The sequence below is a fragment of the Hyperoodon ampullatus genome (assembly GCF_949752795.1).
Source record: "Hyperoodon ampullatus genome assembly, chromosome: 7".
In the NCBI taxonomy this organism is placed as follows: Eukaryota; Metazoa; Chordata; class Mammalia; order Artiodactyla; family Ziphiidae; genus Hyperoodon; species Hyperoodon ampullatus.
In genome coordinates, this window is record NC_136920.1 from 32,766,117 (window position 1) to 32,838,205 (window position 72,089).

A 72,089-nucleotide genomic window follows, 5' to 3' on the forward strand; every position below is an offset into this window, starting at 1 on the left:
CCAGTGGGGCAGGGTGGTGGGGAGAGGTCATATGGGGTGGAAGGAATAGGAGGTACAAACTATTGAATGTAAGATAGGCTCAAGGATGTATTGCATAAGACAGGGAATAAATAGCCAGTATTTTATAATAACTGTAAATGGAAAGTAACCTTTAAAATTGTATAAAAATATAAAAGTTTTTTTAAAAAAGAAATGACTTAGATAACTTTCATTCACATTTCATCAGACAAAGCAATTTATAAGTCAAGTCTGCTGTCAGTGGAGTACAGAGGTAGAATTCTCTTATGGAGAGAGATAGCAGTCCTTGGGAATTCTGTTACAGGTTTAGATGAGTGGAAATGAGAAATAATATTCTAAATAGAGGAATATTCTAAACTTGACTCCAATCTCCATAAAAAGTAACCATGTAAGTATTTACAGAGAGTGGAATTTTAAGTCCATATGGAGCATTATTTAAGAGGTACAAAAAAGGACAATGGTTTGGGAGTATCTGTAGGCTGATCTGAAACAGTCAGTTTAAGAGAGAGAATTACTGAATGAGAGGGGAATAAAAAAGACTGCTTAGGCTTGCAGCAGAATAGGAACTTTCTCCTCCCTACTGTGTGCCTAAATGTCTGGCAATCGTAACTACAATTTAGACAGTGACACCAAACACCACCATCTGCTCTGATTTACTCTCATGACTTTGAGTTGGGCTGGGCATCCAAAACCACCTGTCTAAGCTCACAGCCCTCAGATCTGAGTAAATTGGCCACTTACTGTCCACAACATTGAAGTAAGAAAGGCAATTCTTCTATTAGCACCATTCTTTCACTAAAGTAACCTACACAGCTGAAATGATTTTTCCTTGGAAAACAACTGAGTCCCTGAAGGGTTGAGATTGCCTTAAGGTTACTTTCTGAATTTGATCCTGGCATCAAGAATAACACATTGGCTGTTTTCTTTAATTTTACAGTGAGCTGTCCCCTCCAAGGAGACTTCATCTAAGCTATCTATACAACGCCAAAGTAGCCTATGAATATAGCAAAATGCTAGGCAAACTGAAGGTTGGTTTTGATGTCAGATAAATCTGCACTGCCTACTTGGTGACCAATGACCTGGGATGAACTTCAACTTATCTCTGTACCTTCATAACTCCTTGATCAAAGTGGAGACTGTCTCACCTAGAGCTTTGCAAATCTCCTGCAGGAGTTCACTTATATTTTAATTGACACATTAGAAACCAAAAAAGAATAACATATGTCATTAGAAAATCAATTGGCCTCTTGGAGCTTTCATAGCCTCATCTGAAAGCAGCAGACCTGAGACTTGAGGCTACATGACCTGGGTGCCATTTTTACCCTTTTTGGTTACTTGACATAGAAAGCCCTGAAGGGTATGATGCTTTGAGGAAGAATAGCCAAACATCAACCTTCCAGAATCTCTGAGTGAGCAAGCAAAAGTAGAAACCATTTCATATAATACTCTAGGGATAAGAAAGCAATACTAAAGAGAAAACCAAGTGCCTAGGAAACTGGAATTCTCACAAGCATTTCTTTTGTCTGAAGGGAATTATTTTAGACAAATTACGATCCTACAGAACACTGAGGAGAAGTTTTCAAATTCTAAGACTTCCTCAAATTTACCACACAAAGCATTTACCAACAAAATAAAAGAAATGCCCTTTTAATCTAAATGAGGCCCCCTGAGCCTTACCCACAGAGTGTGTTCAATTCATAGAAACTTTAGAAGCACAGTTGAATTAGAAATTCTATAACCTTAACTTGAAACAAACTTTAGAAATATTTCAAAGCATTTTCATGGGTTCTCAGCAAGCTCCAAGCCAATGGGTTTCAAATATTTTTCCCTGTGTCCCTCTGAACCGTGGAGAGAAGGGAAAGCCGGAATTATCAGGATCCATTCTGCCTCTCTGACTCTTCAATCTGAGTGTGCTGCTTTTACGCATATTATACATTGAACTTCCAAGAAAAAGTTCTCCCGAAGAATAGATTCGAGTATTCAAGTGCTTTGGGGAAAAACAAAACAAAACAATTTAAAAACCACTGCTCCAAGCAGGAAAAATTAGAGAAAGCTTAAAATGCAGCAGGTTCTGGTGTTCCCTAGCTCCATCAGGTCTGTCAGGAACAGGGAGGGGTGAGAGAGTAGTAAAATGATCTTAGGAGAAAAGGCAGCAGGAAAGAGGAAAGAAAAACTGGCTGCAACATTCCTCTTACTGCGCGCGAGTTGCCCCTGGCAGCAGCTAGGAAAGATCCCATTCTTTGCTGAACGTTGTAAGTAACCAGCTGGGCTTGTCATGCTCACTTAATAGCAGTACTTTAAGGAAGTGTTGTCATTTCCTTGTCAGATTCATTTCTCTACCCTCTATTATCTTTTCAAAATCACATTACAAAATATTATGAGCTTCCTGTATCAGACACTTTGGTTCTTAGTCACTCAATTATTAAAACTGTATGATTTTTTAAATTACCATTATGTGTGGGCTGTCTTTACCAAAGCGACAAAGCTATTGAGTTAACCCAAATGGTGCTATGATTGCAGGATCAGAACATGGAAAATTATAACACTGGAGGAAAAAAAAAACAGCTATTTTGCATCAGTGCCAATAAAATCCTGGGAAACTCACCATGACACCATTATGCTAGACAGAGCAGAGCAAATGCTCCCCACGTATTTCCACGCAGGGTAATAGGAAAACAACACCGTATAGGGCTGATAGGTCTGTACCAAGTTACTCATCTATAGTAAATGAGGCCCTCTGGGAAAGTGACAAAAGCCCCCTCATTTCACAGCAAGAGCCACCTCTGTCAGCTACCTCACTGCCCCGTGCCCATTACCATGAGGTCTCCGTGCACCTGCCATCAGAGCTGCTGACAACAAGGGCTGGGTCCTCTGCCTCTCTCGGGGGACAGCTGGGGGCAGAACTCCATGGAAACAGCATTTCTGGGATTCTTCCACAGGACGAGCTGTCTGTATGAGGTGAGCTCACTGAGGTTGATGAGCTTCTGACAAGACCAACGTGAAAAGGAGGGGGAATTCGCAGGTGCCTACCCAACTTGATTTTTTTTAAAAGAAGCCAAGCAACCTTCCTATTGCCTGACATTCTACAGATGATCACTTAGGTCTCCCTTAAGTTCTCCACCGGAGACAGCTGGGCCTACTTAACACCAACCTGCAAATTCAGCCTAGCTCCAATCTCTGGAGCCAATTTTCCTGCTTGGCAGAGTGGGTGATTTACAATGGCCCAGGCAAGGAACTCAAGGAGCCAAAGCCGTACATAGGGTATAAAAATGGAGAGGGATGTTACATAACTGATGGCAGGTGTGGTGGAAACTATGGTGAACTTGAGAGGCTATGCTCATCCAAAGGCCTCAGCATTATATAGCTTCAATGGACTCTTTTCAGGACAAATACAAGCCACCTTTGGCAGAGCTTCCAGTTTGTTTGTTAAGACATCAGAAATACACATTTTCATATTGAATTGGATTTTAAGTTGGCGAGGTTTTTGTTTTTTAAAGCAAAACATGTTTGCCCACTGTCTTAGTTTCCAGTTGCTACTGTAAGAAACTACTACAAATACAGTGGTTTAAAACAACACAAATGTTTTATCTTAGAGCTCTATAGGTCAGAAGTCCAAAATATGTCACACAGGGCTAAAATCAGATTGGTGGCAGGACTGCATTCCTTTTGGAAGCTCCAGAGGATACTTTTTGTTTGTTTGTTTGTTTTTTTCAGTTTCTATAGGCTTTCTACATTCCTTGGCTAATGGACCCTTCCTTCATTTTCAGGGCCAGCAACAGAGCATATTCAAGTTTCCTCTGACTCTAACACTCTTGTTTCCCTCTTATAAGGACCCATGTAATTACATTGGGTCCAACTGGATAATCCAGGAAAATCTCCCCACCTCAAGATCCTTAACTTAATCGCATCTTGGAAGTGCCTTTGCCATGTAACATATCCACAGGTTTGGGGGATTAGGGAACAGACATATTGAGGAGCCATTATTCTGCCTATCACACCTCCATTATGCAATGGTCTAGGCAACTTAAAGAGCTCAGAGGCTCAGCCTCACATCAGCCTTGAGCCCTATACCCAGTAACTAGATTCTAGTACCATAGTCATGTCTCCATTTTCTCTGCTCCCAGTCTTGTCAACAACACACTTTCTTGCCCTTACAACATCACCTAGCTTTAAAGGTCACACAATGATATTCTTGATCTAGAGTATGGGACTGAGCTCACTGATGGGAATCTCTTGTTCCCAGACTTTAAATTTTTACCACCATGACTTTTCCACACTGCCTGGATCATCTCCAGGGCTGTCTGCTGCTCTCTCTACTAAACAAAGTCCTGTCCCAAGAATTGTAGCTTCATTCTCTTGGGTTCTGAAGCCAGTTACTCTCATCTTCAAACCTGTGAAATGACAAACCTCTTAGGAAGGATTATACATTTTTACTTTGCAGACATTCATCAACCATCACTTGAACCAAAGATGTATTCCTGGGCCTGAGTGGGTGCCATGAGGATGGAGGAATGAGTTGCTCAGAGCACTGCCCCAGGGCTACATTTTTACAGGGTACTTCCTTCACCACATTGACTAAGGAGGCTCAGATTTTGACTCCAGTTATCAAATTGAAAGTATTCCAACAATATTTAAGTGCAGGGATGGATCTCTCCTAATTAATGCAAGGTCTCCCTGGAACTCCCTGCTTATAGCAAAGGTCCCTTTATCTCCTTCTCTCAAGGGAAATGGGGGATGCAGTAGCCAAGCCAGGACCAGATTCCAGCAGGGGCAGAGAAAAGAGAATGAATATCACTGACATTGGGTTATAGTTTTCCTTCATAGTGGTGATGAGTTTACCAAAAATTGAAGCCCAAGGTGACAGTGTTTTATTGAAAGGAGTTCTAGACTTCCAGGCTGTTCAAGGCCAGAGCAGAATTTAACTTGGCTTAGTGATAGACAGGGGGTCACCCTCCCTGACAGAGCAGGAGAATGGAATCCAACCACAGGCTGCTGCTGCCAGATCTTCTTTCTCACTTTCTCTCACCTCCCCCTGCCACTTCTTCTTCCTTCCTCTTTCCTTATTCTCTTCTCTGAGAACTTCTTCTTTCCCTCTTGTGGAGGAGGAGTAACTATATAAAGGGAGTATTTGTATTTTCTCCATTTGAAAGTGTGTTTTGTTAAATGACCTTCGACCTGTAGCCTCTCACCCAGAACATCGCTGTGCTTTCCCTGAAGAGCCCATGGGACCAAATGAGTAATTTTTATTGCATTCAGCCTATGCTCACAAATAGCAGAGACTGTACACAAAAGTCACAGACTACTGGACCCTCTGCTGCATCTGTCCCAAAGATGTGTCTGACAGAATTGTTTTACTGAACTGTCAACACTTATAAAATCAAGACATTTCACTGTAAAATTCAGCTAACCAGATTCTCTTAAAGAAGATGATCTGGCTTCTCTGTGTCTGCATTCCTGTAAGCAGTACACTCCTAGAACTAAGTAGTAGTTGACCTTTTAAACAGTCACACTCTCCAGTGTGACCCATCTACCTGACTAGCCCAGCTGGCATTTGAGTTTGTAACCCATGCAGTCTAATGTAGCGGTTAAACGTATGCAGTGGGCAGGCCTAGGTCTGATTCCTGACTCTATAGGTGAGAGCTTAGGCCTCTGAGGGCATTGTGGAAGCCATTGGTAAGAGATCAAATCTCATTTCCACACACGAGGAAACTCTCCAAATTATTTTATTACCTCTGAATATTCTTGCACTGAGGATTTCTAAAAACAAGCTGACCATGGATTGGTTCTTTGAGATCGCCTTGTCATTTACAGATTGGTGATTTGAAATGACTTCTCTTTCCAATTATACTTATTACATCTGGCCCACCTCCAATGTTCCGTGATGTAGCACTGTGAGTGGGCTGTTACTTTTTCTGTTTAATACTTGCAAACTCATAGCATGGCCAAGATGATCATTTAGTGGTGAAGGATACAATAACAGGGCCAGGTCACCTCACCTACAGCACTCCTGGTGTCAGCTTCCTGGGCTATGGATTCCATTTCAGACCCCAGCATATGCTCAATATCACTTTCAACACAGCCCTAAGGTTGGGGAGGAAACATTTCATTGCCAGATACATATTTAAAACTAACAAATAAAATGTTCTCAAGAGACCATTCATTGGGCCATTTTATTTTCAGGATGCACAGGAAATGTTTGTCTGACCAACTTGAAATAAATGTAATTGACCTTTTAAACACAGAACCTGCGTGATTTAGGGAAAAGAGAGAGAAACAGTTCAGCTTAATCCTGTTAGAATGAATAACAATGGTGACTCTTCTATAAGACCTTTAGCTAATAAAAGCAGAATGTCCCTTCTAATGGTTATTAAAAGACTGGATATATAGAGATATGAAGATGGAAGAATTAGTAGCAGGAGTCCAGTTACCGTATCCCAGAGTGATATCATGAGAGAAGCATGACATTGCTAGGCAACGCTGTGCAGTTAAACAAGTTTTCAGTGGCTCAGTGTGGTAGAGTAGGTAGGAAACAAGATTCTAGAAAAGCAAAAGGAAGAAGGATTAAATTATTTATTTTAATAGGATGAGGATGGAGGGTATAAAAATATACAAGTTAGAGCCAAATTTTCAGGATATGAAATGTGAATTCTAAAAAAGAATTCTACAAAAATTAAGAATTCTAGAAAAATAAACATTCCTTTCACCGAATTAAAGATGATTTCTAAAAATGAAGATTGGAGGTATTACCCAGGTATTATGTTTTATATACACTAGATCATGGTAAGAGTCACTGTACCTTTTTACAGGTGAGGAATGAGGTTCAGGAAAGTGAGTCACATGCCCAGGATTAGGAGCTAGAAACAGAAGAAGCCAGGATTTTGTTAATAACTTTTTATTTTATATTGCAGTACAATTGATTAACAATGCTGTGATAGTTTCAGGTGTACAGCAAAGAGACTCAGCTACACATATACCTGTATCTATTCTTTTTCAAATTCTTTTCCCATCTAGGCCATTACATATTACTGAGCAGAGTTCCCTGTGCTATACAGTAGGTCCTCATTGGTTATCCATTTTTAATATAGCAGTGTGTACATGTCAATCCCAAACTCCATAACTATCTCTTCCCCCCACCCTTCACCCCTGGTAACCATAAGAAGAAGCCAGGGTTTGAATGCACTCTGCAATTCCAAAGGACATGCTTTTCCCATTATTCCATGCTGGGCTCCTCTATTTAAGAATAACTGTAAAATAGTTACTCTTAAAAATAATGTAATGTAATATAAAAATAACTCTTAAATGTGACTCTAGCTTTCCTGAGCCTTCAAGATTTCCAACACGGCAGTATATTTTGCCCTGGAAAACAAACACATTACTGTGAATAGTCAGTTATCATTCATTGTTTCAACAAATACTACTTTCTCTCTCCCAAGCACTGTTCTAAGTATGGGAGATACAATGGTGAAAAAATGAATTTCCTGTCCTCTTGGCACTTAGTTTTAAGGAGCTTGAGAGATTAGCAATAAACTAGTAAAAAAAAAAAAACCCAAAAAAGGTTATATTATCTTAGGTGGAGATGTATGCTCTAAAGAAAAATAAAGCAGGGCAAATGAGATATGGAAGGGTGGGCTAGATGAAAGGGTGATCAGAGTCAGTTTTTCTGAGATGTTTTTGATCTACCTTCTATTACTAAGAAAGACTGTTTAGTGCTTTTTTTCTGCTACTACTCTGTTTTGATTATTTATAAATTCATTTATTCATTTGGTTGGCTATTTGTTTTTGTACTTCTACTTTGACGCATTGCAAAAATGAATTTCTCTTCTAACTTCTTGCCTTGACCTACAAATGCATTACTCTCCCCAAATGAACATACTGAAACTAGGATTTCAAATTCTTTGAGAGGACCTGCTCCATTTCAGTCATCACCTCCTAATTGGTGCCCTGCTTCTACTCCTACCCACTCACTGTCCCTTCTCCACACAGCAGTCAGTCACGGTCTTTTAAACACACAAATCAAACCATAGCATTCTTCTGCACGAAACCCTCTGATGACGTCCCATGGAACATAGAAGAAAATCCACCCTCCTGAATGTAACGCTATGATCTGTCTTCTGTCTCTTCTCTAACTCCATCTTATACAAACTTTTCTCTGTGTCTTCTACTCTATTATTCGGCATTTTTATGATTAGGGATTTTATTGCAACAATGGGATAGGGTGTTACTGAGCTCAACATTCAAATGGGTCATTTTTTTTATTTTTAAAATTTTTAATTGAAGTATAGCTGATTCACAATGTTGTGTTAATTTCTACTGTACAACAAAGTGATTCAGTTATACATATATACACATTCTTTTTCATATTCTTTTCCATTATGTTTTATCACAGGATATTGAATATAATTCCCTGTGCTACACAGTAGGACCTTGTTGTTTATCCATTCTATATATAATAGTTTGCATCTACTAATCCCAAACTCCCAATCCATCCCTCCCCCAACCCCTCCTCCTTGGCAACCACAAGTCTGTTCTCTGTGTCTGTGAGTCTGTTTCTGTTTCATAGATAAGTTCATTTGTGTCATATTTTAGATCGACTGGGTCATCTGAAACATCATTTCAAACTACTTTTTCCTATTCCTCTGTACTAAAAATGAAACAAACAAACAAAAACATAGAGAATAAAATTCTAGCTCTTTGACTGGAATTCAGAATTCTACCTTCCCAATCTTACTTTTCACCTTCCTCCCATCATATACCTTTCTTGCTATCCAGACTAACATATGACATGTAATCTATTCATACCTCCCAATTCCCCCCTCTATTCTTTTATTTTTACCTCTGAAATAATTATCCACTCTCTGCCTCTCTCATTTCCAAGTACCTACATCTTATCTAAAGTTTTATTACCTGGCTCAGCTATCATCTCCTCCAATAAAATCTTTGATTCTCCCAAAGGAACAGAATTTCTTCATCTCTTACATGGTGCGTCTCACTTTCCAATTTGTACTGCAATTTTCTATATTCATCTTATTTTTTTCTACCAGTGCATAAATTCCTTTTATTAGGAAGAGTAAATGTTAGCTGTTGTGCTAAACAATCTCATGATCTCAGTGGTTTAACAAAATGAATACTGATTTGTGGCTTGTATCACAATCCAGTGTGATTCAGTAAGGATAGGATGGAGGGGGTGGAGAAATAGACTGATTTTCTCAATCACATAATTTTCCAGGCTGCTCCTTCCATCTGGTGGCTGTGCCATCTACTAAGGCCTTGGGATCATCCACTTAAGACTCTGAATCTGTCTGGTAGCAAGGAAACAAAAAGAGCACAGAGAAGCTGTACTCACTCTAGACAGCCTTGGTCTCATTCATGAGGAGTGGTTGCATGGCTTCACCCTAGTACAAGTGAGCTGGGAGGGTAGGTTTGCAGTGTGCACAGAAAGAAGAGGAAATGCCTTTGGTGAGCATCTAGCCAGTCTCTGCCACAGTCCCCAATTACAGATTCAATTGGAATCCCCCAAAGACCTACTGTAATGCCTTGAACATTGAATATTCTCAAAATATACCCCCAAAAGGGGGAAAACTAATATGGTGAGAGGACGTAGGTTATAATTTAGCTGTCCAGCTCCTGAGTAAATAGGCCAAAGAAATTTCCACACCAAGCCACAAGAATACAAGTCCAAATGGGTTAACAAATACAATCCTACCTTACATCTAGAGTAAGAAAACCGACATTTTGGAACAGTGCTAATGACCATGAGAGTTCACCTCTGTGGTCACAAATACTGGATTCATTCTCCTTTCTACAAACAAAGTATCCTCAACCCTCCCTCAAGGGAAAATTTTTATAGTCTCATCTAATCATGACACCAATTTTTATATCAGTCAGAATAGGATAGGTTTTGTCATAGTAAGAGATATTTTCCAAATCTTATTGGCTCATAATAGTGACATTTATTTTTCATCTGTGCTGTTTGTACACTCTATGGCAGGATGGCTCTGATCATAATCACTCTGACTCTAGGACCCAGGCTGACAGAGCAGTAATTATCTGGAACATTATTGGTCACAGCAGAGGCAAAGTACATACTACACATATCTCCACCTGGAAGTGATATGTGTCACTTCTGCTCACATTCCAAACAACCACATCAACCAAAGTAATTCACGTGACTAAGTCCCAAGCTCAACATAGTGGAGAAGAATAGCTCTCCACAAGAAGGTCAGTTAATGTTGATGAACAGTCATAGTCTACCATAGTGCATGTTCATTGCAGCATTGTTCATGGTAGTCAGGAGTTTGAGTTAGTCTATCTGTCTACCAAGAAGGGGAACAAATGAACAATATACATACACATCTGTTGCTTCATGTAGCCCTCAGAACTGATAATACATTTCAATATATAAGCAAAGATAGATTTCTCTAAGTACTAAGTTCAAATTTTAAAAAGAAATAATCAAATTAAATTTATAACATTATATAGTGTGTTTTTTAAAAGCTCATTAATGAAAAAATAGTTACATTTTTCAAAAGAAAAACATATCCACAAAGATATGTGGAAGCTCAATTGGAAGAAAATACAATACATACATTAGATTGGGGTGGGTATATATGAGGGATAGGGGAATCAAGTGGATATTGGGAAAATCAAGTTGATATTGAGTGATTCATATAAAAATAACAAAATAAAAAATAATACTTTACAATGATTGATGCTGGTGTTCCATGTACTGAATATGATCAATTCAATTCTGTTGAATAGACATTCATTTAAATAGAATTCTAGGGGCTTCCCTGGTGGCACAGTGGTTAAGAATCTGCCTGCCAATGCAGGGGACACGGGTTCGAGCCCTGGTCTGGGAAGATCTCACATGCCTCTGAGCAACTAAGTCCATGAGCCACAACTACTGAGCCTGCTCTGTAGAGCCCATGAGCCATGACTACCGAGCCCAAGCACCACAACTTCTGAAGCCCGTGTACCTAGAGCCCATGCTCCGCTACAAGAGAAGCTACCGCAATAAGCCTGCTCACTACAACAAAGAGTAGCCCCAGCTCGCCACAACTAGAGAAAGCCCATGAGCATAAACGAAGACCCAGCACAGCCATAAATAAATAAATAAATAAATAAAAGAATTATAGATCCTTTTGATATATAAATATGTGACTTGAGAGGGATAATTCATTAAATACTATTAATATGTATACATCCTTTACAATAAACTAGCTGATGTGTTTTTGTCTTCATCAGACTCTTAAGGAAATGATACTTGGGTAATGTAGGGTTTTTTTTACAGGGGATAGATCATAAAAATGTCTGGCACAGGGCAGATGTCTAATAAATGGTATCATTTTTATACATAGAGTGCTTTGCTGTGTATATGTTATCTTATTTAATCATTATAACAAGGTAAAGGATTTTAACTGCAATTTCATAAATGAAGAAACTAATAAGAGAGGAGGTAACTTAGTTGTCCTGAGTTTACAATAACAGCAAAAAGCCAGGTTATAATAGAAATTTCTGACTTGTGAATTTTTTTTCAGCTTTATTGAGGCACAACTGACAAATAAAATTGTAAGACATATAAAGTGTACATCGTGATGATTTGATTTATGTATACATTATGAAAAGATTCCTCCCATCTACTTAATTAACACATTCATCATTATATATATATATGTGTATATATAGAGAGAGAGAACACAGGTTGTACTCTCTTAGAAAATTTCAATTATACAATACAGTGTTATCAGCTATAATCACCTATCAAAATTCCAATGGCATTTTTCACAGAAATAGGAAGAACAATCCTAAAATTTGTATGAAACCACAAGAGACCCTGAACAGCCAAAGCAATCCTGAGAAGGAACAACAAAGCTGGAGGCATCACACTTCCTTCAAGCTATATTACAAAGATAAAGAAATCAAAGCAGTATGATATTGTAGCAGAATAGAGAGACAAGAAATAAACCTATGCATGTATTGTCAATTAATTTATGAAAAAAGAGCCAAGAATATACAATGGGGAAAGGATAGTCTCTAATAGATGGTGTTGTGAAAACTGGACATCCACATGCTAAAGAATAAAACCGGATCCCTACCTTACAACATAAACAAAAATCAACTCAAAATGAATTAAAGATTCAAATTTAAGACCTAAAACTCTAAAACACCTAGAAAAAAACATAAGGGTAACGTTGTTCTTGGCAATGATATTTTTAGATTCAACACCAAAAGTAAAGGCAACAAAAGCTAAAATAAACAAGTGGGACTACATTGAACCAAGATGTGAATTCTTGTATAATTTTCATTTGACTCTTAACACTCAGTCTAACACAAGAATAAGAATTCTTTGTGGCTCCAAGGAGAATGTGGTTTGAGTCTGGTATTACAAGTGTCTCTAAGTAGCCCTCAACCCTCTTTCTTATCAGCTTTCGAGTACTTACCTCAAGGACAGTGCAACTGTAGCCTGGATGGACATAGAAGCAACTTCTAGAACTCTTCTTTTCTACACTCTGCTAAACTTCGCCTGAAAATACAGTTTGTTCTAGTGCAGCTTCCCACAGGCACAGTAAAGGCATCACGGTTAAGTAGTTCACAAGCTCAAATACTGACCCACCTTACTAGAGGGAATAAAGTGTATATTACAAACCTTTAAAGGCATGCTGACAAACATTTTTGATAGGCAAGAAAATGTTTTGCTTCAACAGAGGTAAATATCTTTAAGGCAACATCTACAATAAAATGTTAAATTAAGTGGGCCAGGCAAATAATTATAGAATGGCATACAATTTGAAAGGAATAAAAGATTAAAAGATATTGTGTAATGTCAAACTGCAACCCAAGAAAGATTAGGTATTTATTGGAGCATGAGAGAACCTTGAATTATGAATATATAAGAGAGTAAGATCAAGGCAAAAAACAATTATGCTCAGGGACTTCCCTGGTGGCACAGTGGTTAAGAATCTGCCTGCCAATGCAGGGGACATAGGTTCACTCCCTGGTCCTAGAAGATCTCACATGCTGCAGAACAACTAAGCCCGTGTGCCACAACTACTGAGCCTGCGCTCTAAAGCCTGCAAGCCACAACTACTGAGCTCATGTGCCACAACTACTGAAGCCCACATGCCTAGATCCCATGCTCTGCAAAAAGAGAAGCCACTGCAATGAGAAGCCCACGCACCGGAATGAAGGATAGCCCCCACTCGCTGCAACTAGAGAAAGCCTGCATGCGGCAGCAAAGACCCAACACAGACAAAAAATAAATAAATAAATAAATTATTTTTTAAAAAAAACCAATTATGCTCAAATAGCCACAGCACGCTGAGGAACAACCAAAAAACTGCAGATGCAACTTACTCCCTTTAAGTGTGCCATCAAAATCTCTAATATTTAAAAGAAAAACTTTTGAGACAATTCTTCTCAATCAGGAGTAGGAAAACCACAGTCCATGGTCTGTTTTGTAGGGCCTGCAAGCTGAGAAGGATTTTTACATGTTTAGGGATTTGTTGAGAAGAAAAAGATGGAGAAGGATGAGGAAAAGGAAGAAAAGTGACAAGGACAATATACGGCTTACAAACTATAAGACATTTAGTACCTAACCCTTTCCTAAAAGAATTTTGCTGACCTCTGTTCAAGATCAATGAAAGAATGGGCTTGTTTCTGCATTGGCAAGGTATAACACGAAAACCCCAGAAGATTAACACAGTTGTATAGTATCTCTTACCCAAAAAGCAGGGTAACAACCTATAGTAAACTAACTTGTTTACTTGTTTACTATTGTCTATGGCTGCTTTTGAACTACAACAGCAGAGTTGAGCAGTTGTAACAGAGACAGTATCGCCCGCAAGGCTAAAGTATTTTCTATTTGACAACATAAAGTTTGCCAACTCTGTAATAAAGCACAATAGCAAGACTCTTGCCACTTACTTTGTAATGTCCTTTGTATATTGCTAGACTCTGACTCCTCAGAACTGAGGGACACAAAAGCTTTTTCCAAAAGATTTTTAACCATGGGGGCTAAATTTCCTTTTATGGTTTTGCCCTTTTGCTCCTCCTGTTCTGTGTTCCATCATGGTGCTTTATTCTTTGTTACTGGAAATACAAATAATTGTGAAGGCACAATCCTTGTTGACACAGACACCAGGCCTGTTGATCACATGGTTGGTAAAATTCAACCAGACTTATATATATTTCTACCTCAGACAATAGCTAAGATTCTTTAGTTAAAACATTATACGAATAAGACTTGAGTTGAATAATTCCACTGTGGATAAATTGGTGTGAACATATTGAGAAAGATACTGTAAGAAATATATATATATATATATATATATATATATATATATATATATATATATACACACATATAAAATATATTTATTAAAATATATATACTATATATATATAGTATATATATATATATAGTATATATATAATAAAATATATATACTATATATATATATAGTTCAACATGGGTTTTGTTAAGGATATTGTCATTTAAATCATATTATTACATCATAAAATATCTCCTTTAAGGGGTTTGTATGAGGATGCTTGAGAAAATGTCTCAGAATTTGGTAATTGGCCTGATTTTATTGTGTGGACAAAGTGTATATGATAACTGATTCTTCCGTTTATCAATTTGTTGCCTCTCAGCTCTAAATTCACCCTTCATTGCCTGCTATGCAAAAATGGATGTGGGCCCTTTAAACATGTTTCGTTTGCCAACTGGCACATTATTAAGCTTTGTCAATAGAGGGCACTGGAGGGACATTGCAGGGGGAAGGGTCTTGCTTTCATGTTCTCAGGTTCTTTCAGGTTCTCAGCAGGCTCCTGAAGAAGGGCACATGGCTTCCTTAGTGTCCAGCAACTGTAGCAAGACTCTTGCCACTAACTATGTAAATGTCCTTTTTTATATTGGTCAGCTTCTCATCGCCAGACATCTCAGCATGTACAACTTCTCCAGTGTGTGACATCCAGAAGGACCCACTGACCAGCAGCTTCCCTCTGTATCCCTCTCAAGCTGTGGCTGGTGAGATATGTTCCCACGTATATCTTTCCTGGGCACGCTGGAGAACAGATTTTCTGGCAACTTCCAAAGGACATATGGCCAGCAGCACATTGACCATCCACAGAGCCACATCAGCCCTCTCCACAAGGACTGGATCACAGCCCTGGGGTGAAGAAGGAGGTATCTTCCTTAAGTGCTCTATCTCAGCCCAGAAGGTAGTGTCTGCTCCTTATATATGCTATTCCTTTATTCTTTAGTTGCTGTCTATTTTTCTTACTACCCAATGCCTTTTTACTCCAACCTCTAGGTAGAATTAAAAATTCTTTATATTAAACTCTCTCTGGTAAAATTACTCTGTGTTTTCTTTCTCTCCTCATTGGACTCAGACTAATACACTAATTGTTTCTCTTATTTGTTTGGGTACTGTAAAATTCTGAGTTAAATGCCTATGCACATGTGTTTTTATAGACTTACATACATTCACATGCATATTCATATACTATACAATTTAATATATTGAAATATGTTCTTTTATATCTGGTTATATAATCTATACTCTTTAAAGAAATGAATTACTTTGGATATGATTTGCATGCTTAATATGACACATTGTATGATGCAAGTATTAAATTACTAAACAAACAAATATATCTGAGAAGTTGTGCTAAATATAATTAATTATAAACATATTAATATATGCTTAGTTTGACCACCAATCCCTGAAAAGTTGATAATCCAGGAATGACTGTTTAAGGATTTTAGTCCTGCCTCTAGGGCTGCCCTATTGCACAGTTGGCTCTTGTGCCTTGAAATCTGGATTCATTAAAGTCTTCTGACTCACTGCTGTGGCTCTTTCTAACACTGAGTTCACATATGTTCTTACCACCCGCTTTGTGCTAGCAGCACCTGCTATGGCTGCCTTGACTACAGCCTTCTCATCTGTATGAGTAGTTCTGTTTCCTACAGGAAACCCTGTCACTTAGACAGGAAAAGGAATGGATTTCTCCAAGAATGCTGAGAGAAAAACCATCACCAAAGAATAAAGTAAACACGCTTCTTTAATGTTTCTTGCTTCTCCTTATAACATACCCCTGGGTACAAGAAAGGAGCCATCACTCAAAGTTTCACCTTTTTTGCTGTCGACCCTTTAGGAAAGAAAGTACCAAGGAACCTTTTAAGATCACCAAATTCAGCAGTAGCATAGTTGGAAAATCTAAATATTGTGCCTGAGAGGACATCAGGAGATTGGGGTAGTCCTGAATACATCTACCTCTAAGTCATCAATTAAAACTAAGTACTAGCTTACAATCAAAAACAAGGATACGAATCTCAGCATTTCAAATATCTAAAATTGGAAACTATATGTCCTACACTAGACAATTAGTGGAGTAAGTCATGGTTTCTTCCCACAACACACAGGCAAACCATTATTAAAACCGAGGTCACAGAAGACTATTGAATAACATGAAGAAATGATCTTCATGCATTATTATTGTTAAAACAAAAGTTGTTACAAGGCAATGAATATAAATTTTATTTTTAAACATATGTATACCTGCAGACACCCACATATACTCAGACAACCTGTACAGGTGAATCAAAAAAATGTGGATGGTTGTTTACTCTGGGTTAGAACTATGAGTGACTTATACTACCCTGCTGTGCTTTTCTGAAATCTTCAAGCTATCTATAATAAATTTGAATTATTTCCATAATTAGAAAAAATACACATTTTTAAAAAGGCACAGAAATGACTGAATCAGCCAAAATTTGCAAATACAGGGAAAACCTATAATTCCAGATATAGTTATGGAATAGAATTGCTCCACTGTTTGGTTTTCTTGGTATTTATTTTTAAGAAAATACTTCCTGATTAAGATTGGTTGCTGATCTCATCAAAGCAGGGAGCAAAAAGTAATCTCTAGAATCAAGGCTTTTAATCAGTTAGTCTCAGTTAATCAGTTATTCAACAATATAAGTCCCTGAGAGTATAGTTGCATGGAGATGGTTTTAGCCAATAGATATATGGATAGATTAGATAGATAGATGATAGATAGATAGATAGATAGACAGATAGATAGATGATAGACAGATGTAGATGATAGACAGACAGATAATGTCCAGTAATGTATTTGTCATGGATTTAAAGAACAGGAAATTAGTGTTTTTAAAAGATTCACCTCCTCCAAGCAGGCAGTGTTGCATTCGCCTAACCAGAGATTTCTTCATATGTAAAAGGGAGATAAAAATAGCCATGGAAATGAGTAAATGAATGCTAATATATAGAGATGAAATATTAAAGTAGTTAAGTTGCTCCTGTTAGGAAATTGTGTTTGGGGTTTAAATAGATATGCATCATTCTCTGTCTTTTGCTATTTGCTATTTCATCATCTTCTTATGTAGTAACTAATCTTAATTGAGTACCTATAATGAAAAGCCAGATATTCAGCTAAGCATTTTAATAATAATAGTTACTATATTATTATTAGATATAATAATATAGTCTATATTATAATACAATAATATATTATAAAATAATAATATATATTATATAGTAATAATTACTACTAACGATAAGAACAATAACTACTACTGTTACTATTTTTCAAGTGTTTACAATATGCCAGGCATTTTGAAAAGAACTTAATCAATACCATTGTATTTAGTGTTCTCAACTTTCCTATGAAGTAGGCATTGCTATTTTCAGAGGAAGAAACAGAAGATCAGAGAAATTGTGTGACTTGCTGAAAATGACAAGTATCTGTAGCAGTATTTAAATGAAGATATTTTTACAAACAGTTCATATAGCTCAATATCAAAAAAAACAAAAAACCCAACCAAAAAATGGGCAGAAGACCTAAAGGGACATTTCTCCAAAGAAGACATACAGATGGCCAACAGGTACATGAAAAGACACTCAACATCCCTAATTGTTAGAGAAATGCAAATCAAAACTACAATGAGGAATCACCTCACACCAGTCAGAATGGCCATGATAAAAAAGTTTACAAATAATAAATGCTGGAGAGGATGTGGAGAAAAGGGAACCCTCCTGCACTGTTGGTGGGATTTTAAATTGGTACATCCACTATAGAGAACAGCAAGGAGGTTCTTTAAAAAACTAAAAATAGAATTACCATATCATCCAGCAATCCCACTCATGGGCATACATCTGGAGAAAACTCTAATTCAAAAAGATACATGCACCCCAATGTTCATAGTAGCACTATTTACAATAGCCAAGATATGGAAGCAATCTAGGTGTCTATCAACAGATGAATGGTTAAAGAAGATGTGGGGTATATATACAATGAAATATTACTCAGCCATAAAAAGAATAAAATAATGCCATTTGCAGCAATATAGATAAGCCTAGAGATTATCATACTAAGTAAAGTAAATCAGACAGAGGAAGACAATATCATATGATATCACTTATTTGTGGAATTTTTTAAAATATACAAATGAAGTTATTTACAAAACAGAAACAGACTCACAGACATAGAAAACAAACTTATGGTTAACTAAGGGAAAAGGAGGGGGAGGGATAAATTAAGAGCTTGGGATTAACAGATACACACTACTATATATAAAAATAAATAAACAATAAGGTCCTACTGTATAGCACAGGAGACTATATTCAATATCTTGTAATAACCTATAATGGAAAAGATCTGAAAAAGTATATATATAGATATATATAACTGAATCATTTGCTTAACCCCTGAAACTAACACAGCATTGTAAATCAACTATACTTCAATAATAATAATAAACAGAAGATGTTCTTGATTTCCAGGTCTGCTCTCTTTCCACTGTCCTAAGCTACTGATTTTCACATGGCTCAGTGCTTTGGGGTAGCCTTGGAGATACTCAAACTAAACATTTAAGTTTCTTAAGCCCAGAGATGTAAGGATCATTGGCAGAAATGAGTTATCAAGGACTCTATTAACATTGGTTGAAATAACAAAAGAATGAGACAAAGGGAAAGATGGGATGGGAAATATAATCAGACTCTACTCTTATTTTCCGGGTCTATGGAGGCTAGGGAGAGGTAGTGGTTTTTGTAATTATTTTGGACCCTAGCACTGATAGCATAGCATTATCCAGGCTTACATTGCTTTGTGAAGTCAGAAGTGTCTTGAAGAGATAGCTGTAGCTAACCCTTTCTGTTCAAAGTAGTGAATAGCGTAAACATTATTGTTGAATGAAAACTGTGAATTCAGTTAGAATTCACTAATTTCAGTTATAAATTATCTTTTTAATATCCATGTAAAACAGAAAAATCACTGGATTAACAGCTAGAAAACTAGAATTCTAGGTCCAGTTCTATATATTGATGTAACTTCCTTGATTTTCATATTCTTCCTTTGTCAAGGGGTAATATGCAGACTTTACAGGTTTTTTACAAGATGCCAGTGACATAGTGAATTTGGAAACATTTTAGAGAGTATTAAAGACTGTGAGATGTTTCATATGGAACATGTGTCAATATGAAAGACACTTTTATTATAAATAATTTCTTCAGTAGAGGTTAACTTTTCAAATAACTTTTATTTGAGTTTTTCTTTTTTTATTACAAAAATAATATAGCTTCATGGCTCAAAGTGTCAAAGTTACAGGAAAATTAACTAAAAGTCCTCTATGTAGTGATGGGTTGGAGCTGCCTAATACCAGTTTGTGAAAGTCAATTGTTTGTGTCTCTTCCCAATTACATCTTCAGTGATATTGTGTTGGTAGCTTGAAGTCAGCCATGATGAGATTGTTTACACCATGGAAATTGGCAAATGTTACAAAGCCGGTCTTTCTTTTCTGGAGAAACAGTTGTTAAACATTTACTAGTGTACCACTGCCCATAATCCTTGGGCTTTATCAGTTTAGTGAATCTTAAATCAGATTGCTGTCCTTTGTAGTAAGTCAAAAATTGAGGGAGAGTCAAAAGAAGAACCAGAGAGTCTGTCTTCAGCCTTTAACATGTCATCCTCCAACAGAGAAGGTAAAGTGTATCTGAATAAGCAATGAGAAAACATGCTTTATGAGCCCTAAAGACCTGCATTGACTTAGTCCTTTGCATTAGTTTGGCATGGGAATGAGTTACACAACCCATGTGATCTATATTTCATCCTCCTCTCATTCTTTCTTTTTCTCTTTCTCCTTCCTCCCTCCCTTCCTTCCTTCCTTTCTCTCTCCCTTTCCTTCTTTCTTTCCTTCTTTCTTTCTCTCTATTTCTTTCTTTCTTTCTTTCTTTCTTTCTTTCTTTCTTTCTTTCTTTCAAGAATTCTAACCACTAAATGCCAACACTTATAGATCTTTAGAGGCTTTGCTTGTACCCAGGTTGTTTCATTAGTGTCTCATTCTTAATGAGAGCATTTTAGATCTTTGCATTGATGGCCAAGAAGTAGGGTTATTAGCCTTCCCTTAGACATTTGAGTTCCCTGTTAAGGATCCAAATTATGTACAGTTCCAAGACACTATTTTGGTAGCAAATATGATCTGGAGCACCACTCCCACTTGTCTTTTACCCCTTTATTTTATTGAACTATTTTCCTAGCTGTCACCACACCAGAACATGAGGAACTAATTTTCTAGGGATTTCAGAAGTTCAACGAAGACATTTGAAATATTGGACTTATTATCTCCATACTTACGGTGTTCAGTCCATATACACAAAAACTTTAAAATGACATTTTGTCCACCAGAGGGCACTCATATTGTTCCAAGTATAGAACTAAGAATTATGGCAATTTGAAGAGAAATCTGAGTCAGAGAAATGAAAGAACTCCCCCGGATTACTCAAGTCTTAACTAAATACCAAACAGAAGAATAAAAGCAAATTTTCTTTATTCCATTTTGTTTTCTTTCTCCCTACCCTGTTACCTCCCACCACACACAAAAATTCTTCTCAAGGGTATTCATTAATTCACCAAAGAGAAAAAAAGGGAAGGGACCAGGGTGAAGTTCTGTGTTCCACACTTTCAAAGTGTCAGCTTCACAGGAAGGTATATTTTTCTTTAAAATGTGGGAGTGTTGGAAGTGTGGAAGAATGTCAAGAAATTGGTTTTCATAAAGTTACATCCTTGGTGCTTTAAGATGATACCTCTGAAGTTGTTTTCTACCATGAAGCTGATGAACTGCATGCTTCAGATGACAGGGCTTCTTCCCTTGTCTTGGAGCTTTACACTTCTCAGGCACTAGAAAAAGCAGAGGCCACCACATGATTGCAGTCTAGTGTGTTGACAACCTCAAACACAAGTTATCCCAACTTCTCACAAAAGCAAAATAAACTTGTGATTTCTGAGACATGTTGTGTAGCTCATTAGTGGTTTCAAGTAAGTGCTGTTTATTGATCTTAAAATCTCTCTCTCTTCAACGAAGGTAGACTTTCACCTATGTCTCCATCTTTTCCAAACACTCCAGCATTATGAACCCAGCAGTTAGACCCTAGTAATTGCTAAATTTAAGCCACTAGATCTGAGGTAAGGATTCTGTCTCAATCCAGCTATGCTAACATGTCAAACATTTGCTTTATCCATTCCATTCTGATTCTCTTCAGGGGCATTTTTATTCATACCTTTCAAAATTAGGCAGATCAAAAGACCCATCAAATCATCTCTGCCTTGGAATTGCTCACCAATGAAAAGCCTGAATTTCTTCTCTATTTTAAAAAGTGCTAGGTTAAGCCAGTTTAGAATGACCTGAAATCTAGCTATTTAGTATCTATGTAGTGCAAATACACATACCATAAGTACTTTACAAAAGGAAGAAATAATGAGACAATTTAAGTTTTGTGTCCGTTTGGAAAATTGATGTCAAAGTAATGATCAGAGAATTGTTAATGAACATTTATGAGCTTGAACTTTATAGCCTGGCCCAAAGTTGCCAGGTACTGTAAATCTTTGAAAAAAATTGCCCTTTAGCACTGCCAAGACCAAGAGCCCCCCTTCCCCAATTCACATCTGGGTTCAATTTGTTCTCAGTTAAAAGAGCTTAACCTATAGTGCTGACTTGGGAAAGCAGCAATGTTATATGAAAGGAGCAGAAATAGGTGAATATATTTTTAAGTCCTCCCTTGAGGAGAAAATCGTGTTTTATTATGTTTGGATAGTCGTTATATAATTGCCTGGCATTAGGGAATTGGCTGGTTTGCTGTTGGACAGTGCCTATTCGGTTTAGATGGTTCTTTTTTGAAGTATGCAGTTTACTGGTCAGAAGCCTTCAAAAATAAAGTACTTTATTACAAGAGCTTTAAACTGAGTAGGATTAAGATGAAGAAAATTAACTCTCTTTCCAATGCATTAGATAAGATACAGAAAGGATTCCATTAATTCAGGTTTAACATGAGAAATACAGCAGATATAAAAGTTATTTTTTAATATAGGTAGAGAATGGGAAATAGCAATGAGATTAAGGAAAATGTAAAAGGGCCATGATTCATATTCAGAGGTTTTTTACTAGTTCTTCTCATGAATGTGACAGTTGGCAATTACTTTAAAAGTCTGAATTTTTTAGGGTAAATCAACTTCATGTTTGGAAAGATTTATTCTGGATGGGGAATTATCATAAGATGCATTATAACTTTACTGACTAGATGAAAAAAGCTGAGTAGGTCTCTATTAAATAACAGTAATGATAGTAAAAAAAAAATAGTACCACATCTTATATCCATTGCCTTTTTCTCCTTGCAATGACCTAGTGAGCACCGACTCCCTTCATCAGATCTCAGTTCAATTATCACTTCCTCAGGGAGACCTTCAAACACATTGATTAGGTCAAATCCCCTTCTCCCTGCCTACTGCCCTCACCCTCATGATAAGCTTTTAAAGCATCATGCTTCTCTCCTTTTAGGAGTTAGCAAAGTCGCAACTTTACATTTATTTGTGCATTTCTTTGACAAATGTCTATCTTTCCACTAAAGTATAAGCTGCCCAAGGACACAGACTGGTTTAGCTCTCCAATTAGTCACAAGCCTCTAGTACAGTGACAGGCAAGCAAGAGGTACTCAATACTTATTTGTTTATTGAATTATGAATGAATAACCAGGCAAGGCAACTGTGAGATTAATGTCATATTACAAAGTAGTTAATAAACTCAAAAACTCAAGTTAGCTAACCCAAGCTAACACAGTCGTTTAGTAACAGAGTTGGGTGGGACTAAACCCCTTGTCCTACTTTCTTTTCCCAATGTGTCTTATCAGAAAAACTATAACCAAAGCATTACGACTCAAATCAGTACAAGTATAAACTAACCAACCAAATTTGTTTTCCATCACAGTAGTAAAATAAATCAAGTGACCATCAGCAATATTCTAGATAAATGATTATTTGCAAAGTAAAGTTAAACATCATTCAACCAAATGAAAATATCTCCTCAGAAAATTTATATTTATTTTTTAAAAGAGAGGAGAAAAGGATTGTATTTTTTTAAGTCTGCATCTGCTTAGGTGTAAAGAGCAGACACTTCCTAAAATAGGTAGATCAAATAAATAAGAACAGGGTTTTGATATTCTTTGCTGTTTGTTTTTTTTGTTTGTTTGTTTTTTTTTTTTTTTTTTTTTTTTGCGGTAGGCAGGCCTCTCACTGTTGTGGCCTCTCCCCTTGCGGAGCACAGGCTCCAGATGCGCAGGCTCAGCGCCATGGCTCACGGGCCTAGCCGCTCTGCAGCATGTGGGATCTTCCCAGACCGGGGCACGAACCCTTGTCCCCTGCATCGGCAGGCGGACTCTTAACCACTGCGCCACCAGGGAAGCCCTCTTTGCTGTTTTTTAAACAATAACATACATGTTTAGTTTTGATCACTTGATTTAACAGACAAGAAAATCATGACACAGAAAAGAGAATTAAATTGCATGAAGCTTGTGTCAGGGCTTGTATTAATTTGTTAGTTTGTTTGGGCTGCTGTAACAAATGCTACAGACTAGGTGGCTTAAACATAAATTAATTTTCTCACTGTTCTGGAGGCTAGGGGTCCAAGATCAAGGTGTCAACAGGGTTTAATTTTTCTGAACCTCTCTCCTTGGCTTGTAGATGGCCATCTTCTCCATGTTGTTTTCACATGGTCCTTCTTCCATGTGTGTCTGTGTCAAAGACAAAGAAAGAATCTTGAAAATAGTAAGAAAAAAGTGACTCATCATGTACTGGGGAGTCTTAATAAGATTAACAGCTAACTCCTCATCAGAAGCTATGAAGGTCAGAAGGCAGTGGAATAACATACAAACTGCTTTAAAAAAAACCCAAATTTTAAATTATAAGAAAATTCTATGAGCAATTCTATATCAAAAAATTAGATAACCTAGATGAAATGGGAAGTTTTCTAGAAAGATACAAGGTACCAAAATTCTCACCATAAATTATGAAGTCCTTTATGTTCTTGTCCATACATAGTAGTCTCATCTATCATCATATCCCCTTTAGCTTATTATACCTCAATTAGCCTGACTCTCATTCAGTTCCTAGCATCATGGAGTACATAATGCTCTATTCCTTTAACTTGTTGATTGCTCCATTTTATCTTTGAGGACTCACTTTAAATGCTATTTCTGCAAAGACAATTTCTTGAACTCCTTATAAGTAACTACTTATTAATGTAATACTATCTAATTTACCAAAGATAATTTCCTTCATGATACCTTTCCCTCAAATATATACTTGATAGGTTGTAATCTAGTTTTCAATCAGTTCTATGTTCAAATAACTATGTCCAAACTTCTTTCCTAGATAAAATTCTCAAGGCTGATTTGGGTCTTTGTTTCTGAGCTCCCAGGGCAATATATCTCAACTTAATAGTACATATCTTGAGACCAGATGAAATTAAAAATTTGGGTGGGAAGGCCACACACCCTTAAATCTGATCTTCATTCCAGAGTAGTGTATAAATCAGACACTGCCACTCAAAACCTCTTTAGATCTCATGTATTACAGTTGGGGTTTTGAAGCAGGATTTTTTAGATGACCTAAATTTGAGATTCTCAATATTCTCTTATTGTCTGACAACTCTCCAGTTATTTCAGGATTTATCTTTATTTTTCTTGATGAAAGGAGGAAGTAAAAGCCAATTTACATGATTATTCTGAGTCTTTCCAATGACGTCCCCTAGAACAGAGTTTCTAAACCACAGCATTGCTGACATTTTAGATCAGATAATTATGTACTGAAAGGGTCTATTCTACACATTATTAGATGTTTAGGAGCATTCCTGGCCTCTACTAACTACAAGCCTGCAGTATCACCTTCATCTCCAGTTACAACAAACAAAATGTCTCTAGACGTTGCCAAATGTCCCAGGGGTACAAAGTCACCCCCAACTGAGAACTGAACAACAGGCTCAATAGGCCCACCTTATGCCTTCAAGTTATCACAGGCAATATGTTTACCAAATATTTGTTCAAATTTATAACATGGGCCTCCATTTTTCAAAACTGAAAAAAAGGTTTCCCGACTGCCTAACACAGAGTCAGAGTTTCTTAACTGCCTAACACATTACTGAAAGGTCAATATCACATATTTTAAATATTTTTATAAATGGCACCACATTTCAAGTTTATGTGGAATCATAACTGCAGAATTAGTTTCTGTACAATAATTCTAGATTCAGAATAAACAAATACAAACATTTGTATATTGTGACGAAACCCAATTTAGATTCATTTCTTACATGTAAAAATACAATTCTGGTATTTGGTGGTTAGCCTTCTATGTGGGAATTTAGAAACCCCAGCTGCTTTCAATGTGTGGTTCTGTCACTTTTAACACATAGCTTCAAGAGTCACCATGTTTATGTGTTTCAAGTCATAAGCAAAAGAACATGGAGTATTATATAAAGGAGGGTGTTATGGGCTAGACTGGGATACAAGGAAATAGGTTTGATGATTACTCTCAGTGTCTGCTACTTTTACTCATCATTATTGTATCCTCTCATTGTACCTTGTACTTTTTTTCTTCACACCATTCATCATAATTATAATAAGCTAAATATTTGAGCAGCTGTTAGTTTAGTATCCAACTTGCCTCAGGGGCAGTACACTCCATAAAGACCAGAACTAATCCATCTTATTTGATGCTGTATCTCCAGATCTAGCAAAGTTCTCGGCATTTAGTACTTTCTCAATAAATCTTTGTTAAATGAATGAATAAAAGAATAAATAAATAGATGAATTAATATCATAGATATGGTACTTGATTTAAATATAGTCTAGTAGATCTTCACAATAGTGTATTATTCTTTGCCAGACACAGATCTGGACATTGGTCGACAAGAGATAATGGCTGGCAGAAGAGCAGAATATCCTAATGAGGGACGGTAAGGATGGTGATGCAAGAAGCAAGCAAAACTTAGAATTCTGTGCAGTAGCCAAGAGTTTTCTCTCCTGATTACATGATCTCATGCTTACCCTGCTTAGTTAGAGTATTTACAGCTGGGTCTGATCTCCACCTTCTGGTGAGGAGAAAAGGGGCTCTTTAGTTTCCAGGGCCCAGGTTTTACTGATCGTGTTGGATTCTGAGGCTCCTTCTGCTGCCTGAGATGGTCAACTTGGCTGGGCCATGGTGCCAAGATATGTGATCAGACATTATTCTGGATGTTTCTGTGATGCTGTGTTTGAATGAGATTAACATTTAAAATGGGAGACTTTATGGTGGTCAGATTGCCCTCCGTAACATGGCTGGTCTCATCCAATCAGTTGAAGACCTAAATAAAACCAAAGACTGACCACACCTAAACAGAAGGGAATTCTGTAGCAGAGGGCCTTCAGACTTAAACTGCAGCCTTGGGTCTTCTTTGGGCCTCAAGTCTGCCCCGCCCACCCTTCATTTATTGGATTTTCCAGCCGCCATATTCATGGGAGCCAATTACAAAAAATAAATCATACAGTATCCTATTGGTTCTGTTTGGTGGTAAAGTCAAACACACTGCCCATGTAGAGTGTAATACACTCTAATACACTGATTCCAGACTTCACTCTAAATAACAGTATTGCCCTTACACTTTACAAGAATAGCTACTTTCAAAGACTTTGCATAGAGGTGTACTCATGTCTGAAATGGAAAGTGGTCTCTAAAACTGTAGGTATTAGATTCCACTTATCTTTTCCCAAATTTATTTATTTTACTTGGTTTTAAGCCCCTTGAGGGAAAACCCTGTATTATATCCATCTTTGTATTCCTAGCATCCAACCAATAGTAGAAGGTTTTAGAAAGTGTGCTGAATTAAATAAATAGACGAATGAAGGGTAAATACTTATGTGTTAAAATATAGGTCTCAATGTGGATTAAATTAAATGAGATCAAGAATATAAAGCTTTGGGCTTCCCTGGTGGTGCAGTGGTTGAGAGTCTGTCTGCCGATGCAGGGGACACGGGTTCGTGCCCCGGTCCGGGAAGATCCCACATGCCGCAGAGCAGCTGGGCCTGTGAGCCATGGCCACTGAGCCTGCGTGTCCGGAGACTGTGCTCCACAACGGGAGAGGCCACAACAGTGGGAGGCCCGCGAACCGCAAAAAAAAAAAAAAAAAAAAAAAAAAAAAAAGAATATAAAACATTTATCAAAATGCCTGGCCATAGCAAGAGTGCATCTAACATTAAGTTTCTGTTTTTTGAGTGTGTATGTCAGAGATATAATTTCCTTCATTTCCATAGTTTTCTATTTTAACATCTTTATTGGAGTAGGATTGCTTTACATTGTTGTGTTAGTTTCTGCTGTATAAAAAAGTAAATCAGCTATACTTATACTTATATCCCCATATCCCCTCCCTCTTGCATCTCGCTCCCACCCTTCCAATCCCACCCCTCTAGGTGGTCACAAAGCACTGAGCCGATCTCCCTGTGCTATGCAGATGCTTCCCACTGGCTATCCATTTTACATTCGGTAGTGTATATATGTCAATGCCACTCTCTCACTTTGTCCCAGCTTACCCTTCCCACTACCCGTGTCCTTAAGTCCACTCTCTACTTCTGAGTCTTTTTTCCTGTCATGCCCAAAGGTTCTTCAGAACCATTTTTTTTAACATTCCATATATATGCATTAGCATACAGTATTTGTTTTTCTCTTTCTGACTTACTTCACTCTGTATGACAGACTCTAGGTCCAACCACCTCACTAAAAATAACTCAATTTTATTTCTTTTTATGGCTGAGTAATATACCATTGTACATATGTGCCACATCATCTTTATCCACTCATCTGTTGATGGACACTTAGGTTGCTTCCATGTCCTGGCTATTGTAAATAATGCTGCAATGAACATTGTGGTACATGACTCTTTTTGATTTATGGTTTCCTCAAGGTATGTGCCCAGTAGTGGGATTGCTGGGTCATATGGTAGTTCTTTTTTTAGGTTTTTAAGAAACCTCAGTAGTGTTCTCCACAGTGGCTATATCAATTTATATTCCCACCAACAGTGCAAGAGGGTTCCCTTTTCTCCACATCCTTTCCAGCATTTTTTGTTTGTAGATTTTTTGATGATGGCCATTCTGACTGGTGTGAGGTGATACCTCACTGTAGTTTTGATTTGAATTTCTCTAATGATTAGTGATGTTGAGCATACTTTCATGTGTTTGTTGTCAATCTGTATATCTTCTTTGGAGAAATGTCGATATAGGTGTTCTGCCCATTTTTGGATTGGGATGTTTGTTTCTTTGATATTGAGCTGCATGAGCTGCTTGTATATTTTAGAGTTAATCTTTTGTCAGTTGCTACATTTGCAAATATTTTCTCCCATTCTGAGGTTGTCTTTTTGTCTTGTTTATGGTTTCCTTTGTTGTGCAAAAACTTTTAAGTTTCATTAGGTCCCATTTGTTTATTTTTGTTTTTATTTCCATCTCTCTAGGACGTGGGTCAAAGAGGATCTTGCTGTGATTTATGTCATAGAGTGTTCTACCTATGTTTTCCACTAAGAGTTTTACAGTGTCTGGCCTTACATTTAGGTCTTTAATCCATTTTGAGTTTTTTTCGGGTATGGTGCTTAGAAGTGTTCTAATTTCATCCGTTTATATGTAGCTGTCCAGTTTTCCCAGCACCAGGTATTGAAGAGGCTGTCTTTCTCCATTGTATATTCTTGCCTCCTTTATCAAAGATAAGGTGACCAGAGGGGCATGGCTTTATCTCTGGGCTTTCTATCCTGTTCCATTGATCTATATTTCTGTTTTTGTGCCAGTACCATACTGTCATGATTACTGTACTTTGTAGTATAGTCTGAAGCCAGGAAGCCTGATTCCTCCAGCTCTGGTTTTCTTTCTCAAGATTGCTTTGGCTATTCGGGGTATTTTGTGTTTCCATACAAACTGTGAAATATTTTGTTCTAGTTCTGAGAAAAATGCCATTGGTAGTTTGATAGGGATTGCACTGAATCCCTAGATTGCTGTGGGAAGTATAGTCATTTTCACAATCTTGATTCTGCCAATCCAAGAACATGGTGTATATCTCTCTATTTGTTTGTATCATCTTTAGTTTCCTTCATCAGTATCTTAAAGTTTTCTGCATACAGGTCTTTTGTCTCCTTTGGTAGGTTTATTCCTAGGGATTTTAAACTTTTTGTTGCAGTGGTAAATGGGAGTGGTTCCTTAATATCCCTTACAAATTTTTCATCATTAGTGTATAGGAATGCAAGAGATTTCTGTGCATTAATTTTGTATCCTGCTACTTTACCAAATTCATTGATTTAGCTCTAGTAGTTTTCTGGTAGCATCTTTAGGATTCTCTATGTATAGTATCATGTCATTGGCAAACAGTAACAGTTTTACTTCTTCATTTCTGATTTGGATTCTTTTTATTTCTTTTTCTTTTTCTCCTCTAATTGCTGTGGCTAAAACTTCCAAAACTATGTTGAATAATAGTGGTGAGAGTGGGCAACCTTGTCTTGCTCTTGATCTTAGTGGAAATGGCTTCAGTTTTTCACCATTGAGAACGATGTTGGCTGTGGGTTTGTCATATATGGCCTTTATTATGTTGAAGTAAGTTCCCTCTATGCCTACCTTCTGGAGAGTTTTAATTATAAATGGGCATTGAATTTTTTCAAAACCTTTTTCTGCATCTATTGAGATGATCATATGGTTTTTATCCTTCAATTTGTTAATATGGTGGAGCACATTGATTGATTTGCATATTTTGAAGAATCCTTGCAATCCTGGGATAAACCCCACTTAAACATGGTGTATGATCCTTTTAATGTGCTGTTGGGTTCTGTTTGCTATTATTTTGTTGAGGACTTTTGCATCTATGTTCATCAGTGTTATTGGTCTGTAGTTTTCTTTTTCTCTGTCATCTTTGTCTGGTTTTGTTATCAGGGTGATGGTGGCCTCATAGAATGAGTTTGGGACTGTTCCTCTCTGCTGTATTTTGGAAGAGTTTGAGAAGGATAGGTGTTAGCTCTTCTCTAAATGTTTGATAGAATTTGCCTGTAAAGCTGTTTGGGCCTGTGCTTTTGGTTGGTGTAAGATTTTTAATCACAGTTTCAATTTCAGTGCTTGTCATTGGTCAATTTATATTTTCTATTTCTTCCTGGTTCAGTTCAGAAGATTGTGCTTTTCTAAGAATTTGTCCATTTCTTCCAGGTTGTCCATTATATTGGCATATCATTGCTTGTAGTAATCTCTCATGATCCTTTGTATTTCTGCAGTGTCAGTTGTTACTTCTCCTTTTTCATTTCTAATTCTGTTGATTTGGGTCTTCCCCCTTTTCTTCTTGATGATTCTGGCTAATGGTTTATCAATTTTGTTTATCTTCTCAAAGAACAAGCTTTTAGTTTTATTGATCTTTGCTATCATTTCATTCATTTCTTTTTCATTGATCTGTGATCTAATCTTTATGATTTCTTTCCTTCTGCTAACTTTAGGGTTCTTTTGTACTTTTTCTCTAATTGCTCTAGGTGTAACTATAGGTTGTTTATTTGAGATTTTTCTTGTTTCTTGAGGTAAGATTGTATTGCTATAAACTTCCCTCTTAGAACTGCTTTTGCTGCACCCCATAAATTTTGGGCCATCGTATTTTTATTTTCATTTGTTTCTAGGTACTTTTTGATTTCCTCTTTGATTTCTTCAGTGATCTCTTGGTTATTTAGCAGCATATTGTTTAACCTCCATATGTTTTTATTTTTTACAGTTTTTTTCCTGTAATTGATATCTAGACTCATAGCATTGTGGTTAGAAAAGCTACTTAATATGATTAAAATTTTCTTAAATTTACCAACACTTGATTTTTGACCCAAGATATGATTTATCCTGAAGAATTTTCCATAAGCACTTGAGAAGAAAGTGTATTCGGTTGTTTTGGGATGGAATGTCCTATAAATATCAATTAACTCCATCTTGTTTAATGTTTCATTTAAAGTTTGTATTTCCTTATTTATTCTCTGTTCGGTTTATCTGTCCATTGGTGAAAGTGAGGTGTTAAAGTCTCCTACTATTATTGTGTTACTGTCGATTTCCCCTTTTATGGCTGTTAGCATTTGCCTTATGTATTGAGGTGCTCCTAGCTTACGTATTGAGGAACTCCTAGGTGCTCCTAGGGTGCATAAATATTTACAATTTTTATATCTTCTCCTTGGATTGATCCCTTGATCATTCTGTAGCATCTTTCTTTGTCTCTTGTAATAGCCTTTATTTTAAAGTCTATTTTGTCTGATATGAGAATTGCTACTCCAGCTTTCTTTTGACTTCCATTTGCATGGGCTATCTTTTTCCATCCCCTCACTTCCAGTCTGTATGTATCCCTAGCTCTGAAGTGGGTCTCTTGTAGACAGCATATACACGGGTCTTGTTTTTGTACCCATTCAGCTTGTCTACGTATTTTGGTTGGAACATTTAATCTATTTACATTTAAGGTAATTATAGATATGTATGTTCCTATTACCATTTTCTTAATTGCTTTGGGTTTGTTTTTGTAGGTCTTTTCCTTCTCTTGTGTTTCTTGCCTAGAGAAGTTCCTTTAACATTTGTTGTAAAGCTGGTTTGGTGGTGCTGAATTCTCTTAACTTTTGCTGTAAATCTCTTAATTTCTCTGTCAAATCTGACTGAGATCCTTGCTAGGTAGAGTAATCCTGGCTGTAGGTTTTTCCCTTTCATCACTTTAAATATGTCCTGCCACTCCCTTCTGGCTTGCAGAGTTTCTGCTGAAAGATCAGCTCTTAACCTTATAGGGATTCCCTTGTATGTTATTTGTTACTTTTTCCTTGCTGCTTTCAATATTTTTTCTTTGTACTTAATTTTTGATAGTTTGATTAATATGTGTCTTGGCATGTTAGTTCTCGGATATATCTTGTATGGGACCTTCTGCAATACCTGGGCTTGATTGACTATTTCCTTTCCCATATTAGGGAAGTTTTCAACTATAATCTCTTCAAATATTTTCTCAGTCCCTTTGTTTCCTCCTCTTTTTCTGAGACCCCTATAATTTGAATGTTGGTGCATTTAATATTGTCCCAGAGGTCTCTGAGACTGTCCTCAATTCTTTTCATTCTTTTTGTTTATTCAGCTCTGTGGTGGTTATTTCCACTATTTTATCTTACAGGTCACTTATCCATTTCTCTGCCTCAGTTATTCTGCTGTTGATTCCTTCTAGAGAATTTTTCGTTTCATTTTTTGTGTTGTTCATCATTGATTGTGTGCTCTTTAGTTCTTCTAGGTCCTTATTAAATGTCTCTTTTATTTTCTCCAATCTATTTCCGGATTTTGGATCATCTTTACTATCATTATTCTGAATTCTTTTTCAGGTAGTCTGCCTATTTCCTCCTCATTTGTTTGGTTAAGTGGGTTTTTACCTTGCTCCTTCATCTGCTATGTATTTCTCTGTGTTCTCATTTCACTTAACTTACTGTGTTTGGGGTCTTCTTTTTGCAGGCTGCAGGTTAGTAGTTCCCGTTTTTTTGGTGTCTGCCCCCAGTGGGTAATGTTGGTTCAGTGTGTTGTGTAGGCTTCCTGGTGGAGGGGAGTGGTGGCTGTGTTCTGGTGGATGAGGCTGGATCTTGTCTTTCTGGTGGGCAGGGCCACATCTGGTTGTTTGTTTTGGCGTGTCTGTGAACTTAGTATGATTTTAGGCAGCCTCTCTGCTAACAGGTGGGGTTGTGTTCCTGTCTTGCTAGTTGTTTGGCATGGGGTGTCCAGCTCTAGAGCTTGCTGGTCGTTCAGTGGAGCTGGGTCTTAGCATTGAGTTGGAGATCTCTGGGAGAGCTTTAGCTGATTGATAGTACGTGGGGCCAGGATGTCTCTGGTTGTCCAATGTCCTGAACTCGGCTCTCCTACCTCAGAGGCTCAGGTCTGACACCAAGCCTGAGCACCAAGACCCTGTCAGCCACATGGCTTAGAAGAAAAGTGATAAAAGAAAGAAAGAAACAAAGAGAAAAAATAAAATAAAATAAATTAAATATTTTAAATAAAAAAATTTTTAATATTAAAATAAAAAAATAAAAATAGTAATAAAAAAAGAAGAGAGCAACCAAACCAATAAACAAATCCACCAATGATAACAAGCACTAAAAACTAAACTAAGATACACATATAAATCAGAAACTGGTCAGTCACATACAGCAAACCCCAAGTCTACAGTTGCTCCCAAAGTCCACCGCCTCAATTTTGGGATGATTTGTTATCTATTCAGGTATTCCACAGATGCAGGGTACATCAAGTTGATTATGGAAATTTAATCCACTGCTTCTGAGGCTGCACAGAGAAATTTCCCTTTCTCTCCTTTGTTCTCACAGCTTCTGGGGTTCAGCTTTGGATTTGGCCCCACCCCTGAATGTAGGTTGCCCTCTGGCATCTGTTCTTTGCCCAGACAGTAGCTGGTTAAAGGAGTGGCTGATTAGGTGTCTCTGCCTCACTCTGGCCGGGGGGAGAGAGGGGTATGGCATGCGGGGCCAGCCTATGGGGGCAGGGGCCAGCATGATGTTGCAACAGACTAAGGTGCACTGTGTGTTCTCCCAGGGAAGTTGTCCCTGGATCACAGGACCCTGGCAGTGGTGGGCTGCACAGGCTCCTGGGAGGGGAGGTGTGGATAGTGACCTGTGCTTGCACACAAGATTCTTGGTGGCTGCAGCAGCAACGTTAGCATTTCATGTCCATCTCTGGTGTCTGCACTGACAGCCACGGCTTGTGCCCATCTCAGAAGCTCGTTTAGGCAGTGCTCTGAATCTCCTCTCCTCGAGCACCCGAAACAATTGTCTCTTGACTCTTAGGCAGGTCTAGACTTTTTCCCGGACTCCCTCCCGGCTAGCCGTGGCACACTAGCCCCCTTCAGGCTGTGTTCACACAGCCAACTCCAGTCCTCTCCCTGGGATCTGACCTCCGAAGATGGAGCCTCTGCTCCTAGCCCCCCACCTGTCCTGGCGTGTGAGCATACAAGCCTCTCAGGCTGGTGAGTGCTGGTCAGCACGAATCCTCTGTGTTGGAAACTCTGCTTTGCCCTCTGCACCACTGTTGCTGTGCTCTCCTCTGTGGCTCTGAAGCTTCCTCCCTACCCCACCCCATTTCCACCAGTGAAGGGGCTTCCTAGTGTGTGGAAGCTTTTCCTCCTTCACAGCTCCCTTCCAGAGGTGCAGGTCCCATCCATATTCTTTTGTGTGTGTTTTTTCTTTTTTCTTTTATCCTACCCAGGTACATGGGAGTTTCTTGCCTTTTGGGAAGTCTGAGGTCTTCTGCCAGCGTTCAGTAGGTGTTCTGTAGGAGTTGTTCCACATGTAGATGTATTTTTGATGTATTTGTGGAAAGGAAGGTGATCTCCACATCTTACTCCTCTGCCATCTAACATTAAGTAGTAATATCTATTACAGGCAACCTTGTTTCATTGTACTTCACTTTATTGCACTTCACGGATGCAGTGGGTTTTGTATTTTTTGGGTTTTTCTGTATCACAAATTGTAGGATTTTGACAACTCTGCATCAAGCCAATCTATCAGCACCATTTTTCCACCAACACTTGTTCATTTTATGTCTCTGTGTCACATTTTGGTAATTCTCATGCTATTTCATGCTTTTTCTTTTTATTATATTTGTTATGGTGATTTGGGATCTGTGAACTTTGATGTTACTATTTTAATTATTTTGGGGCACAAGGAACCATGCCCATAAAAGATGGTGAACTTATTGATAAATGGGTATGTACTGACTGCTCTACCTATCTGCTTCTGTTCCCTCATCTCTCTCCCTCTTCTCAGGTCTCCCTATTCCCTGAGATACAACAATATTGAAATGTGGACAATTAATACCCCTATAATGGCCTCTAAGTGTTCAAATGAAAGAGAGTCACATGTCTCTCATGTTAAATCAAAAGCTAGAAATGATTAAGCTTAGTGAGGAAGGCACACCAAAAACTGAGATATGCTGAAAACTAAGTCTCTTACTCCAAACACTTAGCCAAGTTGTGAATGCAAAGGAAAAGTTTTTGAAGAAAATTAAACAAGCTATTCCAGTGAATGCATGAATGATATATGAAACAGCCTTACTCCTGACATGGAGAAAGTTTTTAGTGGTCTGCATAGAAAATCAAACCAGTCACAACATTCCCTTAAGACAAAGTCTAATCCATAGCAAGGCCTTAACTCTCTTTAATTCTATGAAGGCTGAGAGAGGTGAAGAAGCTGCAAAAGAAAAGTTTGAAGCTAGCAGAGGTAATTCACAAAGTTTAAGGAAAGAAGCTGTCTCCATGACATAAAAGTGCAAAATGAAGGGCTTCCCTGGTGGCGCAGTGGTTGAGAGTCTGCCTGCCGATGCAGGGGACACGAGTTCGTGCCCTGGTCCGGGAGGATCCCACATACCGTGGAGCGGCTGGGCCTGTGAACCATGGCCACTGAGCCTGTGCGTCCAGAGCCTGTGCTCCTCAACGGGGGAGGCCACAACAGTGAGAGGCCTGCGTACCACAAAAAAAAAAAAAAAAAAAAAAAAAAAAGTGCAAAATGAAGCAGTGAGCACTTATGTAGAAGCTACAGCAAGTTATCCAGAAGGTCTAGCTGAGATAATTAGTGAAAGTGGCTACACTAAACAACAGATTTTCAATGTAAACAAAACAGCCTTTCAATTGGAAGAAGATATCATCTAGAACTTTCATAGATAGAGAGGAGAAGCCAATGCCTGGCTTCAAAGTTTCAAAGGAAAAGCTGACTCTCTTGTTAGGGGCTAATGCAGCTGGTGACTTTAAGATGAAGCCAATGCTCATTTACCATTCTAAAAATCCTAGGGCCCTTAAGAATTATGCTAAATCTACTCTGCCTGTGCTGTATAAATAGACCAACAAAGCCTGGATGATAGCACAACTGTTTACAACATGGTTTACTGACTATTTCACGTCCACTGTTGAGACCTACTACTCAGAAAAAGGCTTCCTTTCAAAATACTACTGCTCATTGACAATGCACCTGGTCACCCAAGAGCTCTAATGGAGATGTACAAGATTAATGTTTCCAAGTCTGCTAACACAACATCCATTCTGCGGCCCATGGATCAAGGAGTAATTTCTACTTTCAAGTCTTATTATTTAATAAATATGTTTCATAAGGCTATAGCTGCTACAGATTGTGATACCTCTGATGGATCTTGGCAAAGTCACATGGAAACCTCTGGAAAGGATTCACCAATCTAGATGCCATTAGGAACATTTGTGATTCAGGGGAAGAGGTCAAAACATCAACATTAACTGTAGTTTGGAAGAAGCTGATTCCAACCCTCATGGATGACATTGAGGGATTCAAGACTTCAATGAAGGAAGTAACTGCAGATGTGATGGAAATAGCAAGAGAACTAGAAGTAGATGTGGAGCCAGAAGATGTAACTGAATTGTTATAGTCTCATGACAAAACTTTAATGGATGAAGAGCTGCTTCTTATGGGTGAGCAAAGAAAGTGGTTTCTTGAGATGGGATTTACTTCTGTGAAGATATTTTGAAGATTGTTGAAAGGACAACAATGTATTTTGAATATTACATAAACTTAGCTTATAAAGCAGAGGCAGGTTTTGAGAGGATTGACTCTATTTCTAAAAGAAGTTCTACTGTGAGTAAAATGCTATCAAACAGCATTTCATGTTACAGAGAAATCATTCATGAAAGTAAGAGTCAGTCGATGCAGCAAACTTCACTGTTGCCTTATTTTAAGAAATAGCTGCAGCCACCCCAACCTTCAGCAACACCACCCTGATCAGTCAGCAGCCATCAACACTGAGGCAAGACCCTCCACCAGCAAAAATTTACAACTTGTTGAAGGCTCAGATAATGGTTAGCATTTTTTAGCAAAAAAGTATTCTTTAATTAATGTATGTACATTGTTTTTAGACATAATGCTATTGAACCCTTAATAGACTACAGTATAGTGTGAACATAAATTTCATATGCACTGGGAAACCAAAAATTTCAAGTGACTCGCTTTACTATAATATGTACTTTACTGCAATGGTCTGGAACTTAAACCTGCAATAACTCTGAGACATGCCCATACTGTATCCTGGAAAGGTACCAAGACCAAAGGCAGGATATCAGTCCAAACAGTTTTTAATCGAAAGGTAAGCTGAGAACAAAACTGCACTGTAAATGCTGAGACAGAAGAAGAGATTGAGGAAGCTGAGAAACTGGGATCTGAGTGAAGCAGGCAAGTAGAAAATGGTCTAAATGAGTTCTGAAAACAGAGCCTTGTTGGCTGAGGGACCTGATATGTTTATCTAGGTGGCCCTCATTTGAGCAAACCAGTTTATCTAAAGATACTAGAGCTAGAAGGACAGTGACAATGCCCTAAACACTTTCTAACAAATAATGTATGGGTGGGGCCCAGAGAAATCATCTGCTCACATCAATGACAGAGCCTCTACATACCCCAGAAACTGCTTCCTCCTGTCCACATTAAGGCTCAGAGCTTCCCTACCTCATATGCTCTCAGTGTCTGACTCGACTGTGAACGTTACAGCATTCATTTCACTGACTCATTAGTGACTACACACCTGCAGGAAACAGATGACACACTCAGACTGGGAAAATTAAAGTGAACTTAAAAGGATTCTTGCCAGAATGGTGGAGAACATATAGGGAAAATACATGGAGTGTTGCACTACCCCAAGCTGAGTGATGGAGGATCAAAATCCTCAGGCCTACCCACCCCCAGGCCTGAAGGAGCATGACAAGGGAGCCATGAGGGAACCTGGAGAGACAGAGTGAGGGGGGTGGAGAAGAATGACTGACAGAACTACAGCTTTTACTTGAGGGAAACACCCAGCCCGAGGATGTGGACAGAACCAGAGTGATAATCACCTGACCTCATTCTGCTCCCACCTATTGGTCAGCTAATGCCCCAGCCAAACCCAGCCAGAAGCCAGAGGACAAAGGAGCCCAAGGTCAGCTCTGGGGTTCAGAGCAGGGCAGGAAAGTGTAGAGAGTCATCTGGGAAGAGCCACGAACATCAGATATCCGGCACATTGCCCCACCTTCTTAAAGCTCTGGCACTGCCTCAGAAGGGACTAACTTCATATGGTTGCCCTGGGATAAAGCCAACAGCCTGTCTTCTTTCATAGCCTCATCTACCACACCAACCTGTACATTCAGCTCTTTCACATCAGGGTGAAATCCTCTTGCTTCTGGTCCAGTGTTTTTCTTTCCCCAACTACCTTCTTGTTTACTCATAGGAAGAGACTAGTGTGTACATCCCTCCAGGCCTTGGGACAGGCTCTGACATGTCAGAATTGGCTGGACATGTCCATGCTAGGACCTCCATGCTGGGATCTCCATGACACAATAAAATATGTACTTGGCACTAAAAAGCAACTGATTACAATGGAACCTTCCTTGGATGAGTTAGATACCTCAGGATTTTGCAGGGCCCCAGGTCAGGATTTTCAATGTCAATAGTCATTGCACAAAACAGTATAAAATATTATTCTGTCTTTTTTAGGGTTTGATTATTTGCATCCTGGATTAATAGCACTTCACTACATGTTCCAAATTAACAGCTTCTGAAGTTTTTTGCTTTGTTTTGTTTTGTTTTTTAAAGTTTGATAGTTTTGTAAACCAGCCTTGAAATTCCTAGTTCTCAATACTGGCCAGAACGTGAAATGGAAACTGAAAACAAAGAAAAGAAACTGTTCTCACAAGTCAGAATTAGGCAGCATCAGAAATCATGAAAGAGGTTGGAAAACATTTTCAGACTGGTTTTACAACTCCTGATAGCCTAGATAATTGATATCACCACCAAAATTTACCTTGACTGGGCTTTGAAAACTTTTGAAATTCACCTTCCTAAATGAATGCAATTCATAATTCCATGAAGAATGCTAAGGGATCCCCCTCCCACCCATTACACTGAATTGGAATTGTATACCATGTTGGAAATCCTAAAGCCAAGTTTGAAGAATCACCTTGAAGCCATTAATTACCAGATAATGCTCCAACCAAAGAAAAGACTTAAGGATGAATAAAAGAACTCACAGGGTGGTCTAACACTAAATTATTTTCTTGGGACCACTGTGGAGGCAATGTCTCTTGGGTGCCAAGTCTGGCACTAGGCAAAATGGTGAAGCTGTTTTCAGTCACATGTGCTCCATCCCATTGCCTTTATACCCGATAACTTCTATGAGGCTCCCAGGGCCACCTCACCCAGGCCTCCCTGATAACTCAGTTCTCTTCCCAGGCAGGAAGGTTTCCTTATTTGGTTGGATAAGAAAGCTTAACCTTCCTATCTTCCTTCCTAGATAATATGCTAAAAAGTGGTTGGTTTTTTAAGTCCAGTATGTGGCTTTAAGGAGATTTATCCATGATGGAAAAGACCTGGCCAAGGAATCAGGGGGATTAGGTTCTTGCTTCAACCCTGCCACCAAAGGCAATTGTGATCTTGGCATAATCACTTTATCTCTCTGTGTCTCATTTTCTTCTTCTGTAACATGAAGGTGTTGGATCACGTCAGTGATTTCCAGGCCATTTCTTTTAACCTTTGTTCAAATGCAGTCTTACATGGAAGTTCAATACGTGAAGCAGAAAAAGGTAGAGCTACTCTGATTTGAAGGGAAGGTAATTTCCACCAATCCTGTGCACCTGACCATCACACTTCCCTGTATCTCTTAAGTTCACTTTGCATTCAAAGTATTACCTTTTGCCCGTGCCTGTGGCTCATGATCTCTGAAGTTCTGATTAAAAAGCAGAACTCTGGGTCCCACACTTAAGATCTACTAAATCAGCCTGGGTAGAGCTGAGGCTCAGGAATCTTCTTTTAAACAAGCATCTCAGGTGAATCTCATGAACACAAAAATTTGAACACGTTGAAAAGAACCAGACCAGATATTTCTGAAATCTTTTTCTATGCCAACACTCTAGCAGTGTTGCTCAGTATTTAAGATTTACAAAGCCATTTGAAATCTGATGAAAGAAATGAATCTTCTGTCTGAGAAAACTGCAAACGTACACATACACACACACACACACACACACACACACACACACAGGCACATATGTGAAATTTGTCTAGAATTACAGCAAGCTTAAATACCCAGTTATGTATCTTCTTGATGTCCATCATGGACACTCTATGGGCCCATAGTTAAAACCCCTGTGATATCCATGCCCTAACAGTGGTATTTCAGGATGAATGTGGTGATTCATTAGAGAAGGAGCCCTTCTGGCATTAAATCAAACTCTATTAGTTGCTGATATTGTAGTAAACCAAAGGTTTCCTCCAACTTAAAACCTCTAACACAAATTCAAACTTGTTCGAAGTACGTAGTACTTCCTTTTTGAGTTTTGTTTGTTTTTTAATTTTTTAATTACCAGGAATAGTGTCAGGCTGAATTTTTCTCAAATACTTCACTACAGGTATGAGGATAAAATGGCTAAACTCCAGCAAACCAGCTGACACTTTTCCAAGATTCTTGCTGTAAGGGCTATTCAGTTCCCAATTGATTTGTTTCTCAGATTGGATGCATAGATAATCCTGCCCATGGAACACTAGGGTCATGTCTTCCAACAGGAATGATGTTGCCAACTAATGGCTGAAAGCCCAGGCATTCTTTTCAAAGGACCAAGGAATGAGCTTAGGACTAGTTTTCAACCTGCCAACCAATAAAACTGTGTGGTGGCACCGAGCACACTTATAAAGGGCTGATCCCTAAATATTCACAGACATGACAAGGAGTAGGATGGTCCTTTCCCAAAAGCTTGCCTCCATTTTCTACATGCCACCCAGATGTGCCATGTGGAGTGGGAACACTAGCATACAACATAGGCAAGGTGCTGTACCACCTATATGAGTTCTTTATTCTTTAAAAAAAAAAAAAAAACTTTCTCTTGCAATTTGAGAGATTTTGGCTTTCATTCTGCCTTTGGTCCAACAGCTAAAGCCCCTTTCCAAGTCAGGTCCCCCGCCTACGTATTCCCAGTCAATAGGGAACCACTTAACTACATGAACATTAACTAGTTTGAAGTTTGCTTTTCATCCTAGCACTAATAGGAGAGGAGGAATGTGTTTGTGTTTGCAAGTTTTCCATGTGGGTTAAGCAAAGGTTGTTTGCTCAAGTATGAAGCTTGGAAGAGAAAGAGAAAACAAGGCCCATGTCTCATCTTGTCCTTTGGAGGTAGGCAGAAGGGCCATTGTTCACAGTGCAGCTGAAACTTGTGGGGTGAGAAACCACTGGAGCCTATTCTCTGAGGTTTCTGAAAATTTTCCTCAGACTTATCTGAGGAAAGATAAGTTGACAGACTTATTATTGTCAGCAACCGTGGCGGGCTGTTTCATTTTGCCTTTCATTCCTTATTTATTGCTAAAGCAAACGACAATGACAGTTAAGGATGGAAAGAGTGGCAAGCCAGAGTGAAATATAAGAATAAGGCATTGATCTAAACAAGAGAAGTTACTAAAAAGGAAAGGGAGTTCCTTCTTCTCTAAAAGCTCAAAGTACCTTTCACATTCCAGCAAAGCTGGACCGAAAGCAAAATTATTTTTAAAGGTAAACAGATAACAAGTGGTTCATCCAGAACTCCAGGGTGGATTTCTACTCCCTCCTACAAGGAAAAGGTTGCCTTTTAATTCTTTGCAGGTAAGACAAGGCACAGAACAATGGAGAGAAACATGTTTGAAGGTAAAAAATGGATATATAATACTAAAGGAGAAGCTAGAAGATCCCTTAAAATATAATCCTACCTTTCATAGTCTTAAGAAAAAGAATACCCTTGGTTTCCCCTGTCCTTAGCTGAGCCATGGCCAAAATAAGGATGTTGCTATTAATCAGGGACTTACTGGGGATTCTGTGTTTTTGATCTTGGCTTATTTGTTTAGTGAAATGTACAGCATCTTCCATGTTTCTCCTTACATTGTAGTTATCGTGATGAGCCAGCAGTATCTATTCTGAATGCCCTGATTTTGTCCCATTAGTAAAAAAATGGCAATATATAGATACAATGTTTCAATGTTTCCCAATAACCAAAACGATAGAATCCTAGATCTTCAATATGGTTTGCATGGACCTCTATAATCTGATCCTTGCTTATTGTTCCAGCTCCAAGCACTAATATTTTGCCTCTTGAACTGCATGTTCCAATAATTTCAGAAACTTTAATTTCCTCCGAATCATTGTGCTACTTTAAGCCTCTATAGGTTTTCCAATGATATTCTATCTCCCTGGGCAACCCTCTCCCCTTACTCATTCTTTTCCCTGTACCTAATCCAACTAATCTATGTAGACATAACTCAGGTGTCATCACATCTAGGAAGTCATTCTTAACACACCAAACCATTCCCTCACATGAGATTAGGCACCTGGGCATGACATCCTCAGGAGAACTACCATATTTTATTGAAACTATTTTTGTGTTTATCTCTGCTACTAAATCATGTGTTCCTCAAGGACAAAGGTGATGCCTTATTCCCACTGCCAAGCAAAAAGAAGACACTTAATTGAATTTAATCAAAGAAAGACAGAGTAGTATGAAGTACTAGAGGGAAAAAACATTGAACTTCAATGACAAAGACATGATAGGCAAGCCTATCTTGCCTCTCAAACTCACGAGCTGAAGCTCACTTTGCTGCTGCCATCTTCATCTTCAGTCTTCCCTACATGCTAGCACAGTCCCTTGGTAAGTCTCATGGCATGGTCCATTGTAGCCTGGCTCTTCATGCCCAGTGCCCACTGAACTCCAACTCTGACAGTCTCTGCTCCAATCTTTGAATCTGAACAAACCATTCTCCAATATTCCCACCACCCAATAACATCCAACAGCTGGTATCTAGGGCAGCACTGACCTAGGACCAGACAGAAACCACATTCCTGTTCCCTATCAGTTCATTATTCCCTCCACAATTATTCTAAATGACTGTCTTAAATTTTAATTTCCTGTAATAAGAATGAAAGGAATCTTCAAATGATGGTTTCACTTATTTGACTGAGTCTTATTCATCTCTCTTTTTCAGGGACCCAACATAATGTCTAAAACATAGGATACACTTGATGAGTAGGAATTAAGTAAGTATAATTTCTATGGTTCTTTTCAAGCTTATGATTAGATGCCTTGTAGCAGAGACGAATAATTGTCTACCAAGATGTGTGCTCCACTCTTCACAGTGTTAAGTTGGTGCTGGGAAGAGGCTTCTTAGCTAGGGACTACATTTCCCAGCACCCTTCAAATCTATTGCAGCCACATGACCAGTTTTTACCAATGAAATGGAAGTAGAAGAAACATATGGCTTCTCTAATTCAGGGATTTGAAGAAGTGTTTAAAACTTCTCCATGCTCTTTTATTCCTGATGGTTCAATGCAAATGACAAAAGGGCCCTAGAGCAAAGTCTGGCAAACTTTCTATGTAAAAGGATAGATAGTAAATATTTTATGCTTTGTTGCCATATGATCTGTCACAACTACTCCATTCTGCCTTTATAGTGCAAAAGCCACCGTGGACAACACATAAACAAACATTTAAGGCTGTACTCCAATATGGCTTTATTTACAAAAATAAGTGGAGGGCCATATTTAGCCCACATGACATAATTTGCCAACCCCTGCTTTAGAGGACAGCAGAACATGAGATGGAAGAAACCTGAATACCTGAACCCCACATGGAGAAAAAGCAGCAACACAGGCCAGGATCACCAGTCTTGGTTTATTACATGAGTACAATAGCTAACTTCTACTTTGTTAAGCCACTGAAATTTTGGAGCTTACTTATTAAATAAGTTAGTATTGCCTTTACTAAAATATAATCCTAGTGTCAAATAAAAGAAATGAGAATTAAATATGTAAACTTTAAAAAGCCACCAAGATGAGCTTAAGGCAAAGCCACAAAATTTTGTTCTCTGAACCATTCTGGCTCCTAGAATCATTTTTTTTCTCATGCTTTTCTTCCTACTCTCCTACCCCTATCTCACACTCTATTATATGGTCAAATCAAAATGAGGTTAAACATGATATATTTTATTCCATAGGTGTATTTTAATACTGTACTGGTTACACTTAACTCTGTACATACATATTATTTCTTTAAACTTAGTAACAAGATGCCATAGATAAACTGATAAAGGAATATAGCCACTATATGTCACACACAAAGGTATTGCTGTCCTCTATGGACAAAGCTGTTTGGTGATCTATGGGAAAAGTAAAAGGTCTAGCCCCTTATTTTGTGTTAATGTCCATTAGAGGGCCCTAAAGCAATGCCGCTTGAACCTGATGTGCCCTGGAGTGTAGTAAAATTATCATTTAACTTCTAATTAGAAAGCTATCTCAGCCTAGGCATCAAACATGTGTCCAAAGACTGGAGGGAGTGGGGGGAGGTTTGGCAGGTGGTAAAGGGAGGGGGATGGAGTGGGTGACACTTTTGCCAGCAATAAGTTGAAGACACATCCTCACTCTAAGCTCATAATTGTTCCTTCCCCTGATAACTAAAGAATTGTAAGTGGGTATACCTTACCAGGGTTTCAGTGTAAGTAATAACAAATTCAAAATTCAAATCAACCAGATCTAAACAACGAAGGGCATTTGTTATCTCATTTAAATGAAAAAAGTTAGGATGGGGTTTAGGAATAGTTTGATCTGGGCTATGGCTCTATTTCCTTACAATTCACTTATCTCTGTCCTACATATTATAGCTGTGTCCAAATGTCTCCCTATGTCACTGCAGCAGCCCCAGGCCTTACAACTGTACATCACACCATTCAAAGTCAGGGAGTGGTTTTATTCTTTCTCCAATCATAGATAAAATTATCCCATGTTCTGACTTGACTAACTTGATCAGGTAGATGGCACGTGTTCCTTGGTTAGAACTTGGTTAGACCTGTCACTGCTAGTCCCTGACACAATTGCTGTTCCAAAGGGGATGAGAAAATACTGATTGACTTTTTCTAATTAGGGCCCACCCAATCTGCATACTAACCATATAACAGGAGAGGGGTGGAGTGGATCTGTAAAGGCAATCACAATGTCCAACCCACTAAGTCAAGGTCAACACATCTGGTCCCTTTCCTAGAGTCTCCCCCAGGGCATGCTTCAGGTCCTCATACAATAGACTCCATGCTACTGTACCTTACCAACTTGCCAGATCCTGCTTTGCTGGCTTACAAGTAAGAAATCATCCCTGTTTTGCTGCTGAAGGAGTTGAGAATCAGAGTTAAGTCATCCTCCTAAGAAGTTGCAGCTAATAAGTGGTACAGCAAGGGTACAGCCACAGCTCCACCTGACTCAATTTCATGTTCTCATGCCCCACTATGATATCCCTCCCCCTAACACAATGATAGGTCAAAGTTGGAAGATATTATCACCCCAGCCCGGCCTACCATGTTAGAAGACGTCCCATCTGAACAGTGGGCTCTGCTCTGCTTTCTTACATTGAATGTTTTCTATAAGTACAGAATCTACAGTCTGTGCCTGAAAAAAATGTATTCCGGGTCCTTTAATCATCTAGGTGTCTAAGTACAATCCTCGCATTGAAGAGAAAATGTGTATATGTGTGTATGTGAGAGTGCACATGTGCATATGTTTTATTTCCCAGTGTTCTTAAAATCTTAACAGTAGGTGGCTTGCATGGGTTTTAAGTGTGAAAAGACTCCACAAGTCTGTGGCATATGGCTAGCCTCCCTCCAGAAACTCTCTAGTCCATCCCATACAATCCTGGGGTTGTTACACAGTACTGACACCTGCCTAACTCATTTACAAATTTGTGCCCATGCATATACACACTTCACACACAGCCCCTAAAGAAGGTACCTTCAAACCTTCTCCAGTTTTTAACTTCATCATCCTCAGTGGTCTGGACAGTTCCAAGATATGTTCAGAGTATGTGAGTAGTGTGTAGGGTTAAGTTCAAGAGGTGAAAGTGAGTTTATCCCACATTTGCTACTCAGTTTGCCTACTTAACAACCATGACTTTGGGCGGTTTTTAACCTCTCTAAACCACCATATCTCTTATCGGTATAATTGAAATAATAATAATGTATATTCCACATGGTTGTCATGAACACAATGGAGTATTGAAAACACTCAAAAAATGTTCACTGCTACTTCTATTATAATAAATATTGGTGTTTATTTCTTTTACACTTAAAATTACTAATTAGAATTAGCATTTTTTAATGGACAACTTTCTAGAAACATACAGACCACCAAAATTGAATCAAGAAGAAATAGATAATATGAACAGACCAATCACTAGAAATGCAATAGAATATGTGATAAAAAATACTTCCTACTAAAACAAAAGTCCAGGACCAGACAGCTTCACAGGCAAATTCTACCAAACATACAAAGAACTTTTACTGATCCTTCTCAAACTCTTCCAAAAGATTGAAGAAGAGGGAAAACTCCCAAAGACATTCTATGCAGCCACCATCACCCTGATAACAAAACTAGACAAAGATACCACCAAAAAAAAGAGAAAATTACAGGCAAGCCAATATTTTTGATGAATATAGATGCAAAAAATCCTCAACAAAATTTTAGCAGACCAAATCCAGCAACACATAAAAAAGATCATACACCATGACCAAGTGGGATTCATCCCAACTTTACAAAGATGGTTCAACATACACAAATCAGTCAATGTGATACACCACATCAACAAAAGAAAAGACAAAAATCACATGATCATCTCAATAGATGCAGATAAAGCATTTGACAAAATTCAACATCCATTCATGATAAAAACTCTTACCAAAGTGGGTATAGAGGGAACATATCTCAACATAATAAAAGCTACTTATAATAACCCACAGCCAATATAATACTCAATGGTGAAAAGCTGAAAGCCTTCCCACTAAAATCTGGAACAAGACAAGGATGCCCACTCTCACCACTTCTTTTCAACATAGAATTGGAAGTCCTAGTCACAGCAGTCAGACAAGAAAAAGAAATAAAAGGTATCTAAATTGGAAGGAAAGAGGTAAAATTGTCATTATATGCAGATGACATGACACTATATATAGAAAACCCTAAAGACTCCACACAAAAACTGATAAATAAATTCAGCATCGTAGCAGTATACAAGACTAACATACAGAAATCAGTTGCATTTCTTTACTCTAACAATAAAATATCAGAAAGGGAATGTGAAAAAATACCTTTTAAAATAAAACAAACAAACAAAAATACTTAGGAATAAATCTGACCAAGGAGGTGAAAGACTTATATGCTGAGAACTATAAAACATTAATAAAGGAAATTAAAGATGATTCAAAGAAATGGAAAGATACCCCATGCTCTTAAATAGGAAGAATAAATATAGTTAAAATAGCCATATTACCCAAAGCAATATACAGCTTTAATATGCTCCCCATCAAATTACACATGACATTTTTCACAGAACTAGAACAAATAATCCTAAAATTTATATGGAGCTGCAAAAGACCCAGAATTGCCGAAGCAATCCTGAGGAAAAAGAACAAAGCAGGAAGCATAATCCTCCCAGACTTCAGACAATATTACAAAGCTATAGTAATCAAAACAACATGGTATTGACACAAAAGCAGACATATGGATCAATGGAACAGAATAGAGAGACCAGAAATATACCCAGACATCTACAGTCAATTACTCTTCGACAAAGGAGGCAAGAATATAAAATGGGAAAAAGACAGTCTCTTCAGCAAGTGGTTCTGGGAAAGTTGGACAGCTGCATGTAAGTCAATGAAGTTAGAACACACCCTCACACCATGCACAAAAATAAACTCAAAATGGCGTAGAGACTTAAATATAAGACAAGACACTATACAGCTCCTAGAAGAGAACATAGGCAAAATACTCTCTGACATAAATCATACCAATGTTTTCTTAAGTCAGTCTCCCAAGGCAATAGAAATAAAACCAAAAATAAATAAATGGGAGCTAATCAAACTTACAAGCTTTTGCACAGCAAAGGAAACCATAAACAAAACAAAAAGACAGCCTATGGACTGGGAGAAGCTATTTGCAAATGATGCGCTGACAAGGGTTTAATTTCTAAAATATAAAAAGAGCTCATACAACTCAACAACGAAAAAACAAACAACACAATCAAAAAATTGGCAGAAAACCTAAATAGATATTTCTCCAAAGAAGACATACAGATGGCCAATAGGCACATGAAAAGATACTCAACACAGCTAATTATTAGAGAAATGCAAATCCAAACTACAATGAGGTACCACCTCACACCAGTCAGAATGGTCATCATTAAAAAATCTACAAATAACAAATGCTGGAGAGGTGTGGAGAAAAGGGAACCCTCCTACACTATTGGTGGGAATGTAAGTTGGTACAGCCACTATGGAAAACAGTATGGAGGTTCCTCAGAAAGCTAAAAATAGAATTACCATATGATCCAGCAATCCCACTCCTGGGCAAATATCCAGACAAAACTATAATTCAAAAAGATACATGTATGCCTATGTTCATAGCAGCACTATTCACAATAGTCAAGACATGGAAACAACCTAAATGTCCATCAACAGATGAATAGACAGAGAAGATGTGGTGCATGTATACAATGGAATACTACTCAGCCATAAAAAAAGAAGGAAATAATGCCATCTGCAGCAACATGAATGCAACTAGAGATCATCATACTAAGTGAAGTAAGTCAGAAAGAGAAAGACAAATACCATATGATATCACTTATATGTGGAATCTAAAATATGACACAAATGAACCTATCTATGAAGCAGAAACAGACTCACAGACATAGAGAACAGACTTGTGGTTGCCAAGGGCAAGGGATGGACTGGGAGTTTGGGGTTAGTAGATGCAAACTATTACATATAGAATGCATGGACAAGAAGGCCCTATTGTATATCACAGGGCACTATATTCAATGTCCTGGAATAAACCATAATGGAAAAGAATATAAAAAAGAATGTATATATGTGTATAACTGAGTCATTTTGCTATTCAGCAGAAATTAACACAACATTGTAAATCAACTCTACTTCAATTAAAAAAAGGAGAATTAGCATTTTATTCAAATGACCAGATTCATTCTATTTCCTTACTGTTGGATATTAGCTGCATATAATTTCCATCTGCTTCGTATTCTGCCTTTGGGAATCTAAGCTTTAATTTAGATAAAGGTCTATTTTCCTCTTTCATATAACAGGAAAATAAACAAACAGATACAAAACATATCTTTTAAGTATCTTGGCTATTTACTTTCTGATTTATGCTATCCAGCAGTGTGCTTAAAGTTTTTCTTCCATTTCTTTTTTTGTTAGCTAAAGTAGCAGATCTTTTTACAATTTCCTTTAGTAATTACTTTCAGTACTTACCAAATCTAAGCAACTAAGACACAGGCCCTGTAAAGAAAATGTCATCTCTACACAGTCAATAGACCCAGGTTTCAATGGGCTTAACCTGAAGCTCTGGTCTGCCCAGCATTTTAGTGTTACATCCCAAGGTCCTCAGAGCTAATGAAACAGTTGCAATCCTAATACCTACTTAAGCAAATTGAATGTGGCCATCCAGGAAAATTACCCCGTTGTCATAGTAACCCTTTTACTATTTAGGTCAAGGAGAATAGAATTTAGAAAAAAGAAAAACCTGGCAGCAAATTCTACAACCTAAAATAAAGTTGTGGGAAGTATGAGGAAGAGGCAAAGACAAACAAGGGATTTAATTCAACATGGAGGAAAACACCTGAAATGCATGAGCTCCCCATAATATGTTCTCACTTAGCCTGCTTGGCCATAACGTTGGGGGGTCTCAGCTATAGATTCACAGAATGTGAAACATTGAAGAGCTCTTAGGAAATCTAACTTGAGCCTCTAGTTTTACAAATAAAGAAACAGAAGCCCAGAAAGGTAAAGCAACTTTCACAGTTAGTATACTCAGTTACTGGCCCATGCTGAAACAGCTCTCCTGCTTTCCTGTCCAGCGTTCTTCTTATCATTCTATCTCTGAGATTTAAGGGCATAGAGGAACCATCCAAAAGACCTTTTGGAGTTTTTGCTATCTTAATTTATTTTTAAAAATTATAAAGGATAGACTCAGTGCAGAAGAAAAAGACAGATTTGTCTTAAACTGGTTACATGACCAGCCAGTTACAGAAAAGTTAGCAAGATCTCATCACCAATTACACATTGACCCTGTATTATGCACTGTGCTGGCTCCTGGAGATCTAAGATGATGTGGTCAAATCACTTAGGCTACTCATAGTTCTTGCAAAGTAGAACACCTTTATGTTCAGACTGAGAGCCAAGAGTCTGAAAATCTCTATCTCTGAGGGATTTATTCTCTATTTCACAGACCTTAGAACATATGGCAAACTTACAGTCCTAAAAAGCAACAGATGCAGCCTGATTTTAAATCTATGATGTTTTCGATACTGAGAAACAGTGGAAATTGCAAAACAAGTACAGTGAGGCATTTTAATATTATTATCATCATTGAAAATGTGGATGCTAGTTGGTCAAAAAAAAAAGGGGGGGGATCCAAGAAACTGAGCCAGTACATAGCATGATCTAGTAATATGAAAAAGGAATCCTCTATGTACAACATTTAAAAGATGTGTATGTATGTCAACATCACTGAACCATGTCCACCTTGGCTTAATGCCAATTCATTTGGTTTGCTAGAGCAGGACCAGGTACTTTGGTCTTATCTTCTAATGGTGCCCTTTGCCTTTCTGGTTGAACTTTTCATTGACTAGAAAGAATCCTTGGATTCCAACTGATTGCTAAAGAAAGAAGTCTTGGTACCCCATTCTCAGGCCAGAATTCCTCAAGGCCAGGAGCAATCCAATGATTACCCAGCCTTAAACTCAGCAGGACTTGCAAGAGTTGAGAGGGAGCCTATTTGTTGATGACCATGAAGGGAAGTGAATAAGGGACAAGGAGCCCCCATAGAGATGTGGAAACATCAGTGAAACATCAGTCTAAACATCAGTGAAAGTATGGTTATGCCATGGTACTTTGTAATGGATTCTGTTTCTCTAATCAGACTTTAAACTGGGCAAAAATTGGTACTAATAAATGTGCCTTGAGTAGACGGATAGGTAGGTAGCTGGAAAAGAACAGAGCTGTGGTGACAAGTGATAGTGTTGATAAATTCTAAAACAGGGATAACTGATGGTTACATTCATGCAGTCAGTCACTCACTTATTGAACCAGTATTTATTGGGGAGCTACTATGTATTGATTCTGTTCTTGTTGTTAGAACTACAGCAGTAAGCATGACAAAGTTCTGTCCCTCATAGATCTTATATTCTACTGACAGGAGACATAAAATAAAAACTGACTAAAATAAAAATTCATGTGGCAATCAATGCTATGAAGAAAATAAAGCAGAATCAGGTGGTACCGGATGATCCAGCTGGAGGCAATGACAAGCAATTCTAGATGACCTCTCTGAGAAGGTGACTTCTGAGTGCAGAGGTCCAGGCTGAAGCAGGGCCTTGAAGATGGAGTAAGCTTGGACTGTTCAACGCACACAAAAGACAATTATTGTATGACTGGAGTTGAGAAGGCCAGGGAAAGAGTAGTAGGTGATGAGGTGAGGGACTGGGCAGAGACCCGACCACGTATCACTTTAGGGGACATGGCAAGGATTTTGGATCTTTTATAATAAGCTGGGAAGCTATTAAAGATTTTGAAGAGGTGAGTTAGGTGATCTGATTTACATTTAAAAACATCACCCTGACTGCTTCATGAAGAATAGACTGAGGAGAACTCAGGTGGAGTGAGGGAGAAATGCATGAAAAAGTTTATGATAATCTGAGGAAGAAGTGATGGCATCAGGAACTGGGAAGTAGCAATTTAAGGGGTAAGAAGTGCTCAGAGGTAGGATCAACAGGACATATTGACATATTGGGTATGAAGCAAAGGAGTAATTCAAAGATTATTTCTAGGATTGGGAACTAAGCAAAACTAAAGTAATAATGGCCCCATTTCAGAGATGGGAAAGAGTGGTGAAGATTTTTTGAAGATGGAAATCAAGACTTCTTTATTGGAAGCATTACTTTTAAGGAGTATGTTGAATCTAAGAGGAGAGGTCACATAGGTGGCTGGATATATGTCTGGAACTCAGGGAAATGGTATGGTCTAAAGGCAGAGATTTGGGAGTCAGAAATGTACATGTTGATTGATTGGTAGTGGCTGCTGGAACACTGTGTTAAAGATTGTGAAGTAAAGTTTGAACTCAGTGGGAAACAATGCTGAGATTGGTTAGTAATTCAGGTACCAGTAAGCCCCATGATTCACCCAATTTGAGCACAGCAGAAGGGGTAATGGGTCATGTTTGCTACTAGGAAGTCATGCAGCAATACATTAACGCCAAGAAAGATGCTTCATACAACAAGATTTAAACTAGTACCTCAGGACAGGTCAGGTCAGGTCATGCCTCAGTATTAAAAGGAGAATGGGTTACAGGGCAGAGATTTAACAACAATAGCTACTACCCATTGAGTGCTTATTTTGTGCCATTTACATCATGATTTCATTTAATCTTTATGACCAGCTTGAAAAATAGGTATTATATGTATATTGTTTTATCAGGAATTAAATGAGGATTTCAGCAACCAAGTTTATGAAGCTAGTAAGTGGTGACATTGAAATTCAAAATCATGTGTTTAACTTCAAAGTCCATGATCATTCTATTTATCAAAGGAAATATCAGAATAGGGACCAAGTCAGAATAGAAACTGAGCCGATATGGTGAGTAGAAACAACTATAAGATAGAGGTGATGAGTGCTCCGCCCCCAACCAATGAGGGAGATCCTATGTCACTTGATGACATGGACAAGAGGAGAGCACACACTAAGAACTCATTTTCATTCATTTATTCCACTAATATTACTAAACTCAGAGTGGCAGTGCAGGGAGGAGGCAAGAGCAAGACTGAGACTGTGAGTTTAGAAGGGCGTAAGTGTGAGGAAGCAAGGTGAGGGTTCCTACAGATGCACAGAGCAAGAAGGGTTCACCAGAGTGAAAGAGCACCATGTCCTTCACCATCTCTTGGCTTTGCAACCAGGAACTTGCAAAGGGTTAGGCACAGAGGTGTGCACCTTCTTCCCATGGCTCTTCAAGGAAACCCTAGGAGTACACAAACACCCAATCCACTGTTATTAGTCAGCCAGTCACATTTTTGTAGGCCAAGAACCTACAGTATTTAATTAGCAACACCAACTGACTTTCGGATCCAACCAGAAAGCGAAACTCAATTCAAGTTGGCAGATACTAAATTGAGTATCCAACATGTACTAGCAACCACCTGTGATTTCCAGATGAATAAGATATCCTTGCTACCCTCATGGGGTTTACTATTCTGTTACAAAATGATATATATGCACACATGCATGTGTGTATGCATGCACACACACACACAATTATAAAAGGCAGAATAGTAATGTCATCATAAAACTACAAAGAAAATATTCTCAGAGCTCAGAGGGATTGAAAACATCCTGTAAGGGGATTAGGAAATGCTTTATAGATTAGTTTTTGGGTTTTTGTTGTTGTTGTTTTTAAGGAGGGGAATTGGCTAGACAGAGATGGCCAGAAAGAGAATTCTAGATAAAGAAAAACATCAGGGAACTACAGCTTATGTTTGGGGGTCAGCGAACTCTCCTGCCTTAGATGCTTTTTTAAGGAAGATGGTCTGGATTGGCGGGGGGCAGGGGATCGTATTTCCATATCCTTCTTGATGATTTTTCAGCTTGAAAGTCTTGATTGTGAGAATAATGGAGGTGGCAAGACCTCTTTGAGAATCTGATGAAAGTGATAGATCTTCCCTCAAGAAACATATATCTGGATCCCCAGGTAAGAAGTCACCAGTTACACTCTTTCCTAATTCCTTCAAAAACTCCAGCTATCATCTTTCCAGAAAAAGCCATATCCAGCCAACTTTCTAGCAAGCCTAGTCCTGACTGTTCACACCAGAAGCCAATGTGATCAGCTTTACCTGAGACTGGGAATGGCCTTTCCATTTGTTCTGTTGTAATTAACGCATGTCAAACCATGAGCCTGCTTAGTCTGGTGGTGCAGCACGAACTGAACTCGAGGGCACTGAACATCTGCCTCCTTAGGAAGGCTCCCCAGTGAATGATGACAACTCCACACCGGTCAGAGAAAGAGGGAATTAGTACATTACATAACAGCAGCTTATAAATGAAAATTGATCCATGGCTATTTAAACATTTGAATTAGTTCAAAATCAAATATGTGTACACAGTCATGTCCCCAACATATATATACATTTATGCAGCTTGATGAATTCAGTTGAATTCAGTATTCAGCCTTTCCACACTGCACTGGCTCTGCTCCTTACCAGAGATCACGCATAGACTTGGGCCTAACCCAACTAATAATCTGAGTACATTATCCTCAGTTTTGTGTTTCCCCAATGAACCAATTAGACTCCACCAGAAAACCTAGTTAAGAGTGTACACTATTAGCCTATGGGGCATGTTTGGCTCACAGATTTATTTTATTTAGCCTGTAATTTTTAAAAATCTTGGATTGTCTTTAATATTTTGAAATCAGGAAATTACACATCAAAATCCAGATTTCTGAGGACTTTTTAAAGAATCTGGAGACTTCCCTGGTAGTGCAGTGGTTAAGAATCTGCCTGCCAGTGCAGGGGACACAGGTTCAAGCCCTGGTCCAGGAAGATTCCACCTGCCACGGAGCAACTACTGAGCCTGCGCTCTAGAGCTCACGAGCCACAACTGTCGCACTTCGCAACAAGAGAAGCCCACGCATCACGATAAAGAGTAGCTCCCCCTCGCCGGAACTAGAGAAAAGCCCGTGTGCCACAAAGAAGACCCAGTGCAGCCAAAAATAAATAAATAAATTTATAAAAAACAATAAAATAAAGAATCTAGAGATCTGACAATAATAAGCATATTTTTACATAGCAACAGTTTAAAATGAATTACAACTGCCCCCTTTAGATACAGCATGGGCTCTCCAGTTTGCCACAGCCCAATCCAAAATTGAAGCATATCCAAACTGCTTCATAAATTTGTAGTAACTGCCTAGCCCATGAACACATTTGAGGTTGCAATCCTTAATCTAATACTGTAAATGATCAGGGTAGTATAATATAGTACTTAGGAGTATAAGCTATGGAATCAGACCTACCTGGGTTTAACTCTTTACCATCTATTGGTTGGACAAAATGAGTTACTTAATTCCCAAGATTCTCATTTCATCAGTAAAATGTTGATAATATCTTACAGGGTCTCTGAATAAGGACAGAATTAGGCTGTGCTTAGCACAATGTTCAGTATGTTGTCACCCAGTAATAGTAGTTGAAAGATATTAAATTATTTTTCATTAGTAATAACTTTTCCTCCCTAGAGAATGATCAGATTTTTTTTTGCACCACTGAACTCAGGCTTAGTCATATGACTAGTTTTAGCCAATGAAATGTGAGAAGTGAGGTGTGTCACTCCCAGGAATGGCCAGTTTGTACTTTACCACTTTTCCTGGACCACTGATGATACTCCAGATAGTGACCCATTCAATGCCAAGTCCTGGAAGGAGCTCAAGGAAAATGTGGAGGAGCGCTCCTAGCTGACCCTCAACAGAATGGAGAATTAATGAGATACAAAACATTTTTCTTTAAGCCTTTGAGATTTCAGAGGTGTTTGTTACAGCAATGTAACATAGCCCATCCTGACTGAAATTGTAGTGGTAATTATTATTTTTATCACTACCATTATCATAATTTGTGACTGTTACTCAGAGTGCTTTCCCTTGCCAGGCCTCCCTTTCCTTTATTTCCAGGGCTCCTGGCAAAGAGACCAGGAGATGCAGAATCTCTTCTCTGTCCTTCATGGTCAGCTGCTCTTTCCCTCCCTATTTCATCACCCACTTTGAGCTTAACTTGCTGTCATCTCACAGCCCTCAACACTCCTAGTGATCACAAGGCTTTGGGGAAGGGGAAAACACAAATCATTCCTCTTTACACTAATACTGCCTCTCCCCTTTCAATGTGAGAGGAACTACAATTTTATTCACATGTCACAGACATGTGCAAAGAAAATATCAATTAATTCTACATTTAATTTCATTTTTCTCCAAAGTTCCTACCCTTTTGGGTAGTAGGAGAAAATTATCTTCAGTTGAATCCAAAAATTTAACTTGATTTAATAATATTGACCAAAAGTTGACAAACTAGTACCTGTAATCCCACTATTTGTGCAAATAAAGTTTTATTGGAACACAGTTATGCCATTCATTTATATATTGTTTATGTATGTTTTCAGGCTACAAGAGCAGAGTTGAGTAGTTGCAACAGGGTCCATACTGTTCGCAAAGTCTAAAATATTTAGTATCTATCTCTTTGTGGAAAAAGTTTGCTGGTCTCTGATAAAAACTTTATCTTTAAGTAAATGATCAGTCCCTTTGGGATAGAATTCTTAGTCTTTCAGACTTCTCTTTCTTCATTCAACTTCACTCCAAGAACATATCTTGGTTTTAAAGGGTCTGTGGTCTCTGTAACCATGGTAAAAAGAGAGGGGGAGAGACCAGGTCCTTGGTGCATGTGGTACCCTCTGGATTCTTGCTCGTATCTACTGTAGAGTGGTTGGTATGGATTGTTCCCTAGACTAATAACCACTGACATGAGACTCTTCTTATTCCTGAGTGTTCTGTGAAATTCACTGTCAAGTTTGTAACTGGTGAAACTCATGGTCTGTTCTCCTTTTGGCTTGTTAGTGTATGGTACCTTCCCTGTTGACTTGACTACAGATGATTTTTCAGACTTCATCAAGGGCCAGCTGGAACCCCCATGCAGTCCTCAACTGCAGGACCACTTTTTCTTTATGCCAGGAATCCCTTCTGGCAAACTCCCCAGACAAAATCTCAAGTAACCTCCATATATGATCCCAGGGATATGTGGAAATTTCTGAGTCCTACGCAAGCTTCATAGGAAATAAGGATGCTTTGAGAAGGCTGCATATGTTTAACCATACTGTGATGCCTAGTTTCAAGTGGAGGAGATGACCTTTGAGGAAGTCACCTTCCACCATGCTAAGTAGAAAACGGAGCAGAAATCTCTCACCCTTCAGCATTCCCTCCTACTCATCTAATATTCTGCTATTTCATTCTAAAGGAGGGAGAGTGGGGCATATGGTTGGCCACCTGTTGCTTCTGTCTCTCCCCAAATCTCTCTAGGTGATATGAGTATTTCTACCTTGTTCTTCCTGTATATTCAGGATGCCTATAAATCTCTATACAACTTTATAACTGAGCCTACTAGTCCAGGTTCTTAATACATTAAAAGGCAAGATGAAGGAATGTGAGGATAAGATATCTAGTATATTAGTTTCTCTCAACAAACTGGGGCACAAAGACTACTGTATTGTTGAAGTTTTGAAAACCCCTAATTGGGGATATTCAGAAGCTGAATATTATCTTTCTTTTCGTTCCTGCTGAAATGTGTAATAGATGTAGATCTTGGGCTTACTGGGGAGAAAGTCATATACACTGAAAAGCAAAAGAGAGGAGCACATTCAAAAAAATGTTGTTCACATGGGCTTCCCTGCTGGCACAGTGGTTGAGAGTCTGCCTGCTGATGCAGGGGACACGGGTTCGTGCCCTGGTCTGGGAGGATCCCACATGCCGTGGAGTGGCTGGGCCCGTGAGCCATGGCCACTGAGCCTGCACGTCCGGAGCCTGTGCTCTGCAATGGGAGAGGCCACAACAGTGAGAGGCCCGTGTACCGCAAAAAAAAAAAAAAAAAATGTTGTTCACAATACATATGCACAGGATCAAATCCATCAGAAGAGATCAGGCATCCATGAAAAATACATAAGAAATTACATATGGAAACCCTACCGCCAATGCAGAGGGACCACCTTCACGCTTCCTTATAATCAAGGTTGTTAGATCTACCCCCAACCCGCAGATGTAGAGTAGGTATTTAACAAGGTGAGATTTTCATTCAAGTAAATGGGCATTTTTTAGCCCATCTCTCCTTCTCTTTAAAATAAAGTGGAAGGATTGGAAGCAGATTGAGGTCACTCTCAGCTCTAGAATCAATGTCAAAATGAGGCAGTGTAGAATAGTAGTAAGCAGACAGTGTCTGGAGTTTTATGGCCCTGTATTTGAATCCTGGCTCTGCCACTTAGTAGCCGTGTGTAACCATTCACAGTCACCACCTAAGTTTCTATATCATGGGCCTCTGCTCCTAAGGGATTAGGATCTCATGTGGTATTTGATTATTTTCTCCCATCCAGACCACATTGGTTTACATTATGAGCTGGCCACAGGCAAAACAATAGCAAACCCAACCACCTGCCTTTAAACAAAAATATATTTATTACTTTTAACTAAAAGGATAATTGCTCTAACTGGAATACCACATGCATCAGCAAAGTTAGATTCTAATTTGGCAGACTGTCAGAATCTCACCGAATTCCCCTCTCTTCTTAGTTTTCCCAAATGATTTTTGAAGGTCTAGCCCCAGTTCCCGGACTTGAGCCATGCAAAGAACCCAGAGACTGACGTTCTGGAGGGTCCCCTATATTTATAGTTCCTGATTCCTGAAACTTGCCAACATGTCTTTCTTTGTGATTATTTCATAATTTTTCCAGACTGTGAAGTCACAACTCAAAATGGTGCCTGGTCACTTATTCAGTGGTCACTCTAAGAATTATTTTATCAAGTGCTAAAAAGCTGGGAAGAGATGATGATGCTAACTATTACCAGGATTCAGGTCATGGGAAGAATCTGGGACCGGCCACAATTTTGACTGGCGTCAAATCTAGGCATGGGAATTGAAAGACAAGTATTATCCAGAAAGTAAAGAGAACTAAAGGAAAAAATATATCTGTTTATTCAGCTTTTGCTGAAACATTTCTAACGTTTCTTTAGGTTGGAAATCACACCATTTCCATAGTTAGTTACAAAGACCTTTTTATTATTAGGGAAAAGAAAGGATGAAAGTGCCACACCTGGAAGTTATAATGACAATTATCTTGTGAGCATGTTTGTGTGTATGTGTGTATAGTCACTAAATATCTGAAACACTCCTCAAGGTCCCTTTGTGACCTTGGACACAAACTTTCCCACTTTACCTAACTGGAGAGGACAAGAAAAACCTGGGGGGAACGTTAGTTGTACTATGGAAGGGTCCAAGAGCAGGGTGGCATCAAACAGGCCTGCTTGAGGTGAGCAGACCCACAGGACAGGTATGAATAGGAATCACAGGAGCCAGAGGTCATATGAGGGGCAAAATAACATATACCAGATCTCACCTACTACTCATACCAACCCTGTGACATATGAACAGACAAGCTTGCCTATGGTTATATGGCAGAATCAAGATGTAAAACCAAGCAGACTTGAGACCCTGCCCTCTCCAACACTCTGAATATGCACTCTACCTCCTAGAATGTGGAATACAAAGTCATAAGAGAAGGAATAAGAAGTAGCCAAGATGAGAAAAAGTTGAGAAATGGAGTAAGACAATTGTTAAGGCAAGAGAGTGCAGGATTTAGGCCATGCACAATATCTGGTTATCTATGAGCGTTCCTTGCTTGCGGGTACCATGTTGTATCATGAAGAATCTGAAATGCATCAATAATTGAATATTAGGTATTTCATAGATCATTAGTCCCAGAACTATTGCCTCTAATGAAAGGACACTGGGAAGGAGGCAGTGCTTTTATAAATGAATGAATCTCCAAGTTATGAAGATATCTGGACAAACTGAGGGAATTTTAGTGAGTTCAATACAAAGGAAAAGGACAAATAGAGTCAGGAAGGAGATTTGAGGGATTTGAGGAATTGTCTTCTTTGATAATCACTAAGATAGTTGCTCAGTGTTTCTGGATATATAGATAATTCAACCAACACTATTGAATGCCTCTTCAGATCCTTGAGCAAGAGAATTTGGAAGAAATATTAATAAGAAATGATTGTTCCTGCACTCAAAGGGCTTATGATCCAGTGAGATACATATATATATCCTTAGAGAAAGGGTATGAATTTTTTTTCTTTAAAAAAGGGACATGTGGAAGGACATTCAAAGTGTATAGAATGTCATTCTCCCTCTTTTTCTTGGCACTGATTGAAATTAAGTTTCTCTCACCCCAACACACATCCTTATATTACAGTTTCCATGGGGACTGAGAATTTATGTTGTGTGACAAAATGTCATTATAGTTAAGAATCTTAGTGCATGAGGCAAACACTAATATTTGCATCCATTGGAGCCACCAGGAGAAGCTTTCTGAAGGGTAGAAAGCTAAAGAAAAGTAACATTTCACTCCACTTTGTTACAATTTGTCCTTTCTTTGAACTCTAAAATACAATTTAGCTTTTTATCATGGTGCCTGCTAACTGTTCTCCAGTTGTTAACTTTGTGTCATTCATCTCCAAACTAGTTTACAAAATTCTGAAGAGCAGAGATTGAGTCTTCATGTTCCCCTGTACTGCCCTCAATGCCCAGCTCAATGTCAAATACAGAGGCAGGGCCTGGTACTGGCTCACTTGAGCTGACTTAAGAAGGAATCGCAGTCAAGACAGAGAAGAGGGAGGTTCAGAGAAACTGAGTGAGGAAAGGTTTGAATAAACCTTGCAGTTTTAATGATCCAGGCTCATATTTTGGAAAGACCTGAATTTTCAGGGAGAGGTATGAAAATTGCACAAATCAGAAACAAAGTTAAAGGCAGCCTAGAGAGTCAGGGGACTGGCTGAGCCTCAATTTCATGCTTACATCATTATCTACTGGCACACAAAGAGTGTACTGGCTTTCCCTTAGTGCTGTTTCACTGTAGAAACTATTAACCCAGGAAGGACACAAACCAAGACATTGAAGTGTTCACTGAATATTCACTGAGCCCCACAGGTGTCCAGCAGGGCACCGACCATGTGTCCATAAAGCACATGGTTGCCACAAAAGTCAGTGAAAGCCTGTAGATTTAGTGGTGGCTCAGATAGCCCCAGGGATATTCACCTGTGTTTCCTTTGGTCTTTTTTTTTTTTTTTTTTTTTTTTTAATTAATTTATTTATTTATTTATTTTTGGCTGTGTTGGGTCTTCGTTTCTGTGCTAGGGCTTTCTCTAGTTGCGGCGAGTGGGGGCCACTCTTCATCGCGGTGTGCAGGCCTCTCACTGTCGCGGCCTTCTCTTGTTGAGGAGCACAGGCTTCAGACGCGCAGGCTCAGTAGCTGTGGCGCACGGGCTTAGTTGCTCCGCGGCATGTGGGATCCTCCCAGACCAGGGCTCGAACCCGTGTCCCCTGCATTGGCAGGCAGACTCTCAACCACTGCGCCACCAGGGAAGCCCTCCTTTGGTCTTTTGTTCACTCATTCTTCATTTATTTTTACAGCACAGTATTGAGTCAGCTTCATGTCAGGATCAATAATTATGCCACATGACTAAATAACATTAATAAAAACTTTGGAGCCTCCCATGCATTCAGAAGCCAATGTCTGAGGAATTGGTGAGCCATAAGGAAAGAAGGATAGTCCAAAAGAGAGAAAGTGTTGCTATATTTGGGCTCATTTCTCAACAAGGAGCTTTTCATGCCTAAATGTATTTTTCCTTTTCACTGATCTTTCTGGTATAATCTCTTCTTTAGGCCTGGATTGTGCCTAACTTTTTCTCTAACTAAAGACAGCAGGGATTCTGGTGTGAGGGCCTCACTTGGCTTTCAGAAAGATAGCTTGTTTGGGTTTAAATGCTATTAGAAAAGACTATGGGTCTTTGAGCTTTTCTCCCACCCTCTCTTTTTTCCAAGGGATTTGTCTGGAAATTATTCGAAATACTTGAGTTTTCAGTGAATAACTGAAGCACGCTAGCAAACATAAACTTCCAGGCTCTGACTTGGCAAAGAAGATGTACAGAATAATTCCTCATTATTGATGGGACAAGCCAGAAATGATGTGGAAGGGGGGGGCAGATTTGCCAGTGAAGACACTCATCACTAGCCCGCGTCCACATTAGGGGAGAACTCACAATTTAGAGGGACCAGCCGACTTTAGTTACTGAAGATCCAGATCCAGTCTTCCCTTTCCCTCCTTTATCCTTTGCTGTCCTCCTACAGCCCATGCCCCAGCCCTTCTAAACTACTGAGAGCATCTCAAAGACCTGTCATGAGTTATCTCCTTTGAGAGATCTCAGTTATCTCAGTGAATATGTAGAACTCAGTTTGGGTATTACTGCTCTAGCTCAGATCCCTTCAATTAAACAATGAGAAATTTAAGATCTTAAGACATTCACCCAAGGACACACATCTAGTAAGTGGCAGAAACCAGGTCTTCTGACTCCAAGATCAGTGTTCTTTCCACTACATCATGCTACTGAAATTGATTCCCAACCCCAGTTCCATGCTACCAGAGGCTGTCCTAGTTATCTCATATTGTGAAAGGTGTAACAAAATTCTCAAAGCAAAAGTGATAATTTACTTTAAAAATTTGTAACACCACGTTTTTGGTGTTGATCAGAAAATGGGACAAACTTCACAGAATCGAATGATAATAAGATAATGCCAATGCTAGTATATTGCAAATCTGAAAAGGTTGAAGCCCACAGTAATATTCAACCCTGCAAACTACACCCACACATTCAGACTCTGACCTTGAACAACTAATCCTTAGCAAATCTACTAGCCCTTAGTTTTATGCAGTTGTATTTGGTGGAAGCAGCAAGTGAGTAGATGTTTTTCAAAACAAGGTAATGAAAGCCCAGTGTTTACTGTACTAACGTGGGCTCCTCTCTGCCCAGAAGTTTCAGAATTTTAATAATAACCAACGTCAATGTTTAATTTAAAGCTAGAGCTACTGGTTAAGAAACTGCTAAAAATAATCTGCTTCATATTGATGGCTTTGGCTTTGTTGACTCATAAAATGTCAGGGTTAGAGAAAAATAACTTAACAGAAGCTTCAGCTGTGATTGTACCTTTAATTATTGATGCTCCATTCTTAGTCTTCAGGACCCAAAAGCTAAGATGCTACATGATGAAAAGAGACCATATGATGAACTAAGCTTGGGGAGGCTCACTCTCTATTCTGTCCACAAGACTCCTAAAATTAACAGCTTACAGTAAAAACCACGGAGTCCAAATATCAACTGATTTCATAGCATTCCTTCACAGTGGATGGTGGGAGAAGGAGAGGAAGGGCATGAGTTGCCAGATTTGGGAAGCAGAGAACTAGGGGATGCCTATGTCCTTAGTACAGCCAAAAGTGAAGGTCTGTGCTTGTGAGCTTAAGAGAATGGTTTCCAAATGGATTCCCCTAGTTTACAACAAAGACTCCAGAATCACTCAAGAGATTCAGGATTCATCACTGTTGAGAAGGAACAGTTATGGGATTAAGAATCAGCAGAACTGAGTTCTAGTTATAGCTCTGCCTTATACTAACTACGTATACTTGAGCTGCTTGATCTCATAGTGTATCGACCTCATCAAGTACCTGATGTACCTAAAAATTCCTTACTGACCTTCAGCTACCAATTACTGAAGCCAGACACCATCTAGGTGCTTTACATACATTAAATCACAGCATTCTGTACTCACAGAAGGAACTAACATTTTTATCTTTGTCCCCAGATAATGCAAGTAAAATCCATGAACCCTGTATTTGTACTCATAAAGTGAAAAGCTAAGAATTGATTTCTGAAAATCACAAATGGAGACATGACATAGGCTTTCCAGAAGGTATCAAAGTGCAAGTGAATAACGAATTGCTCATGACAATGGGGGTCAACATTCAAGGGGTATTTTTTTGTTTTTTGTTTTGTTTTCTGGTTTGTTTTGGTCTCCAGTTCCCTTTTCTAAAATTAATCAATTTCTGACATTGTCACACAGCAAGAACACAAAGCCAAAGGAAACCTATGCACTCACTACCCCCCATGGAATCTGATTCAATGGCTTGCAGCTTTGAGGTTCAGCTGGCAGACAGAGCCTTTGGACATTTCAAGAGCAATGAGAGAAATGCCTGCCACAACATGTGTTTCTCAACTCTGCTGGCCTAACAAGCCAACCCCAGACCCACCATGGGGTGGGAAGGCATCACAAACTGCTTCATGGAGCTTCTAGAAGCCAGACTAAGAGGGTGGTTCTGAATAACAAAACTTAGGCTGGCCCCAGAAATATTTTCATGTAACACCAGTGTCAGCTGCACATGGAATTGCTTCTTCCAAATCAGGAAGGAGTTTGCCCTGAGCCGGCATACTGTTGGGTTCAGACACATTTGTTCCATTCATTATCCATCCAATCAACCTTCCCTGAGCGCCAACTTGTGCCAGCCTCCTGGAAGCCTGTACTCTATACAACAAAATGAGGGGGAGAGGGGAAGTATTAATAGCTAATAGTGGTACCATGTATTCAATCCTATGTGAATAAAGAAGAAAGGAAAATAAGCCAGATTATGGGGAAAGGAGGTCCAGAGGAGTTTCCCAGATAGGGTTTCCAGATTTAGAAAATAAAAATAGAAGGCACACATTAAATTTGATTTTGAATATACAACAAATACTCTTTTTAGTGTAAGTATTTGGGGCCAATATGAAACATACTTATACTTTAAAAAGTATTTGTTGTCTATCTGAAATTCAAATTTAACAGGCATCGTTTATTATATGTGGCAATCTTCTTCCTAAAGGAGTTGCCTGGCTGAGTCTTACTTTGGTAAAAGGTTGGAGATGGGGCCTCGCTGGTGGCGCAGTGGTTGAGAGTCCGCCTGCCGATGCAGGGGATACGGGTTCGTGCCCCGGTCTGGGAGGATCCCATATGCCGCGGAGCGGCTGGGCCCGTGAGCCATGGCTGCTGAGCCTGCGCATCCGGAGCCTGTGCTCCGCAACGGGAGAGGCCACAACAGTGAGAGGCCCGCGTACCACAAAAAAAAAAAAAAAAAAAAAAGGTTGGAGATGTTTCTCCCGTACGTTTGACTTATTAAGGATGAGATTGAGGTGCCTCCTGACTGTACATAGGAATGACCCGCCAGTCTCTGTCTTTCCATCCTTACAATTGCTGGTGCCATTTAACCTTGACCTTCAGGTTCAAAGTCACCCAGGCTCTGACCCTGTCACTCTTTATCAGAAGAGTCAATAGCCCAGGTGACTCAACAACACTGACCTTTCCATTGGCCCTGCTCAGACCATGCACCTGGTATGACCAAAATAAGTTTTGTAATATATATGAATGAGTGAGGGTCTTAGTTACTACTGGGTTTTTTTCTCTAATTTTTGTATCCAAGCTCCTATCCTGTCTCCCAGTTTCAGTAAGAGGGCCCCTGCTAGAATCAGGCACATGTCAGATATTCAATAAACATTAAATTTTTAATTCAGCAACATGAAAAAATGGACCAGAAGGTAAAATCTGGGCCCCAGCTTTGCATCATTACACAACTCCTCCTATTCATTGGCCCTTGATTTACTCATCTGTAAAATTAGTGGGCCAAATTATATAGATGATCTGTCTCCCTAGCCCCCTTTAATTCAAGTCTGAGCTATTTGCCTATGTGTATATCCAGGCCTGTCCCTATGTATTAAAAAATCCATAAGGTTATTCAATTTCCCTTTTATGCAGGCCAAGATTTAATGTGTGAAGATAATATTGAGCAATAACTCATTGGGAAATTACCTTTGCTAAACTCAGACCATGTTTTAGTTTCATAATTCAACACAAATCCCTCCAAATTTCTAATCCTGGGACCAGTTTGAAATCCTTGGAGCATCTCTATCTTTATACAGCGCTCCAAATAAGCCAAGCCTTTTGACAAAAATTATCTATTTATGCATAGCCTTGATGATGAATGCTGTTTATTTAGCCTTGCTATTTTAAAAAGCAAATATTTTTCTAACAAATAAGGACATTTTTCCTCCTTTAATTTTCTTCAATTTTTTTGTATGTTAGAATTAATAGGCAAATTATGGCTGAAGTTTTCCTCTCAAAAATTTATTCAGTTAACTTAGTGGCACTCAACCCTAACGGCACATTAAGAAACATGTGGAGATCTTTTAAAATGACTGAAGCCAGGGTCTCACCTTAGATAAATTAAATCAAAATCCTGGAGGGAGGAGACCCTGACTTGCTAATGATTCTAAGGTGCAGCCAAGATTGAGATATACAGAATTAAAACACCAGAATTGTTTCCATAACGTTAAATGTTTACATTATCTTTGCAAAATATGTGAGGCCAACAGTAGGGCAACTGGTCTGGGAGCACTATAGAGAGATGGGTTTGAGGGGGAAATTAATGTAAAAGTAACCCTAAGGGTCCAAGGCCACAGAGGACATTTAGCCATCATGACGACTGGGTGGAGATGAACGATCACTGAGAGGTCTCTTGGGGATTTGGAAGAGTACAATTCTAAAACCACCACACCTGCAAATACATGTGAGCATGTAAGAGAAGAAGTTGACATCTCCCATGGACCAGATTGCAGCCCCCTTTCAAAAACCTCTCTCTCAGCCATTTTACCTCATTATTCATCACTGAAAAGATAATTACAGTTTTGCAAGAAAACTGATCTCCTTCCTCAATCCTTATCCATTGCAAGCTTCCTTTGACTTTCTCCTCTTCTTTCCTCTCCTTCTCTTCCTTCTTCCTCTTCCACTACTACCATTAGCACAACCACTAGCAATTCTGAAAGGGGACATACAGTGAAGGGGGAAAAGTCAGGAGCAGGGTCAACTACAGAGAGTGACCAGTATACAGAAGTTCACTTTTCTTTCTTCTCCTGGTCTAATTCTGGGGGCATTCTGAGAGTTAACATTTATTGAGCACTGACAGTATCCTAGCTTGAGTTTCTCTTTATTTTCTCATATTCATCTAATCCTTGATGCAATCCTCTGTAGAGTTACAAATATTATCCTCACTTTGAATTGAGGAACCTGAGGCTTAGAGACATGAGATAACATGTCCAAGGTCATACACCTAATAATCAGCAGAGCCAACATACACCTCAGCTGCTACTTCTCCTATGATCCACATCCCCAACCATTGGTAGAAAGTGATATCTCTCTCTGAGATTCCACAACATTCAGTTTCCCTCTCCAAGCACATGTCCTGTTCATGTTGTGGTAATTTCTGAACCCCCTCCTAGAGAGCTTGACTCTCTAAAGGTACTGACTTTATCCAGTTTATTTGTGTTCCCATTGTGCCAGTACAATATTTGGCATGGAACATATCCAATCAATAACAGGTGAAAGTTGAATTGATTTGGAAGTGAAGGAGTGTGTGTTTCAACAGCTGACAATTTTCTTTAGCAATTTATGCTCTGAGGTACCAAGGAAGCTTTTGAGGAAAGCATTTGAGACCTGGAAACTCTTGTTTTAAAATTACAAGTTCAATTAATCAAAGATATACCCTGCATAGGACGGGGCTGAGGCACCAATCAAGAGGCCAGTGCTGGAACTGGGTTTTAAAGGCTGTAAATTTAGGAAGGATATTATACTAGCAGCTGCCCAAAGCAAGAAGAGCTAGCAGGATCAGTTCAGAAATAAGTTGATTTTATCTCACATATCTCACCCACTGTATTGGTAATGACTGCTTAAGGAGCACTATTGGGAATGATCTGAGATTGCATCCAGGCTCAGCAGGAAAAAGAATATGGTGTTTGATTAGCAATGTCTACCCAGGGTAAGGGAAGGGGAGGAAGGGTTGCAGCCATGCCACGTAGCTGTTATCCTGAAGCTTATTCACATTAACATCTCTTAGTGAAGGTCTTCTTGGCATTTGATTCACTACCAAATACAAACACTAAAAGCCAACAGATCAGAGTTAAGATAGAGAAGCAAGAGATGGAAAAAAGAGGGAATAAGGAGAGTAGGTCTAGGAATACCCACAAATACAATCTTGTGGGGTCAGAGCTATTTAGAATTAGTTGAGGTATCTGGGTGTATCTGGCTGACTTAAAGGACTGCAATCAGAGTGGATGGAAATCACGTCATAAGAATTACAGTTCCATTACAATAAGAAATCCAGCCAAGCTGGACAGAGCACAACCACAGCTCAGGCATCTCAGATTTACACATCCCAGAGACCATCTTAGAACTGAGAATTCAACTCCCCAAATGGCGAAGCATCATAGTGTCAATGATGACATAATGAAATTAGCCCAGTTAATTTTAGTGGGTGTAAATAGATTAGATCCTGGGGAGAGCTAAACTGATACTCATTTAAATTAATTCCAGGTGAGAAAATAGAAGTGACAGAAAACAACACAACACTCTTATTGCAAAACTGTGGCTTGTGTTATCCTTCAGAGACACAAAATCATTTTTAAATAAATGTAAGAATAGAAAAAGTCAGTGACAGAATTTAATTTGCTATCACTTGTTTTATCACAATTACTTAATATTTTGAATAAGCACAAGTTAGCTCATGAAAGTGCTTCATTTAAAACTTCTATTCTCAAAACTAAAATTTTAAAAGAGAGTAATTTTGCTTTAACCTCAAAACATTTTAAGACTTGTTCCAGAAGAGGAAATGAAAATATTGGTGAGGGAATTCCCTGGCGGTCCAGTGGTTAAGGCCCTGCACTTCCAATGCAGGGGACACGTGTTCAATCCCTGGTCAGGCAACTAAGATCCCACTTGCCTCGTGGCATGGCCAAAAAAAAAAAAAAAGAAAATATTGGTGAAATAAGCAAATTTACTAAGTTGCTAACCCTTATATAAATAAGTGTATAAGGTTAGGGCTACCAGACAAGGTAAGAATATAATTTATGAAATTGCTTTTTGCCCTGTCCTCATTCTGTATACTAGCTAGAGTTCAGATGTTAGTTATGGTTCTCCATTGTCCCCAAAGGAATTAAAAATTCTAGCTTTTCGTGATACAAATAAAGATAAGTTGTTCCTTTCTTGTGGTTCCAATTGTCTTAATAAATGTCTTACTTCCAAACTGTAGACAATTTATCAAAAAGTTTCTAAAATTTCACGCAGTACAACTGTGCAATGCCACAGATAGCCAAGAAAAGGAACTAGAGTGTGAAGGAAGGAATAGAATAAGGTGGAGAAAAGAGAAGTGGGTGGGTGGTGATGGGACATTAGGTAGGGCTAGATTCTATAGCTATGCCTGTGGTCCTATCCACTTTCTAGGCAATTGTTTCTTTCTCTAACTTTAAAATAAGCTTTTTTTGTTGTTGTTGTTAGTAAAGTGAGACCCGTTTATTGTATTAAAATTTTTAATAAAAATATAGGAAGGCAAAGAAAACTGCAATCATACACCTATATATCACTATTGAACAACTTAAGCATATAACTTTAAATACATATAACACATACACTATGTACAATAGATTATACTGTGTATACTAACTTGTAACCTGTTTTTTTAAATTAAAAATATATCATAAATATCTTTCTAGGTCAACAAATATTTAATATATACCTGATATATTTTGATTGCATTAATGTACCATAAACTGCTTAATTATGCAAATATGAGCATTTAGTTATACCAAGTTTCCCTATTATAAATGCTGCCATGAATACCTCCTAGTAAAATCTTTGTGCAGATGAATGATTATTTTCTTAGAATGCATTTTTTTAAAGTAGATTCACTTGTTTCAAAGGGTAGGTGTCTTTTGAAGGCCTTTGAAACATGATGCCCTCCAGAAGGGCTGTGAAAATGAATGCAGTGGGTGTTTCACTGTAATCTCACCCAAACTGGATATCTGGGTGTTTTTTAAAAAATCTTTGTCAGTTAGATAAAGGGAAATGACTTTATATTTCTTCTGTTAATTCACATTTTATGTGTACCTTCTTAGAGTTCTATTTGGAGATCTATCCATAGTCTTCCATGCCAGCCTGTCTACAGCTAGCACTAAAGAATGTGGCCATGGATGACCTAGCTGGGTGCTTTCTCATCCCCCTTTTCTCATGAAAGAGCTGATTCTTCCTGACAAGGTGAACAATGCCCATGTGCATACTTCCAAGGTGAATGGAGAGAGAAAGATAAGTTATCGCCTACAAATTTCTGCCTTGGCAAAAAGACACTCTGAAGATACATTATGGAGAAGACAGCTGAGACTGTAAAAATTCTTTCAGTCAGAGAGGCTCCCAGCTTGGAGTTATTGCCACAGACAATGAGATGTTACTTCCAGCCAACCAGATAGATGGCCTAGAGGGCAGATGGCTACCTCCGCCACCAGAAAGTTGCAGGCTTCACTAACAATCCTAGCAGCATCGGGAGAAAGAGAAACAGCAAAAGGCTCATTCTCATTGGCGGAGACAGAAGAAACTCACAGAAGTCCACTCAGTATCTCCAGGTCCTGTCAATTTCTCTACAAAGTGACAGAACATCTGCCTGAACCAATAATCTAAGAGGGGCAGAGAAAAGAAAAAAGAGGAAAAAAGTATTCCCAAGTTCCTCACCTGAGAAGCCAAGCCCAGGTGGGAAAGATTAACACAGGAGCAGGTCCAGAAGGATTAACTCAGCCCCTAGGACCAATAAGGGCTCCAGGAACTTGCCCACACCATCCCCCAAGTGGCCTGGGATGTAGGAATGTTCAGGAGGCAGAGCTTCTGGGTTTGAACCTTGCTTTACCATATGATGTATGTGAAGCCATGGACAAGTTATCACTTCCTCTAAGCATTCATTTCTCATCTATAAACTAAAACTAATAATACTTTTCTCATAGTGTTTGCTGTGGATTGAGTTGTGTCCCTCCTAAATTCAAGTGTTGAAGCTGTAACCTGCAATGTGACTGTATTTGGAGACAGGGCTTTTTGAAGGTAATTAAGATGAGTCATAAGGGTGAGATCCTAATCCCATTGGTTTGGGGGCCTTATCAGAAGATGAAGAGTGAAAATGAAATTTCTGTCTCCATGCACACGCACTGAGGAAAGGTCATGTGAGGACACATTGAGAAGGGAGCCATCGACAAGCCAGGAGGAGGGCCCTCACCAGAACCCAACCGTGCTGGCACCCTGATCTCAGACTGCCAGCCTCCAGAACTGTGAGAAATGAAATCTGTGGTGTAAGCCACTCAGTCTATGGTATTTTGTTATGACAGCCCAAGCTGACTAAGATAGTGTTGTCAGGGGAGAACTAAATGAAAATTTGTATAGGAAACACATACCATATATTACGTGTTCAATAAAGTTAACTTTAAACCTTTCCTATTCTCTACGCTCTCTCCTCCCTGTAACCCTCTCACCCAGATATTTGCCCAACATGTACTGGAGTTTCCAACAACATAATTTATTCTGCCCCTACCTCTTCTCACTCCTCCCATGATCTTAATGTTGCCACCCTCATCCTAACAACCAGTCTGAATTTCTGAATGTTCCCTCTTCTTCGCCGTTTGGTTTTCATGTTCTTAATGCTGAATCGTACTTGATCCTGACTAATGAATTTGTCATTGGTAAGAAAAGGCTTCCAGTGTCTTAGAACAGTTCCTGGCACATAGTGAACCCTGTAAATGTAGTTATTGTCATTGTTACTCCCCAGCATTCTGACATTATAATTAAACTATTTTTCTTTTATTTTCTAGCATTCAATAAGAGTAGGCATAGTTAATTATACTGTCCTCCAAATAAATGGCTGAAACGAGAATGCCTATGACAGGTATGGCCCTTTGATGTGTGTGGGTGCAGAGGGGGGAGTGGAGTGGGGGAGAAAGAGAGAGAGAATTTCTCTTTATATTGTAAGATATCATATACCAGGACAAACTTTATACCAGGGACCCAGAACCACAGCAAAGGGAAATCTGAAAATAATTCAAGGATAGTCCCTCTCTAGGCCCCAGCTTAGCTCTCCATTTGCCTGGAAG